Raw genomic sequence first — 71,635 nt, forward strand, 5'->3', positions numbered from 1 at the left:
AAGCAGTTGATCTCCCCGGCCGTTCCCAAACAAGTTCCAGCCCCATCTAAATCAAAGTCTATAGTGAGGAAACCAGTACTCGAACAACCAGCACAGGAGGAGGAAGAGCTGGAGCAGCCAGCAAAGAAGAAAGTAAGAATGACCCGACCCGGAATCCCACCCCAGTCTGGCTCTCGAGGGAGCCAGCCCCAGAAGTGAATCACCAATCCCATGACCAAGTAAATTTTAATTTTCATTCTTTTAGTTTTTTTATTATTTCTGTTACCTATGTGTGTTTTATAATTGTTTGTGTCTTCTCCCACTTAGCCCACTGCGTGGTCTAAGTGTGAGAAGTTTGTATTTTCTGTTTTATTGTGCTTTTCTCCCACTTAGCCCAATGCTTGGTCTAAGTGTGAGAAGTTTCTATTTTTGTAACCTGTTTTGTTGTTTTGCATTGATCTCTCTGTTCCCCCCTTCACGACGATGGCTTGGGGACAAGCTTGAGTGAAGTGGGAGGGGGAGAGGAGTCAATGCATTATTTTGTCTGCATGTTAAGAGTCTGTAAGTCTAAGTTTTGTCGCATGAGCCAGTGAATATAATACGGCATGATTCCCTTAGTGAAAGTAATTGAAGATAGGAGGCATTTCAACTTAGAAGCTTTTTCCTGTAATAAGCCTAGTTAATCTGAGTGAAGCGAGAACGATGGAGGATGCCTCTACTTACTTAGTTGTGAAGCCCTACTATAATAGTGAGTTATAAGCCTTAAATAACTTCGAGCTAACACATGATTAAGGGCCACCACTGAATGTTTAGGGAGAAGAGTTGTGAAGGAGAAAAAAATGGGAAATTGGGTTATGAAGGTATAAGCTGGACGAAGTCCAGGTAAGGTGTTATAAGTTGGACGAAGTCCAGAAGAGAGGAGGAATGGAGGAATAAGCTGGACGAAGTCCAGAATATATATATATATATATATTTTTATATATATATATATATATATATATATATATTTATATAAAAAGAAAGGAAAAAATATGTATAAAAAAAGGAGGAATAATTTGGACGAAGTCCAGAGGGAAGTTGTCTAGAAGGCAGGGAAGGATAATAGCCGACTCGGGGAAAGGAGGAACTCTCATAACCCGACGCTTCAGTGGTGTAGCATTAACTTAAGAGAGAATCGATCCTAACATCCCTGGTGAGGAATGAGTGATCGAGTGAATCCAACAATCGGGTAAGTAAAAGGCTATCTTGACAAGCTGACAGATTGACTAGGTAAAGGAAGGGAAAGGGCCTATTTGGAGGAGTGCAACCTATTGAATTAACTTTAATCTTGTGGGGACGGATGCCTAAAAGTTGAAGATAGCTCATGTATATGTGTTTATGGGTTTGTATGTTTTTCTTAAACTTTTTAAGTTTTTAATTGTGTCTAGGTCTAGGAGTCGGTCAGGAGATAACCTTGCTTGAAATTCGCCTTATTCTTTTTCTTTTCTTGTCTTTATACTTGAGGACAAGTATGGTTTAAGTGTGAGCAGTTTGATAAGGCTAATTTCATGCATCGGTTATATGGTGAAAAGCGTTATAATTTGCTGGGTCTAACACGTTTCCTAAGCCAGGTGTGTGAAAAATATCGCTAGATCGAGGAAATGCTGAAGGAGATGGTCTAGCAAAGGAATGAAGTGAAGTGAGCAGAATTCAAAAGAAAAGAAGGCGTGACGGAGGGAGTCAGTAGCTGAGGGCAACAAAGTCTATCTATACCTCGCTGGGCCCCACTCCAACGCCTATATATAGAAGAGCATGCAACGCACATCATATCACTTTTTCACTCTCTTTTAGCTCACACACATAACACACACTTGGGAATGGGAGATATGGGGTAGTTCGGGTTACGAAAGGTTCATTTTCTTTAGAAGTTCTCAATTGCAACACCGTCCGCGTGTGGACGAAGATACAATCTCTTTTAATTTCCGTTGTTTTGCACTTTTGCGGTCGAACTTCACTTTTGGGAGTCGACTTGGCTGTTGATGATACTCGTTATTTTTCGCTTATGTTGATTTGCATTTAGTTGTGATATTTTGAGTTGATTTACGTAGATCTCGCTGCTGAGAGTTTATTTTAACAAGTATTATGTCGATCTTTGTTTTATTTTGATGTTGTGGTGCTCGATCTGAGATTTCGGTGATAGATATGTGGTTTATTGACTGATTGAAGGTTGTTGTTCAAATCTGAAGTGATGAAGTGTTTTCTGTTGGTTGGAGTTTGTGTCGGACGCTTGGATCCGGAGTGGATTTAGCGTCTGAGGTTGGATCCGAAGTGAGAAAAGGAAGTTGTTAGATGGATTTGAGTTTTCTGCTTGTTTCCTGTTTTACTTCGTCTAGCATCTGTAGATCCGTTTAGTTTTTCGTTGTTATGCATCAATTTGATTTAGATTTAGTTTGCTCTGCTCTGATTTCGTTCATGTTGATTTTCTTATGAGTTTTTACGCAATTTGGTTGAAGAAGATGATGTCGCTGTTAGTTAGTACTCGAGTTAGTTATTCTGCCAGCTTTTCGTCCGTACTCTGCTTTTTTTTCAGTCATGGTCCCCACAGTCAGTTTATTTCCTAGGTCTAGGTAATTAGAGTAGTTTTCTTAGATCTGGTGATTGAGCAGTTAATTTTCTTGCAACGTTCTTTTGTTATTTCGCCTAGGTCTAGCTATTAGCATAGGAGTTTTAAGATTCCCAAATCAAGTTAAATTTGTTTTCCTCAACCCAAGAAAAAATGCGTGGCAGCAGCCAACACCAAAAACAAGTCCAAATCCTTGAACATGATTATTACGCATCCTTCTTTGTGGGATCGATCCCTACTTCCCTATACTAGGTTTAGTAAAGTGGTTGAGGGTTTTTGAAAGAAGTGCTTTGTGTGTCCGACGACCAGGATTTCCTACGACCAACGAGTTTCTAGACCGCGTGATCTAGTGGATTTGCTGGACCGAGGGAACCTGTTATTTCCTTCTGTGCGCACACTTAGTAGAGAAAAAGATACTTTCAATGTTACTTCATTTAATGTGATTTTCACTTTTACTTCATTAAAGACACAACTAACTTCATTATATAATTTACTACTTCATCAAAAAGAATATGTAGTTTATTTTAATGTGCAAACAACACATTAGTTAAAGATGTTGCTTCATTATAATGTTTTATTACTTCATTTTTAGAGTCATTTACTTTATTATAATGTTTTATTACTTCATTTTAGTAATAAAACCTACTGTATAAACATATCGTTAATATTACTTCATTATCATAACTTATTACTTCTTTATATAAATTCAATACTCCACAACAACTAGATTATAGGTAATAGGAAAACAGATCAGTTGCATTACCTCATCACATAAAATATGTAGTTCATTTGAATATGCAAACAATGCAGCAGTTAATTTTAATTTTAAAATCCTAAACTCATACAAAACAATAAACATATAGTTCATATTTATAGACTATTACCTCATTATATGTTTTATTACTTCATTTTGGTAATAAACCTTACTGTATTTTATACAGATCATTTGTATTACTTCATTATCATAATTTATTACTTCATCTTATCAATTTACTACTTCATTAAAAAGAATATGTAGTTCATTTTAATGTGCAAACAAGTCAGCAGCTGAGTTAAATCCTAAAACCCTAAACCCATGCAACACAGTAAATAGATAGTTCATATTTAATGTCTATTACTTCATTACAATATTTTATTACCTCATTTTACGAATTTACTACTTCATAGGATAATATATTAGGGCTTTAACTTCATTTTATCAAATTACTACTTCATAACAAATACTCCCTCCGTCCCATAAAAGTTGAGACAAAACTTTTGGGCACAGAGATTAAGAATTTATATTAAATAAATAGGAGAGATGAAAAAAGTAGGAAAGATAAGAGAGAGTAAAGTAAATGATGGAATAAAGTAAGAGTGATTAGATGTTTTGTCTTTTGTTAAAAAAGGAAATGACCCAACTTTATTGAGACGGACTAAAAAGGAATACGACTCAACTTTTATGGGACGGTTCCTCAACAATTTTTCTTCCAGTAGCTGCATCGTTGTTGGTAGTTGATTGTTTTTCCTTCGATTTATCTGTCTTCTTACGATGATATTTGAGTTCTGTTTTGACTAAAATCATAAACAAATTTAAGAATTAGATGAAGTAAATTAAGAATAAAAATTGGAAAACTTAATAGGTGTATTACCTTCACCAGAAGTTCTGCTCGAACGCAACTGGCGTCCACTATCGGTCGACGACTTCCTTGTGTCAACCATTTCGAATATGTGGTTAATCGACTAGAATATACTCTAATATGCTGGAAATGTCGTCGATTGTAGTCCGGTGGACGAATATGTCATCGATTTTCAGAAGAGTAAGTTGTGGAGTCGTCGATTTTAGCAGGAGAAACAGCTTTGAATCGTTTATTTGGAGTAGAAGATGAGCGTTGATGTAGAGAAAAAAATCAACGTCGATTTGTAGAAGAAGATCCGTCGATTTGTAGAAGAAATTCGTCGATTTTGGAGAAGAAGATAGAGAGAGAATCAAAAATGAAGAAAACCGCATGAATTGAATGAAGGTTGCTGCGAAATTTTTACCCTAAATGTATTTTGACCAAAATACCCTTGGATTGAAGTAAATTGTTTATCTAATGAAGGAGCGAAATTAATAAAGTATGGTCTAATCTCATCCATTAAAAACTAGATCTAAGGGCTCAATTTTGGTCTCTAGTTTAGTCATTAATAGAGGATTTGTAGATAATAGAACTCTAATTTAATATATTCAAATACTATCTATATATATAGATATATATACCGAGGGCGTTAGAATTTTTGGGGGAAGGATATAATCCTCATATTTTAAAGTTGCTCATATACTACACATAGAATATTAACAAATAAATTTAAGAAAACATGGTCCGACTTTTCATGTATAGAGGAGCGATGGTTAAAGATTGGAAAGTGGGATCAGGTGTTCGCATTATATTTCGATGTTTATATTTTTTTATTTTATATAATATGTTGGGCTTGAGATCTAAGTAACTATAATATATTTGGGCCATATTTTTGTTAATACATTGTGTATGTCCTGGGCTGCAAATTAACAGTTAATTAAATACTAGTACTAGTTTAATGAACAATGCTAACTTAGATTTTTCATGTCCAACTAATTTTTTGAAGATTGTTAGTAGCAGTAGAATTAATTCATTATTGCTTCTACATCTAAGAAATTAAATAATTAGAACATAAGATGATAATAAATGAAATAAGTGGGGTTTTTAACAAAAAAATTGATTTCTACATTTAAAGATACTTAATTGATTTACATTATTCTTGTTTTACGTTACTATTTATCCAAGCTCCTACCCTAACCAGGAAAAGTGGACACTATTTTGTGAATGGACTAAAATAACAAAAATTGACAACATTTGGTGGATGAGCTTATACCTCGTTTTCATATGATATTCTGGAGAGTAGTTGATGGAACTTATGACTCTCCTTTAATTTATACTTCAATTTCAAAATTTCTTCTTCTTTTGCAAGAATGAACTACAAAAATGGTCCCTAGACTATGGGGTTATCTCATAAATGGTCTCTGGACTTTAAAAATATCACCAGCAGTCTCTGGACTAAGGGTTAATATAAAAAACGGTCATTTTGCACTGTTTCGAGACGAAAATGCCCTTTTGAGGGATTTTAGGGGGTTTGGGCAATTTGGTCTTTTTACACTTTTAACATTTTAAATCTGATATTATTTCAGTTACGTACTAAATTTGATATTATTTCAAAATTAGCATTCTTCTTCCCTTTTGTCATCCTTCACTTTGTTTCTTTATTTCAAGTATTAGATTTAATTTTACAATATTAAATTTTAATTTTCAGTTTTTAAATATCAATAAATTTTTTTAATTATAAAAATTATTAAATAACAAAAATTAATAGCATAATCAATATTTGATAGTGTCTAATATTTAATCAATAAGATATGACAACGCCTTAGTTTTAATCAATATTTAATATCTTTAATCATAAATAGATCATATAACACGATTCATTCTGAAATACATATGCATCTAATGTAAGACTAATATAATTTTCTTATATTAATTTGAAAGAAATCAAAATTACTAGAAAATTTCAACAAAAATACTCCTATATAAAATTTTTAGTCAACTTCATATTATTCTATCACAAGCAATTATAATTTTAAATATCAATAAATTTTTTTAATTATAAAAATTATTAAATAACAAAAATTAATAGCATAATCAATATTTGATAGTGTCTAATATTTAATCAATAAGATATGACAACGCCTTAGTTTTAATCAATATTTAATATCTTTAATCATAAATAGATCATATAACACGATTCATTCTGAAATACATATGCATCTAATGTAAGACTAATATAATTTTCTTATATTAATTTGAAAGAAATCAAAATTACTAGAAAATTTCAACAAAAATACTCCTATATAAAATTTTTAGTCAACTTCATATTATTCTATCACAAGCAATTATAACAACCGAACGGAGGCTAAATAGAATAGCTCTTATTTTTCCATCATGATTAATATTATTTTTTTGTACTTCTTTTATTCAGCTAAATATTATATTAAATAAAAAAAATTAATAGTTTTAATCAATATTTATAGTGTCCATGAATTAATAGTTTTAATTAAAAAAATTTATTGATATTTAAAAATTAAAAATTAAAATTTAATTTTATAAATTAAATCTAATATTGAAATAAAGAAACAAAGTGAAGGATGATAAAAGGGAAGAAGAATGATAATTTTGAAATAATATCAGATTTAATATATAACTGAAATAATATCAGACTTAAAATGGTAAAAGTGTAAAAGGACCAAATTGCCCAACAACCCCCCCGCCCAAAACCCCTCAAAAGGGCATTTTCGTCTCAAAACAATGCAAAATGACCGTTTTTGATATTAATCCTTAGTCCAGGGACTGTTGGTGATATTTTTAAAGTCCGCCGAACCATTAATGAGATAACCCCATAGTCCAAGGAACATTTTTGTAATTCACTCATTTTGCAATACAATCAACACAATAAGATTCCATTGTCATTTCCTTTGTGAGGATTGATCGATGAACCCTAGATAGAAGGAAAGGGAATTGAAATGGATTTGGGTTTGTGAGGATTGATTGATGAACCCTAGATAGAAGAAAAGAGAATTGAAATGGATTTGGGCCTATAATATATTTGGGCCATATTTTTATTAATACATTATGTATGTCATGGGCCGCAAATTTACAGTTAATTAAATACTAGTACTAGTTTAATGAACAATGCTAACTTGATTATTAGTAGCAGTAGAATTAATTCATTATTGCTTCTACATCTAAGAAATTAAATAATTACAACATAAGATGATAATAAATGAAACAAGTGGGGTTTTTATGAAAAGAAATTGGTTTCTACCTATAAAGATATTCAATTGATTTACATTATTCTTGCTTTTACTTTACTATTTATCCAAGCCGGAAAAGTGGACACTATTTTGTGGATGGACTAAAATGACAAAAGTTGACAACATTTGGTGAATAAGCTTATAACTTGTTTTCCTCTGATATTCTGGAGAGTAATTGATCGAACTTTTGGCTCTCCTTTAATTTAGACTTCAATTCAAAATTTCTTCTTCTTTTGCAATACAATCAAAACAATAAGATTCCATTGTCATTTCCTTTGTCTTTAGGATATGTTCCAATTTGTTTTTTTAAACAGCAGGCCTTCTTTTTCTTTCTCCATTTTTTCCATGGACATTCTTAATTCAAGAATTTTCTTTTCTTTAGCATTTAGTTGATGCCTCAAGTACAGGAGCCCTACAAATGACATGAATACATTGAGAAATCATGATCTTATGATGTACATCATAGGTGAAATAAATTGTTTAAGTTAGTGACAATTCTTGCATATAAAAATATTCAATTGATTTACATTATTCTTGCTTTTACTTTATTATTTATTCAAGCTTCGGCCCTAATTGGGAAAAGTGGACACTATTTTGTGGATGCACTAAAATGACAAAAGTTGACAACATTTGGTGGACGTTAGAAGTAGTATTGTTATACCCCCTCCATCTGTCATTTATAGTCTCATCTTGATTCGGCACTGATTTTAAGAAATCGTTTGACATTATGAAGAAAAATGGGGAAATGAGTTAGTGGAAAGTGGACCCCACTTTTATATATTGATTTGATAATAGAATGTGATTCCCCTATGTATTCATATCATCTGTTGAATAAAATTGCTTGAGTTTGAGATGGTACAACTCCCTCCCACTCTCTCTCTCCATTCTTTCCACCTTCTCTCCTCCCTCATTAATCGTTACTCCTCAGGAACCTTAACCGCTGCTTCACTCCACCTTCTCTCCTCCTCTAGGCTCATTTCTCAAGTCGTAGTGGACGGCGAATCATTCCCCATCTCGACGCATTTCTCACGGTGTAGATGACGGAGAATCGATTTAGACGACGTCGAATCGGTCGATTCTCTAGAGCTCCGACGGCGGCATTAAAGCTAAAGCCAAAAACCAAAAAAAAATCCTTAAATTTCAGCTTATTCTAAACTTCTAGAACTGGTATTTCACGTACATTATTTTATATCAATTTTGATTTGTATTATAGTTTATGTTCAAGAGGGTTTGTCACTAATTGAGAGTGCTATTTGTGCTCTAAATTCAAGCTTTTGTAATTTTCTATTGCTCTGTAATTTCGTTCTGATCTGTACAATTTTTAAGTTCTGTGGATTCTAATGTTTTGGTTAGTACATGAATAGCTGCTGATTTTAGGCATAGCCTCGTGCTACATCATGTAGGTAGTTCTCTACATCATATTTTAGTACTCCCTCCGTCCCATAAAAATATGAGCAATGGTATGACATGAGAATTAAGATAAAATTGGTAAAGTAAGAGGGATGAGTAGAATGGTATGGTAAAGTAAAAGAGAGGAGGAGAATGATAGTTAAAGTAGTGTTAGTGGATAGTGAAACTTACATTATTAAATTATTATAACTTTCCAAAAATGGAATGCACATATTTTTGTGGGACAGACGAAAATGGAAAGTGTACATATTTTTATGGGACGGAGGAAGTACATTATTCATTCAAATATGTACATTACTGTATACCAAGAAAAATACTATATCCAAATCTTCAGCCGTGGCTGAGTATAGGGCCATGACACAGCTACATGTGAAGCTACATGTGAGGTAGTATGGGCAGTAGCTCTCCTCAATGACTTTGGAGTTAAAGTGGAGATGGTTGTCCCTATGTATTGTGACAATCAATCAGCTATATACATATGCTCAAATCCTATCTTTCACGAGAGAACAAAGCATATTGAAATCGATTGCCACACTGTGAGGGAGAAGTTTTTAGGTGTAATAAAGCCATTACATATTAGAAACAATCTTCATCCGGCATGTATCTTCGCTAAGCCTTTGGGGACAATGACATTTCACTCTATTCTTGGCAAGATGAATTTTGAAAGTTTATACAATCCATCTTGAAGGGGTATGTTAAAAATGGTGAAGGTTTGTAAGAGCTGGAAGCTGTACTGTTGGGAGCATGAATTATAAAGTGACTCTTGTGATGAGTCATGATCCAGTCAGCAGCTGAGTGGATGCCAAGTAAGCTCATTGATGAGATGACCAAGTTAATTAGTTGTTAATTAGTCATAAAATAATTGTGTGATTAGTTAGCTAATTTTCCCCCCCTTTGTATAAATAAAATAGCTTTGAGCTTCACATTGTGTTAACTTTCGGATTTTTTGGAATCAACATTCAATTGATAATTTTCTCTCTTCTCTCTCTTTGGATCGTATGAAAAACCGATTTGAGTATTTCCACATTTTATAAGTAATAAGATATGAAAAATAGTTTTGTCTAATCAAGTGAAAATGTATTGATCCATTTGCCCCAATTTGTATGATTAACATTTGCCTGTAATGTAATTTAGCAAGTTAGAAAGTTGTACAAGTGTTCATATTTAACAATTTGAAAAGCAAAAAGAAAATACTAGCCGAATAAATTTTGGCCAGGTAATTAATTACCTCTATTCTTCAAATTGTATTAATTACTAGTACTATATATGATTGACAATGACAATAAGGACTTCATTATGTGTATGCCGGATCAATTTCTCTTTAATTTCTCTTTCTATTTTTCTCTATCACAAATCAATATATTTTGGTAATTGACAGTATAATACTATAATCTAGAAGAACAAATCATTGGTATTATACTATTATTGCTTAGGGAAAGGCAGAGCAAAATAAGTGACAAAATCCTGGGTGGCGCCGCAGGTGGAACTAGAATGTTCACATTCTACAAATAATTAAATGCAGATCGAAATAAATTGATTGGGATAGCGACATTGTTCATTATATTCTATTTTAATTTTAATATTGTTGTAATTAATGGTATTTGATTTTGACGTTCATATATTACTTACAGGTACGTTTAGCCAAAAATTAGCTTGCCAAAAAATTCGAAAAATACAGCCTTCACGTTTTCCCTTTTTCGGGATTACAAAACGTGGTTCTTTATTCAACATTAAGTAATTTAACTATTTTCAATTGAAGAAAAGTAATATGTAAAATTTGATATTATACTCATATTAAATTTTTAAATATAAAAGTTGTGATACTAATGTGTGTGAAACTTAAAAAGGATAGACCCCATTACTGTAGTGGCAGATAATTATTTGGTTCTGGAATTTTCTCTACAAAGGTGTGAAACCTTTGACACAAAATTATTCCATTTAATTGCCGATCTGTTTTTTTTTTTTTTTTTTTTCATACATAGTTGCATATTTTGGAAACCTAACCAATAATAAAAATAATCTTTACATGTGAAATAATAATATTAATATTTACTTGTGAAATATGGTCGATTCTTGTAAATATTATTGTCGTTGCAAATATGGTCTTTTCTTGTAAACATTATTGCAATATGGTCGTCTATATATTCTTGTAAATATTATTGCATTATTGTGTTAGTATAATTTTAATTCAATACAAAATGATGTTTATAAAAAAGGTAAAAAATCAATATAGTGGCGATTCCCATTACAAATAATGGGTAAAGAGAATCTGAGGCAACACCAACCTTCTTTCTCACACAAAAATCTAAGACTTTTTTCATAATCCCACTTTTCCTATTTATCCATTTAGTAGTATTTAAACACGCCTCAGCCACATTGTAGGAGCAAGAACAAACTCTCTTTTTTATGTGAGGATGAAGAAATTGGGGATGAATTGTTTGATTTTTGTGATAGCTTTGGCGGCTGTCGGAATTCCGGCATGCTTTGGCCAGAATATTAGTAGAGCAAGCTTCCCAAAGGGCTTTGTTTTTGGGACTGCATCATCTGCTTTTCAGGTCTCTCTCTCCCTCTCAAAATCATTTTATTTTTATTATATCATCATCCATAATATTCCGTCCATCTCTCACTATATTTTTCAATTTTCTATTTTAGTCCGTCTTATATTAATAGTCCATTTCATTTTTATCATTTTTGGTCATTTTTCATTATGGGTCAATTTTCTATTTTTGTTCGTCTCATATTAATCTATTTTACTTTTATTCATAATCCATTAATTTTTTCAACTCACTTTGTACTATATTTTTTAAAATCTGTGTTAAATTAAAGTGGGACACATATTGATTAATAGAGGTATTATTATTATTATTATTATTATTATTATTATTAATAGTTGTATTTGTGATCTCGTGAACTTGGTTTGTTTTGATTTAAAAGATAATTCTTGGATTTTGTAAAATGTAAACCTATCCACCAATCTAGAAAAGGACGATTCATCTGCATCACACATTCTTTTCATTGGAGAATGAGTTTGTGTATTTATTTTTTTTTTTAAATCAGAATTGATCAATTTTCATATTTCATGCACGACTCAATATATCCTTTACTTACTTTTGTTATTATGCCTTTTTTCTTGGCAATACTCCATCCGTCCCAAAAAAGATATCACACTTGGAAAATGATACGGAATTTTAGGAGATGTTATTTTATGTGTTAAGTGGTGAGAGAAAATATAATTTTATAATTGTTGTGAGAAGAAACTTTTTCCAAAAGAAGAAATGTGACATCTTTTATGGACAAACTAAAAAGGAAAGTGTGACATCATTTGTGGGACGGAGAGAATAGTTTTTATTAGGCTAATTTGGTGCTCAATATTTCTACTCATATTAAGTGTTTGATAATTACTACCTCCGTCCACGAAAATTTGTCCGGTTTGACCGGACACGAGTTTTAAGAAATGTAATGGAAAGTGGGTTGAAAAAGTTAGTGGATTGTAGGTCCTACTTTTATATATTAGTTTTATAATAAAATGTGAGTAGCATTGAATTAGTGGAATATGAGGTCCATTACTAAAAATAGTAAAAATGAAATGGGACAAATTTTTAGGGACAGTAATAAAGATCGAGTTAGGAATAAACTATGAATGATGCAAATTTCAATAGAAAAATAGATCACACTTATTGTATGTTTAAATATTCCAATCAAATTAAATCTTTCTAGCTACGTCCCTTGGCTTTTACTACATTACTTACAAGTTCATTTGTCACAAGTAAAAGTTTCTTTCACGATAAGAGTTGATTAATATTTTTTGCTTTATTTTATATTTTATCCAAATTAGTATGTGTTAGTATGATAACAAACTTTGAAACCACGTACAAATTGAAAACCTTGATTTGGATCTTTGAGGTATGCCAAGGTACTGATAAATTATGATCTGAAAATATAACATTTAGGTTATTAATAGGACACCTTTTTTATAAAAAGAGGGCACCATTTATTTATTTATTCATTTATTATTATTATTATTATTATTATTATTATTATTATTATTATTATTATTATTATTATTATTATTATTTTCAGTTTCAGTACGAAGGAGCTGTTAAGGAGGATGGAAGGGGTCAGACAATCTGGGACAAGTTTTCCCATGAATTCGGTAAAAAAATCATTCAATTAAAATAAACAATCTTGAAATTATGCTAGTATCTCTCATATTACCATATCATGAAGTAATATATTTTTGGAATAGCTGTTACATTTTTTTTTTAATTATGAATTGCGTTTGTTTATCTCAGGCAAAGTTATAGATTTTAGCAATGCTGACGTAGCAGATGATCAATACCATCGCTATGATGTAAGTTTTATCTTATCAAACTAAGATTTTTCCTCTTATATGCATCCATAAATTTGAAATTATCATTTCTATTTTCTCTTTCCTGAAAAATTGACATAACATTTCCTCATTTCTACATATGTTCACTCGAATTATATGTAAACAACAATGGTTGCATGCACAGTAGTACGTATAGTTTTCACTGTGTTTAGAATATATAACTAATATTGATCACAATATTTAAATAAATATGTCCATGTATATAATTTTTTTATACATTACAGGAAGATATACATAGAATGAAGGATCTAGGAATGGATGCCTACAGATTTTCCATTGCATGGTCCAGAATCTATCCAAGTAAATAAGCTTTTCACTAACAAAAAAAAAAAAAAAATGAATCAAGAAAAAGAAATGTATAGATTGTGTTAATTAATCTGTATTCATTTGTGATCAGATGGGTCAGGAGAAATCAACCAAGCTGGAATAGATCATTACCACAATTTCATCGATGCCTTATTAGCACAAGGTAATACTCCCTCCGATTCTTATTAAACGTCTCATATTTCCTTATTAATTTGGACGGTCTCCAATAAATATCTCATTTCAGTTTTACTATTTTTTATAGTACCACATTTCACTAACTCATTCTCTTCACATTTTATTATAAAACTAACACTCCCCATGTCCCATAAAAATAAGGACGTTTTCCATTTTGGGATGTCTCCTAAAAATATCTCCTATTTTTGGTAACTTCATTCTCTCTAATAAGGTGGATCTCATTCTCCACTAACAATACTATAATTACTTTTTCTTTCTATCTCTCTCTTACTTTATCGATTATGCATTAATTCTCATGCCGTCCCAAATTTCCATATTTTTTATGGAACGGAGAGAGTATATAAAACTAGTACTCACATTACACTAATTTTTTCTAGCCACTTTTACTAACAAAATCAAATATTTTTTTAAAACCCGCACCAGTCAAATATGGAACATTGGGGAGTAACTAACACCTATTGAGTGATACAACATCATATTTAGGTGAGTTATACTTTTTTTTTTATGTAATAAACATTTAGGAATCCAACCATATGTGACACTCTTCCATTGGGATCTCCCTCAGCAGCTTCAAGACAAATACAAAGGTTTCCTCAACCCTCAAATAATGTAATCAAACTGACATCTCTTTTTCCCATATGCACACAACTTGTGATTGTGAAGTGTGACTTTTTATGTTTTGTTTTTGGCATCATAGAAAGGATTACACTGCATATGCTGAAACATGCTTCAAGGAATATGGAGACAAGGTGAAGAATTGGATCACCTTGAATGAGCCTCACACCTTCGCGGTTCAAGGCTACGACGTGGGGTTGTTGGCGCCCGGGCAGTGCTCCATCCTTCTCCACGCATTCTGTAGGGTTGGGAACTCTGCAACCGAGCCCTACATTGTCGGACATAACCTCCTCCTCGCGCATGCGTCTGCAGTCGATGCCTACAAGAAAAAATATCAGGTATCCAGGGATGGATCTAATGTAGCTCTACAAGCCCACATAAAAAAAAAAAAAAGAAATCATATATGCTATTTTGATTATTAATTTCTAATTTTTTTGAAATATCCTTACATATGCCCTTCTTAAATCCTTAAATAATTTTTATATATATTTTTGCCCCACCCATATAGAATTCCTGGCTCCGTCCTTGCATGTAACTAAACTAGTGCATTAGAGCTAAAGGGTTGTTTCTCTCAACAAAATCATGTTGTATATGTGTGATTATTTGCAGCCAAAACAAAAAGGAAGAATCGGGATATCATTGGACACGTTCTGGTTTGAGCCAGCTTCTAGCTCTCAAGATGACATCCAAGCCACACGAAACGCAATAGACTTCAGCCTGGGATGGTTAGGATAATCAACTGTTTTTTTTTCCTTGTAGGATTACTAGTTTTGTTTAATGATGAAATAATGTAGGTTCTTGGAGCCTCTGATCAAAGGGGACTATCCAAGTTCGATGAGAAGCAGAGTCCGCGAGAGGCTGCCAAGATTCAGCAAGGAGCAGTCCACGATGCTGAGGGGCGCGTACGACTTCATAGGCATAAACCATTACACAACATGGTATGCAAAGAAAAACACCACTAACATCATTGGTGTCTTGCTCAATGACTCCCTTGCAGACTCCGGTGCCATCACATTCCGTATGTTGCTTTCATAATCCATCATCATCATCATCATCATTGAGCCTCATTTTCATTTTCACCTCTTGGTCTATTTTGCAGCCATTGCGTTGGGAAAGCCTATGTATGAAAGGGTAAGTATGCAGAATCACCAAACAATGGAATGGAAAGAAAAATACGAACACTTATGAATGATGATTTGCAGGCGAATTCTGTGTGGCTGTACATTGTTCCCGACGGGATAAGAAGCTTGATGAATCACATCAGGAAGGAGTATGGGAACCCCACAGTGATCATCACAGAAAATGGTGGGTGCAAAACTCTTTTAATTCCTTGTCGACTGCACATTAGTTTGATATTGTCCGCTTTGGGTCAAGCCCGCATAGATTTTTTTAGGTCACTCCCGAAAGGCCTCAAACTAATTGGGGCTGGACAACACTTATATATTGCTTCCAACTTCCCTCATTTGTCCAATGTGGCATGAGTTTGTACCCGACATAGTTGTTCTCTCATTTTCACATGTTCTAATTGCAGGAATGGACGATGGAAACAACCCGTTTACGTCTGTCAAGGAAGCTCTGAAGGATGTGAAGAGGATCAAGTATCACCAAGGCTACTTGACAAGCCTAAATGAGGCTATAAAGTAAGCATCTTTGAACTCTCTCACTTGTTTTTAGCTTAGCATATTTAGAAATGTAAGTGTTTCTTGTTGAGCAGAGATGGATGCAATGTGAAAGGCTACTTTGTTTGGTCGATGCTGGATAATTGGGAATGGGGAGCAGGATACACTTCAAGATTTGGGCTCTACTATGTTGATTACAAACACAACAATCAGAGATATCCCAAGGATTCTGTTGCATGGTTCAACAATTTCCTCAAAACTTAGTGAAAATCTAAAACTAGTTCTATGTGTTTACCACATTACACATTTATTAATAATTGTATTGTGTGATTTTTAAGTGAATTTCAAATATTTATAGTTTGTATTACCTCTGTCCTCGGTTTAAAAGTCTCAGTTTACAATTTCGGGATGTCCGTGATGTAAAAATTCCTTCTTTTTTTTTTCCGTTTTAGGTCAGTGGATCCACACGTCAACTAACTCATTACACTCACATTCTTTTATAAAACAAACAAATAAAAGTGGAGCCTGATTCCACTAACTCATTTTGTTGTTTCTTCACAAACTCATTAAAGTTCTTGAAACCCGGAGCGGATCACCTACTCCAAAATACCAATCTATTTCCTACTCCACACTCACAACAAAATAAAATATTCTATCATCACTTATTAGAATTGCTCATGTTTATAAGATTATTTTATCTTGTTGTGAGTGTGAGTAGGAATGAATTGATGTTTTGAAGTATGTGATCCGCTCCGCTTAAAACCTATATTGAGTCAAAACGAGATTATAAATGACGGACGAAAGGAGTATTAAATTAGACAGAGAATAGTTTTCAAATCTCTAACTAACCCGTAAAAGAACTCTAAAATTAAAGTATAAACCCTAATACATTTCCCCTCGGATTGAACAATTTCAAATATCTCTAGTTTGTAGTATTAAATTAGACATAAAACAATTTACAAATTTCTAACACTCCGATTAAGTTGAGAAACTGCATCTCCGATACTCAACTAACCCAATACTTCTCTGAAAGTTATCGTGTTTACTACCTTTTTCTTCTTATAAAAAGTAAATCCTTTTGAAATCAAATTATATTTATAGTTTTTTTTTTATATTATTTGACCAAACATGATCAAGAACATAGAATGCTCATACTTAGTGCTTGATCATAGAAATACCAAGTTCAGTTTTTGCTACAACATCATTTGCATATCATGATATCAAGAATCTTGAAACACCAAACCTTTGTTCCTCAGTTCCTCAATAATAATTGTGATTGAATTCTAAAGCCACTTGCAAATAATACTAAACGCACATCACTAAATGAACTCTCTTCCCTTCAATAATCATTAATGATGTTTGACCACACTTTTTGTCTGCTTGCTTTCGAAACTGGTTTAAAATCAACTTTTTACATTTTTGTACTCCCTCATTTTTGTGTTCCCCCTCTGCTCATCTCAAGTGATTGATTGTTTTTCGGCACGTGTTTGAGGATAAGACTAAGTCCAGTTTTGGTCCCTTACATTTCTCCTAAAATTCTTTTTGGTCTCATACATTAAGTTTGTGATCTCTTGGTCCCTAACATATTGTTTTGGTACATTTTGGTCCCAAACAAGATCACAAACTTAATACTCCCTCTGTCCCATTAAAAATGCAACGTTTTCCTTTTTTGGTTGTCCCATTAAAAATGAAACGTTTCCTTAAATGGAAACAACTCTATCTCTACTTTTTCATCTCTCTTACTTTACTCTCTCTTCATTAACTCACAAAACAACACTACATAAAATCCCGTGCCAATTCTCAAATGTTGCATTTTAAGTGGGACGGAGGGAGTATATGGGACCCCAAAAGAATTTTATGAAAAATGTATGAGACCAAAATTGGACTTTAATCCTAGATTATAATTAAGTAATTAAATTGATCAATCATTTTGACTGTTAATTTCAACAGAAAATGGTTATTTTGGACCAAAACAATATGTTAGGAACTAAAAGATCACAAACTTAATGTATGAGACCAAAACTTTTTTAGGGTAAATGTAAGAGACCAAAATTGGACTTTAGTCTGAGGAAAATGATAATAAATAGTTAAAGTGAGAATAATATAGATACGACTTTCTTTAATATTTTTCTCTCTTACTTTACTTTCTTTTCACTTTAACTATTTATTATCATCTTCGTAAAATAACGGTAAAAAAAAATCAATCACTTGAGATGGAATGGAGGAAGCATAATTTTTCCAATTGAATCAAGTAAATGAAACAAACATGAGCAAAGTAGTATAACAAAAAGCTTTGAAATACGGAGAACTGATGTTTTGTGGCAGTTGTAGCATAAGACAGAATGAATAGTAGTAAGAAAATTTGAGTGAACATAGGAATAGTACAGAATTATTTGGGCCATTGGGCCAAGAAAGGTTGGGAAGGAACCCACTGATTTAGTTGCATGTTAATGGATCAGATTCTAGACCCGCCTGCTTAAAGCATAGTGTAGTCACCCTGATGGGCTTGAACACGATTTTGGTCAAAAATATTATTTTTTGAATTATTTCCTCCCGCACATTGAAAAAAATCCGAATTTAGTCCTTTTTGGATGGCGTAGTGAAAATGTACGGTCAATAGCACTTAAGTCTGGATTAAAAGCAAATTTAGAAGAAAAGAATGTCTAATAGAAAATTCAAAACGCGTTTTCATTCTTCTTCTTTCTCGTTTCATGTACTCTCGACAATAACCCTACTTCGTCAAAACAAGTTAGTTTTTCGATCTCTATAAAATGAAAATGTATCATAAAGTTTTCAACAATTGAAGTTGATTATGAAAGCTATCTCGGATTTCTACCTTTTTCATTTCCTACTATATTTTTGATTTACTTAACTCGCTTAAATCATGTGCCGAAAAGAAACGCCTCCACTACCATGAGACGGAGGAAGTACATTTTCTAAAACTCGTATTGGACCAAATACTGACAAATTATTAAGGACGAAAAGAGTATCTTTTTCTTTTACTCTTTTTTTTTTGTTTCAACACTAAAAAACGGTAGAAATTTTAATTGAGTCTATAATTTAACTAATCCCCCCGTCCTAAGATTACCTCATACTTGGGTGCATGACACGATATTCTATGCAGTTTGATAGGTCGGGACTGAAGCACAACACATATCAATTAATTCATAATCCTCGGGTCAAGGAAATCTACTAGACTGCAAGATCTAGGAACTCAATAACCAGAAGATCACGGTCGTTGGACTCACCTTCAGCCCGCTGTCAAAGAAAATAATACCTCAACCCACTACACTGTAACTAGCATAGAGAAGCAAGGGTCGAACCCACAGAGACAGATAGGACGCGAGTGAGAATTAAAAGAATTTTGGACTGGTTTGGCTGCTGCCGCGCAAACTTGGGTTGAGAACTTAACTACTAGACTCGGAAAATGCAATTGATCTATTCTAACAGCTAGACCTAGGAAAAGGAAAACATAACAAAAACAGGCATGATGAAAACAGAGATTTAAACAGAGCAACACTTCAGCGACGAAATTTACCAGACCTAGTGAATAATTTCCCTAAAATGACTAGACAGACGAAGACAGACCGTTGGGACCATTTCCAAAAACAGCAAAGGTACGAATGAAAAGCTGCAAATAACTAACTATGAATTTAACTAACATCCATCCTCATATCTTCAACCGATTTAAGTATAAACACGAATAAAACAGAGCAACAACCTAGATTGAAACAGAACATGACGATTCGAACGTCGGAAAAACATAGATCACCGGAAAATGCTCAGATCTACAATAGCTAGACGAAGTAAACTAGAAGCAGTAACTAAAAACCCATAACCATGCAGAATTCAACAGATCTAACACCGGATGCTTCATCCGCTCCGGATCCAAGCCATCCACAACAAACCATAGCAAATTTTATCTTCGATCATTCCGATCTAACCAAATCCAACCGATCAACTACAATTCCAACACAATCCAACTTCAACAAAACAAATCAAGTGCGAAAAGCATTCAAAACAAAGCAACAATCAACGCAAATATAAAACGAAAACAGTATATAAACTTCCATAGCTAAACGATTCAGAATTCAACAAGGTTCCAACAACAAAATAAACGTCGAGCTTTGCACAGTGAAGACTCGGGGAAATTTAGAGCAGAAATTTAAACGAAAGCGGTAAATTGTTTCTTCGCCTCACGTGGAGAAGGTGGTACACAACACCAAATCAAAAAACGAACTCCAACACCATGAATTTCCGATATCCCCCAAGTGTATGTGTAGAAGTGTGTGAAAAGATGAGCTAAGAGCAAAATGTGAGAGATGATATGTCCATGTGTATTGCGTGCTCTTTATTTATAGACGTTGAGGTGATCTTCTAGAATCTTCTTGAATTCCCTTCTTTGCCCTCCATCTAGCAATCTCCTCCGTCTGACATTTTTTTTCCTTTTCTGCTCACTTTCTCGCCAAACTCCTTTGCCAGTTGATTTTCTTCCTTCCTTCCTGGATCTGGCGATTTCTTCTACACACCTGACTTAAAAGTTGTGTTAGACCCAGAAATTCGTTGAATTTAATCCCATAACCAATGCATGAAATTAGCCTTATCACAGTTTTATTTTGTGTGTTAGGTGGAGAGAATAAAGTAAGGAGGAGTGAATAAAGTAGAGATTAATTGGTATTTATTTTTAGTAACGAGTCATCTTGGTTGAGACAAACTAAAACAGAAAGTGTGTTATCTTCGGTGGGACCCGATAAAAATACAATCCGATTAGGCCGCACCCAATTAACTCGCAGTCTGAGTATTCAATTTTGGACTTAAAACTCTTTTACCAAAATTCTTATTTCTTCCCTTTGAAATTTCAAAATTTCCATCAACGTTAGAAATTACAATGGTTTGAACTTATCCTTCCTTCTCCATCTCTTGTCTATTTTACAAAGCAATTGTTGTTGGAATGAAATTGTCAAGAGAGTGGAAGAGGAAATTGAAATGAGAGGTTGTCTCTAATAAGAAAGACTGTAACGGAAGGAAGGAATGAGATGAAGAGTTGATGTGGACGAAACAACTACCTCAAGCTGACTGTTGATATATGGGAGAAAAGGAATTGAGATAGGAGAGAGAGAGACTAGTACAGGCTGATACATGGCATGTGATACAGTATGGAAAAGAAATTCCCAAGATCAAGAAGAGAATTATAGGAATGATAAGAAGATTTATTTATTACCTATATTAGAATTTAAGGTCCTTGTAATCAGTGACAAAGCCAGAAATTTTATATTAGAGCTAAGTTTTAGGTACTTTTTTAATGTTGACATGGCCGAAAATTGTTACAACATAAGCAATGGAGAGTTGCAAGAGATATAGACGAATAATGAGAGGAAAAAAATTAGAGATACGTAAAAGAAACTGGTTATAGATATGTTGGTCATCGTTAGAAAATAGAGTGCAAGTAAATTAGAAAATAAGGCTAAAAATCGGATATATGGTAAATAAATAACAATCCGGTTAAAACTCTTCAACATAAAAGTGTAAGAAAACAAACAAAGACTCCTATGAATATAATTCATATCTAAATCGCAAATGCAATTTCACGTAGAAATTGAATGGGGGTCTAATATAATAATCTCCAATTATTATATTTCACTATCTAGACTATCAAAAGGTTGAGTGTTTTCTAGATGCTAATTGCTAATTCACTAAAATAAAACCAACAGAAAGAAGATTTTTGGTTTAGAAAATATGGAGGAAATTGTAGTTTCATGATCCAACAACTACGACCTAGTAATTATTAATTTTACAAAACAGTTACCTTTACGTGTCTCTAAGATTGTTAGAAAAATCGCTACAATAGAATAAGCCATATCTCGAGTGCACTTATCCAGTTGATTAAACTCTAATATCAAAAGCTCATTTCAATGCTTCGAATCTAACTCCTATAACTCCTCAAACCCAAGCCCTCACTAAGGTATCCCCTCTCTTGAGTGTAGTTAATTTAGGTGTTGCAGTTAACAATCAAAGTTCTAAAGTTGGCTAGACAAAATAACAATAAAATTACAAAATCATCAAAACAATCACAAGAGTTAGAAAAAAGTTCAATTCAATAAATAAAAACATTACTATTGTTCACTAAAAACTCCACAAAAGGTGGTTTAACTACTCGTGTTCAAAGTGAATTCACAAAAATAATTCATTAAAAAGAAGTAATGAAAAGGTACTAAATATCCCAGAGATGAATTGGGCGATGGAAATTCTCCGTCTTGATGATTAAGGTCTTCACAATAGCTCTCTCCTTGCTCTTTGATGAAAATATGATGAATCAAGGGCTGAAAGTTGTATTGAAACACGTGCATGTTGCCTTTTAATACTTTAGGGCAAAATAAGTTGGAGTACGTCCCAGTGAGTCGCTGGCTGGGCTCAGCGAGTCGTTTATTGTAAACTCAGCGAACTACTGGGATTCTTTTGTACTTCATTTCATCCTGAACATCTTCTCGTCCCGTTTTTCACCTATTTAAGCTCATTTTCTACACATCTCATATAAATTGGTCAAAATACCAAAATAGTAGAGAACAAGATGTAATCACGCTGATTCTAGGCCATATATGAACAATTGCAATCAAATCTTGTCTTTTAACTCATGCAAAAACCAAATATATTCCTAAACCCTAAACCCCTATTAATGGATGATAATGAACAACTTCATGTCTATATCTATATATGTTCATATAGAGTCCTAATAGTAATAGGTTACTAACTATCTTAAATTGTAACTCTGCTAACTTATTAACTGTGCATATTAAAAATCTCAAATGTCAACATAAATTTAGGTGACTTACTTGTATCTTTATGTTGATATTTAAATATAAAATGGGACGCAGAAAGGAAATAATAAACTTGAATTGTCATCTTTTGACCTAACATTGTTTTAAGAAATGCAATGAAAGATAAATTGAAAACTTTAGAATATGAGTCATAGTTTTTTCTATTAATTTTATAAAAATTGTTAGTTTAAATAAATTGGTGGAATATAGATGTATTATCAAAAATAGTACTAAAAGTTAAATTTTATGGGATGAATAAATATAGAAATAAGTGAATCTTTCTGGAACGGAGAGTAATAAAAAATTCGAAGACGAATTTCGAATTAATAAAGTTGGGATAAAGACACGATTGGCTTAAAATTAAGAAGAATTTATTCCTCTTAAAAGTTGTGTTGCATATCACTATCGTCCATGTTTGCTCTCTCAACCGAATATTTATAAAAGGAGACGGACGGATTTTGAATTACTTTAAAACAAGAAAAGAGAAACACGAAAAGAATAAGTTGAAGAAGAACAATAGAAGTTGATGGAAGAAATTAGAATGGAAAACACCAATTAGCATCGTAATATCACATCGATTTGAACGTTTTGCAATAATATCACACACGTTCTTATATTTTATCAAATTATTAATTTTGTACGCATATATAATTTATTTATTACTCTGTATAGTTATTTTACTAAAATTAAATAAGATATTTTAGTAAAAAGGTTTTTATGATAATTCAAACAAATAAAATTGACTCTAAGGCGAAACATTTCCAAAAAAAAGATTAGTGGATTAATTTGATTAAATGAGAGGAGTACTAATTCATCTTCTCTTCTTGTTCTTTCCTTTTCACACATTTTGTAATCTTCCATTCATTTACACTCAAATTCATGAATCATGCCAATATTATCGCGGGATAACGTAATACTCATTGTTCTCTAAAAATATGAAATTTATAAATAAGAGTAGTATTAATTTTAATAAGAAATTGACAAAATTTGAGAAAGAAATAGAATATAATTGAGATATTAGTAATGTGTTGTGAAAAGATTTTCAAAATTAGATATAATAGACTAGTTTTAGGACTAACTATAATGATAAGAAAAATTATTTCTTGGGACGGAGAGAATAGTACTTATCTCATTAGTAATACTCATTTTTAAAAATCTATTTTGGTTCCTTTTTGATAATATAATTCATCATATTTCCTCAATTTCTCTCTTATGTTATCTTTTCTCTTCTATTTATTAATATTCATTTAACTATTTATTTTATACTTAATCAATTTTGCTATAAAATTCGTATCTTACTCTAAAATCAATTGGTAATGGATTAAAAAAATGGGATTAGAAAAAGTGGGAACAACTAAACTATGATAATTTTCTCATCATTTCGTATTCTCATCTTATAATCATAAATTTGCAACAAAGAAACACCCCACATAAGTTATTTAACTAAGCAGTCACAATTTGGAATATAAAAATTTATCTATTTATCCTAAAAGAATAAAACAAAAATGTAGAAAAATGATTGATATTGAAATATCCAAAAATGAAAAGAAGATGAGACTAGGCCCTCCAATTCCAACCCCCATAACCAAGATTCTATCAACTTTTTATCCCTCATCTCCATTCTCCACCACCTATAAATAGGCAACTCCTCCACATAAACCAAAATACAGCAAACAAGACTTCATACATACATATATCTACACTACTCAGTTTCCTCATCAAACATGTCTGACAAGTGCGGAAGCTGCGACTGCTCTGACAAATCCCAGTGCACGTAAATAATTTCTCTCTTTTCATCTTGAATAAGTGTTCCTGGTCAGGTCAACAAAGATATAAAATATTTCAATTTTTTTTATAAAATCAAATGGATTTACCCGGACCAATACCTGATTTTCTTTTACTTATGAATCCAATTTATTCCGCCTTTTCCTTGGGACTATTTCTGTTTTTTCAGCAATCGACTAGTTTGATTTATCAAATTTTTCTGCGACATGTTGCAGGAAGCAGGGGTACGCAGCCGATATCGTTGAGACCGAGAAGAGGTATGGTTGATGATCAAAAGACAAGAAATTCCACATTGAATCTACCATATGTGATATTTGAGTTGGAATAACTAGGATCATTGATGAATGCATAAATATTTATTGATAGGGCTGACATTTCTAAATTTTATTTAAAAGTATATTTTTAAGTAATTCAAATTATTTATAGGAACTTTTACATAATAATTTACACTAAACTTGCATAAATTTTTAAAAAAACTAATAGAAAAAGTTAAAAGAATAATTACAGTGAGGGCTTTATCCCCTCCTCTCTCCATCACTTAGGTTCGCCCATGACTAGGATTGTCTTTTGTTGTGGTTGCAGCTACGCCATGGCAATGGATGGCGCTGAGCACGACGGGTGCAAGTGCGGCAGCAGCTGCAGCTGCACCGACTGCAAATGCGGCCAGTGAGAGCTAGCATGACCTAATATTGGGTTGGGAACACTAGATTTTCTTACCTTATTATGTAATCCTCTATCTATAGCAGTAAATAAGTTTGTCTGTGTTCCTTTGTATCCTTACTCAATCAATTAAATTAAACTATTCTATCTATCTCTCTTTCTCACAACACCAATGGATATTATTATTATGGAGGATTGCTATGCTTCAATCAGCTGTTATAAATAAACTTTATGTTATCTTTGGAATAGGACTAGTAGTACTAGATTTTTTTTGAGTTATGTGCATTCGAAATTTGGTGTAAAATTATCTTTTAGATTCTAGCAATCATCTTCTTGATTTTGTTGTTTTTTAGTTAGGAAATCAGTTTGGTCTTTTCATATTTATTGAATATGGTTTAATTATTATGTTATTCCTAATTGTGCTAGAATATTTGAAGAGTTTGGATAAAATATATAAGAAGATTAGGGGAGAACAAGAATAAGGAAGAACAAAATTGGAAACAAATATAGTACATCTCATTATCGTGTTTGGTCAACCCAGAGTGATTTGTGTTCAGGTCGTTGTCGTATTGTTATCGTGTCGGAACAATCAAAGTGGTTTGTGTCATTATCGTGTTTAGGTCATGATTGGCTTAAGGGTAGCATGTCGAGTTTATATTCAGGTTTAGAATTTCCTTAATAGATTGGGTTCAGATTCAGCCTTAGTTCCCTGTATTGATACAATATCTCAGATTAGTAATGCATTTTTTTCCCTAAGAAAAGATTTGACGTTTTTAACCTCCTTTAATTTATTGTCCACTATATCTTATTCTTATTACTTACCTGCTTTTATTTTCTTTTCAATGAGCACACTACCATTTTCTTATTTCTCGTGTTCGTATCTTAATTAGCTAGGTAGAAGAAAAGAGAAATATTTCCCTAATTGGACTGGCAGAAAATTATAGACATCACATCAATTGCAAAAACTATTATCTCTAAAAGACATGCAACAGTTTTATCAAATTCTAGTTTATGCTGTAATTTTAAATTAAAATAAAAAGGTTACAAGACATAGATTTGTTCATATTTATCTATAAATTGTATGATTATATTCTCTCCATTCATGAAAAATAATTACATGGTGGACGACACAGAGTTTTAATTAAAAATTAGTAAAGTAGAGAAAAAAAAGCAGATAAAACATGAAAGGAAAAAAATTAGATATAGTATGAGACTGAAAGAATTTAGCTAGATAGAATAGTGCTAATAATTTGAGAGTAACTTTCCATATTTGGATGAAATTATTTTTCATGGAGGGGGTATTTCCCTTCGTTCCGTGATATTAGTGTCTGGCATCATGTTTAGAGTATTCTAAGGGCATCCACAATGGATGCCCTAGTGCATGCCCCAGTGAGAGCCCTAGTGGTTGCCACGTCAGCATGCCCTATCTTTCTGCAATGGTGGAGCCCTAGTGCATGCCCTATCTCTTATCCACTTTTCATTTCAATTTTAGTTTTAATTTTTTTTATGTTTACCATATAAATAGCAAAATTAGACTTCTAAATTAAAGAACTAGCAAAAAACATACATTACTTATTTTTTTTTTTTTTAAAGTTACAAAAAAGAGGTACAATTTCAACGACCACTACGTGCCCAAACTTCTTCAATCGTTCATGAGATCAAGATGAGCATGTTGGTTGCGCATGCTCTCATGAGCTTGTAATCTCTCGTTGAGTCCATAGGGTAAACCTCGAACGACCGGCGGGGCTGCATGACCTGCGCTCGGAGCGGCTTCATCGTCGGACCACTGGCTAGCTGCACGACCTTCGTCGTGAATAATCATGTTGTGCAAGATGATGCACGCGTACATGACATTGGCGATATGATGCATGTACCAGGAACGAGCCGGGCCTTTCACTATTCCCCAACGCGCTTGAAGCACACCGAATCCTCGCTCCACGTCCTTCCGTGCAGACTCCTGCTTTGCCGCAAAAAACTCTCTCCTCGCACCCGTTGGACAGGAGATCGTCTTCAAGAAAACTGGCCATCTCGGGTAAATGCCGTCGGCTAAGTAGTACCCCATATGATGTTGTCGTCCGTTGGCAGTGAAGCTGATAACCGGACCGTTGCCATTGCATTGCTCGGTGAAGAGACTGGACGAGTTCAGCACATTGATGTCGTTGTTGGACCCCGCCACGCCAAAGTGAGCATGCCAAATCCAAAGACCGTGGTCAACGATTGCTTCAAGGATCATCGTCGGGTGGGTACCCTTATACCCACTGGTGAATTGGCCTCTCCACGCTGCAGGACAATTCTTCCACTCCCAGTGCATACAATCAATACTCCCTAACATTCCAGGAAAGCCGTGCACCGTATCGTGCATCCGCAGCAGGTCCTGGCAGTCTTGGGCATTCGACTTGCGCAAATATGTGGCGCCGAAGGCGTCAATAACGCCCGCACAAAAATTTACCAGACACTCCCGGCCAGTTGTATCCTCGACGTGAAGATACTCGTCGAACATGTCCGCCGTAGTGCCGTATGCCAACTGACGAAGCGCAACAGTGCACTTCGTCAGCGGGGATGGACCCTTTCTATGGGCCGCATCTTCCCGCCACTGGAAGTACTCGTCGCGCGCCTCCAACGTGTGAACAATCTGGAGAAACAGCTCTCGCCGCATCCTAAACCGTCGGCGAAAAACCGGCGCGCCCCACCGGGGATGTTCGGCGAAGTAGTCCTCGAACAGACGTTGATGAGCTAGGACATGCTCTCGACGGACGGATGTCCGTCGGCGGATGGGCCTCGGGACCTGCTCTTGGGCCTGCTGTTCGGCTTGCTCTTGCTCATGTATTGCATGAATACCGGCGAGAATCTGGTTCCCGAAAGCAAACATTGCGCGTTCCATAGACCGACCAATATCTTCCCCGGGAAACATTTTGGAAAAGTGAGTGAAAGAGATATTGCTATGGAGAGAGAGTTGAGAGAGATGTGTGAGAGTTGTGTGAAAAATGAGTGAAATGAAGGTATATTTATAGAATTGAAAAAGAAAAAAAAAAAAAAAATCAAAAACGCGTGCTCGGGCTCGGGCGTGATCGGGCGCGGCTCTGCAATGGGCGCCCGATCACGCGCCCGATCGATCGGGCTCGGGATCGGGCGCGACCGGCGCTCGGGTGCGACCGAGGGCTACAATGGATGCCCGACGCGCGAGCCCGATCTCGGCCGATTGGGCACGCGATCGGGCATCCATTGTGGATGCTCTTAACAATACTCATTTTGTATCAATAAAAATAAAACGATTTTTTATTTTGGATTGTCCCATAAAAAATGGAACATTTCTTAAAATAGAAATAACACCATCTCTAAGAGTGAGACGAAGGGATTATTCAATATTTACTCCCGTGCCATATCTTTACAATATATAAAAGGGGAGTTTTGGAGAAATTTACAAGATTGCCATTTAATTTAAAGGCCATTAAACGTGTGGTTAAGTGGTGAGTGGGAGGTTTTACTATGCGCGTTTGATTAAATGGAGTGAGTGGGAGGTTTTACTATGTCATTTGAATTTGGTTTAAACGTTTGATTAGAATTTTAAAAAAAAAATAATTTTGTCTTTTCATCGAATGCATGTGGTGTAAATTGTTTGATTGTGTACTTTCATGGGTCTCATCTTATGCTTTGCTCTACAGATTATCGTTTTAATACATATTTATTATTGATTTCATGCATTGCAAAATTGATTTTGTTACTTATTTTATTGTAGTTTTAGGTGAGGTGGACGACTTTTAAGATGACAAACAAGTTATTTTACCTATGAGTTGTTGAAAAGTGACGAATTGTGAAGAATTGAAGGTTTTAGTTTATAGTGACGAGATTAATTTTAATTTTAAAGTTAATGTAGTGTATAAAGAAGTTTTAAAAATGATGAGTAATTATCCATTGAGTTTAATTCTTTATTGTGATAGATTTTTGACTAAAGTCTAATTTTGGTCCCTTACATTTGTCCTAATATTCTTTTTGGTCCCATACTTTAAGTTTGTGACATTTTGGTCCCTAACATACTATTTTGATACCATTTGGTCCCAAACAAGGTCACAAATTTAATGTATGAGATCCGAAAAGAATTTTATGGAAAATGTATGAAACCAAAATTGGACTTTAGTCCTAGATTATAATTAAGTTATTAAATTGATTAAACATTTTGACTGTTCATTTTAACAGAAAATTATTATTTTGGACTAAAACAATATGTTTGGGAGTTGTTTAGGACTAAAAGGTACCAAAATAATATGTTATGAACCAAAATGTCACAAACTTAATGTATAAGACAAAAAAGAATTTTAGGGTAAATGTACGGGACCAAAATTGAACTTTAGTCTAGATTTTTGTCTTCCTACTCCATGATTTAATGTTTAAACATTTTATTATGCAATTTGTTTCAAATTTATTATGCTTCAATGTTGATTTGTATAGATTTTTTATTCTCATATAACTAAAATTGTTACTCATATTGTTCATTGTTAATATTGATTCTAATTTTCTTTAATTAATTTAAAATTAAAAATTAATGTTTTAAAAATATACTGTATTAATTTGTGCATAGCACATACAAGATACTAGTTTATTCATAAACCAATACTATATAAAATCTCATGCCATATAAAAAATGCTTTACTTTAGAGTGAAATGAAGGGAGTAAATATGATTATTAAGTATTTACTCTATTCGTCCCATTCTCTATATTCTTGAATGACATACTCATGAGATTTAGATAGAGTAATTAAATAAGATAAATAAATACTTCATTCGTCTCATTCTCTATGTTCTAAAATGAGATACTCATGAGATTTAGATAGAGTACTTAAATAAGATAAAATAGAGTAAAAAAAGTGGCTTGAATATTTTAGAGTAAAAGTCATTCAAAATTAGTCCAGAACATATGCTCATTTTATGATTTTGGTCCTTAACTTTATCTTTTGAATTTTTCATCCTGAACATTTCAACTCGGATCACAATCGGTCCTAGTTATTTAACGGTCAACGATTTTAATCTGATTTTAACCAACTTAAGTTGTTAATTAGTTATAACCTTAATTATTTTAATAAGTTACTATCATTTAAATTAGACAGAACTACATAAATGGTACTTGATCTTTCACTTTCGCACGTAAATGGTACTTGATCTTTATTTTATATTATTTTTGGTACCCAGTCACAAAAATAACCCTAGGTACCAAACATGTGATTTTTTTGTTATGGAAGATATTTTTGGAAATTTCCATTAAATAGTATCAAACATGTGATTATTTTTTTCTTCTCTTCTTTCTTCTTTCTTCATTTTCTTCTTTCTTTTTAGTGTTTTATCTTCCTTCCTTTTTTCTTTTTCTCCTTAGTTTATGTTTTCTCATTTCTCATTTCTCTTCTTTTTCTTCTTTCTTTTTAGTGTTTTATACATACAACTAATTGCATTCATAATATAAATTCATAATATAAATCAAGAACAAAACACCTAATTAAATTAATTATTTAAAATAATTAAATCAATTAAATATTTTTTATTGAATTATTTTATAATCATTTTAGGGTTGAAACACCTAACTAAAAATATTCAACTCTTAATATCATTATAATACATAATTTAAATTTTTACTAAAACTATATATTAGTTATTAATTTAATATAAAATAATAATAATAATAATTATTATTATATATAATATTTCATAATTTAAATAATTATACTATAATTATTTATTTATTACAAATAGTTTTTAGTATTATGATAATAATTAAATATAATTATAATATTATTATAATTAAGTATATTTGAATGATATAAAAAAATACTATAACATCAAAATAACAATATTAGTATGGATTAATAATAATAGTATAAAGAGTGATAAGAATGATAGAAGATATTAATCATCACTTTTGGTACTTAGTTTTGTATATGTCCAAAATAACCTCAATGACAAAAATGGAAAAATGTTCTTGTTTAGAAGGCATTTTGGTGTGAAAATTGCATCAGGTATCAAAATTGTGATTTATATGTACCAAAAACGAGTATAAAATAAAGATGAGGTACTCCCTCTGTCCCATAAAAGATATCTCACTTTTTTTTTAGTTTGTCCTGCAAAAGATGTGACATTTCTATTTTTAGAAAAAGTTTCCCTTCACAATAATATAAATATTATATTTTCTCTTTCCACCTAACACACAAAACAAAATCTCCTAAAATATAAAACGAAAATGAAATACTAGAATGGCTAAGTTACTACTCTATTATTTTGTTCCAAAATTATAGTCCCTCCGTCCCACTTAAAATGCAAGATTTAGAAATTGGCACGGGATTTTATGTAGTGTTGTTTTGTGAGTGAATGAAGAGAGAGTAAAGTAAGAGAGATGAAAAAATAGAGATAGAGTTGTTTCTATTTTAGGAAACGTTTCATTTTTAATGGGATAATAAAAAAAGGAAAACATTGCATTTTTAATGGGATAGGGAGTACAATGTGAATATCTTGGGAAGGAACGGCTGAGCTGAGTATTTCATCACCGACGAGATCAGCTGATTGAACGCAGGCGCAGCGTCTCCAACTTGACTACTTCACATTGTACAATCTCACTTATGTAATCTGGATCACCGCCGGAGAAGCTAATTGGCAATGGCCAATTATTTCCATTTCATTTCTTCTCTTTTTCATCTCCTCGTCGTACTCTTATTACTACTCAACAACAACCCCGTCCTATGCAAGACGCTTAAGCGAGACGGTAATTTTCTCGATCCATCGCTGTAAATGTAGTTTTATTAAGCTGATTTCTCCAGTTGCAGAGCTTTAGGTTTAATTGGAAATTTATGGAGGTCGTGATTGGATTTTAGTCTGATCGATCAGATTAGGTTATGATTTTTATGATGATATTGCTTCTTAATTTTCATGATACGGTTAAAATTGCTGTAATCGGAAGTTTGATTAGTGTGATTTTTGTTGGATGTGAAGTTGGCTTTATATATTTAATCGAATCTGTTAGAATTCTAGCACAATATTTATTAGCTTCTGTGTACTAGTAAGAGTGTTGGGGAAGTCACATCTGAATGCTAATATCATCTTTTACTACCATCATTACTTCGATTGTTAAGATAGAGGAATGTTTAGTTATGATATGTGAGTAGATATGTATGTGATTCTTCTAATGACAGTGAAGCATCACTCGGATGAAGAGTGGTGTATGCTTGGGTTGGAGACGATCCTTGTGGGGGTGGCGATTTGCCTGCTTGCTTAGGATTACGTGTTCCCCTGTGAGTGGTAGCGACTATCGCGTTGTTACTTCTTAATTTTCTTGATATGGTTATTCAGAAGTTCGATTAGTGTGATTTTGTTAGATAACAAGTTGGCTTGGCGTGTGGAGGCTTTGTTCAGTGGATTGAATGTGTACTTTATTGTTTACGGAGTTGTATTTGATCGAATCTGTTAGAATTCTAGCATTGTGCGCCATATTTAATAGCTTCTGTGTACTAGTAACAGTGTTCGGGATCTCACGTCTGAATGCTAATCATCTTTTACTGACATCATTACTTCGGCTGTTAAGTTAGAGGAATGCTCTGTTAGATATGTGATTAGATATGTATGCGATTCTTCTAATGACAGTGAAGGCATTAAATGAGATAAAAGCATCACTCGGATGGAGAGTGGTGTATGCTTGGGTTGGAGACGATCCTTGCGGGGGTGGAGATTTGCCTGCTTGGTCCGGGGTCACGTGTTCCGCTGTGAGTGGTAGCGATTATCGCGTTGTTACTGAATTGTGAGTTTTAACCCTGCTTTCTCTTTGTACTAGTAAACTTTATCAATCGTTGCACCTGTTTTTTTTACTACATTGTGTAACCTATGCTTCTCACTATTGGATCGTGATACTCAGCATTCTGAGTTGATTCTCCTTGTAGGGAAGTGTATGCAGTGTCTATCGTTGGTCCTTTTCCACTCGCAGTCACCAATCTGATGGACCTTACGAGGCTGTATGTTTGTCCTTCCAGTCAATTCCTTATATATTCTTTTAAACAGCAATTGCTATTTACTTCGTTGCTATTTTTTACATTTCTAAAATCTTTTGTTTGGCAGGGATCTTCATAACAACAAACTTACAGGCCCAATTCCATCTCAAATTGGCCGACTGAAGCATCTCAAGATTCTGTAATATCTTTTAGTTTCACATAGATAAACAATAACCTCTCTGTTCATATATCAGTTGTGTACTTCTAACGTCGTTCGATCTCCATTCACCCCTCCCCCAATTGCATGCATTTTTTTTCCTGTTTCTGACGTTTTCACTTTTGTGTTATTGATTTTATCAGTAATTTGCGGTGGAATAAACTCCAAGATTCTATTCCTCCTGAAATTGGTGAACTGAAACAGCTTACACATCTGTAAGTGATTAAATGCTTCGAAGCTCTTGTTCAATTAATTTTCCTAACTTTTTTTACAAAATTGTTCATGCATTGTTGGTACTCTGCAGCTATCTGAGCTTTAATAATTTTAAAGGTGAAATTCCAAAGGAGCTAACAAATCTTCCACAACTTCGTTACCTTCAACTGCATGAAAATCGCTTGATTGGGAGAATTCCTCCTGAATTAGGAACCTTAACAAACTTGCGGCACTTGTAAAACACTACAAACCTTCTAATGTATTCTATGCGTATCCTTGCCCTTGCCTGTGCAGCTGATTATGTTCAATATTCACAGGGATGTTGGTAACAATCACTTGGTTGGGACCATTAGAGAACTAATTCGCATTGAAGGATGCTTCCCAGCTCTTCGTAATTTGTATGCTTCACTAATTAAGCTGTTTCATAGTTTCTACTGAATTAATCAATCCAAAGCAGTCATTGATGATCCCACGTGATAATGCAGGTATCTGAATAATAATTACCTTACTGGAGGAGTTCCGTCACAACTTGCTAATTTGACAAACTTGGAGATTTTGTAAGTTTTAAATTCTACTAATTAGTACTCCATCTTAGATATTCTCGTCACCTTGTTTAGTTTTCCCTGATGTATATGCTTGTTGAATGACTTATTCATTCCAGATATTTATCCTACAACAAAATGTCTGGAGTTATACCATTCGGGGTTGCTCATATTCCTCGATTAACATACTTGTAAGTATGTTTGTTAGTTTTTTTCATGTTGACTAGCCTATACACCTTATCTATATCCAGTTAGTAGTTTACCTTTTACACGGAGCAGAAAGAATAGGCTTCCTTGAGTTGTCTGTGGTGAACTCGACTTTACTGCATAGTTCTTATATTCGCTCTTATTTTACGAAATAGAAAATATGAAAAGTAAAATTAATAGAAGAAGAACGAAGGAAGATCCCAGCTACCTATACAAATTGAGTTTGCTGTGCATGATAGTCTCTGCTCTATCAATTTTCTCTTTCCATCCTTCATTCATGTCCGCATTAAAGCTAAAAAGCTCCATTTTTTTGTTTCTTTTTCCTTTTTAAACACCAATAAAATTTAGAAAAATAAATGCATTGTACAAAGGAACTGGTGACCTACATAATTCTACAAATCAACTATCGTGTGCATATTAGGCCTTCCTCTTGAGATCCCTCTCTCTAGCATCACTCAGTTCATCGCATTCAACCTGAAACATATACAGCAGTTGAAGTAGTTGGCTCCTTCACCGGCAATTGTGTACCTTTAGGTCGCTATATAAACGAGAAACGAGACAATCCCTTATAAATGGAAAACAAACATTTCAGCGTATATTATGTGCTAGAATTATCTATTGATATGTATCATTGATTCAGGTACTTGGATCACAACCAATTTACCGGGAGGATTCCGGATACCTTCTACAAGCACCCATATTTGAAAGAATTGTAAGTTTTGCATAGATTTAACTTCTGAACCTTTTCTTTCTCCTAACATGTCAAATCTTGCTAACTTCCTCAATCCTCTTCTTACAGGTACATTGAAGGAAATTCATTCCGGCCGGGTGTGAAACCGATTGGCGTACACAAAGTTTTGGAGCTTGCTGATTCAGAGTTTCTGGTGTAGGCAGAGATAAGTTTTGGCCTTTACTATTAGTAATTTATTTTTCCAAATCTGCGAGCCTTCTGCTTCAGAACAATCGACCCGAAATTATTTATGTAAACATGCATCTCTCCCAATTAAAACACCATGTTAGCTCTCAACTGTGTATAGATCACTTCTTTTTTTGCAGTTTCAATAGTTACTCCCTTTGTACCATTAAAAATGAAATGTTTTCGATCGATAAATACATTAAACATTTCATAAGTTTACACTTAGAAACAGAATAATAGATCTTTCATCCATCTTTGAATGTCTTCTCCCCAGCAGCAAAATCGTGAATGGTAATGTAAATCTACACAGCTACACCATGGCGTCTTCTCCTCTCCTTCTCATCATCTTTTGCTCGGGTCTTGGCTCAATTTTAAATATAGTTAGCTTCCTGAACGAGCTTCACCTTGATGGTGAGATTGACTATGTCGGACTAGCTACATGCTATGAACAAATGTCACGCTATCTGGCTTAACCCCTTGCTGTTACATTTCGTCGAACATCTAAACCACACTCCATCGCCATTTATAGCATAGCCTATGGTTCCAGGAAATCACATCTCTTTTAGGCATTTTGTTGAACACCTTCTCCGTGAAATCCAAGCACCCACGTTCCATATACAAGTCGATTGAAGCATTACCCAATTTCACACCCACTGGCATTTGATTAACCTAAACAGTTTCAATCCTTCTTTGAAACAAATGTTTTGCGGCTTTTTTTTTTTCTCAAGATATGACGATGTAATGTTACCTTCCCAAAATGGAAAGTTTTTTTAAAGAAACGCGTTCTCATAATATTTAATGAGATGCATGAGCAAAACGCGTCACACATGAGACACATGATGAAAACTCATTTGTGTCACGCAAATTGACAATGTGTGGCATACTTTATTTCAGAGATTAAAAGGTTGTAGACTTGTAGTTTTGTTATATTGTTATTTTACTCCATCTGTTCCATAAAAATAGACATTTTTTGGGACGACACGAGTTTAAATACTTAATTGGTATAGTAAGAAAAATAGAGAATTAAATGATTTGAATATTATTAGTTGATACTGATGCCCATTTTATTTTAGAGAAAACAGACCAAAAATAGAAGTGATTATTTATAGAAGAAAATGGAAAAAGTGTCAATTTTTATGAGACGGATGGACAATATGTTTCGCATCTTATTTTGTTTGAATGTGTTGTCTTTTACCATATCCATATGTTAAGAGTTTTCATTCCCACTTCTAAAAATATTTTATTTGTGATGTGTATTGATGAATTTAACATTTGTGTGAATTGTTGGACAAATTTAGACTAATTGTATAGTATTGGCTATTGAACAATATCTGTATGTTAATTAAGTGTGTATGATTGAACAATATCAGTATGTTAATTTGTATGGTTTTCTAACCTAAACAGATTCATTTGTGTTTATAATGTGCGTATCAATTAAATGTGCCCAAAATCAGTATTTGAGTCCCGAACCATAATATTTATATTATTCAACACTTTCATCATCAACAAGGGAAAGGCTTTAGTTCCATGTACAACATATCTTTCCCAACAACCTACTTCCAGTCTATCAAGGACTAAAACAAAGAGAGAAATTGAATAGAAGAATATGGTCCTAAGTTCTCATCTCTCGTCCTAGCCAATCCAGCACGGGATATGCAAAATACAGCACCAAGAAGGCTGGAACCGCAACGAGAATTGTTATTGCCAAGTAGAGCATTAGGATAGCAGCACAAGCAGGTAATGCAAATGTGACGATCATGAGAAGGAGGACCAGTGGAAACTTGGCCATCGCTCTAATGAAGAAGTCGAGGGATTTGTGGAAGGACATCTGGAGCCTTTCGGGAGTGAATCTATCTCTGTAACGGCTGTGGTTATTTATGTAACTTGGATGACCAAGACGATTCACCCTCCTGTTGGTGGCGTCAGAGGAGCTATCTCCGGTAGTTGGAGGGCACCGTTGAGACCATATTTGTTGACGATCTCTGCAGATGGAGGAAAGTGCCTTCACCCTCTCCCCGTTTCTGCTCTCCACCATCCACAGTATGAAGAAATTCTTGCTTGGAAATCTAATATTACCCTTGTAAAGTAAACGAAATGTCAGCAAATTGCACCAAGGACAGGAAACAAAAAAGGGAATCTGGATCTGATGTGCGGAAAACTTCAGAGTAGCCAAACGAAGTCCCAAGATGCAGTTCTTGCAGAGGCTGTGGCCGCACCATAAAACATAAGGCACGTTCTCGACAATATTGAATGATTCCCAGCATATTGGGCATTCCAGCCCTTCGTCAGTGCTAGCATTTGAAGAGATCTCATCATCTGATGTTTCGTGGCAACCCCTGGCTAGCTCAGCAATGTTTTTCTTTTGCCCAAACCCTCGAATGGAATGTGATATAGATTTCCACATGATGGATTCCAGAAAACTTGACAAAGCTATGGTGTTTCAGCCTTATGGCAGAAAAGACTCGTTGAATCTTACATGTTCTGGAACTTGCTAAAAAATCGAACCTGATTCAGAACAGCAAAGAGAGAGGTGGTTAGCAACAAATATCAATTGGAGTACTAGATTCATAAAAAAAGAGAACTTCTTGCTCAGCTTCTCCTACATTTAACACAGCTATAGCCTAGACTACATGAAAAAGGAAATGGCATAGCTTGTATAGCTGATAGAAATATATTAACCATGTTTTATTTTCAATAGCATCATATGATTCACATCTATAAAAACATAAGAAAAAACAGACATAAATTATTTCATTCCTGACAAAATATTAAGTTCCATGTATTCAGAGTCCTTGCATTCAAAGATAACCCATATAGTAAATGACAAACCTAATTCACCTATTGATACTGTGGCTATTCTCATTTCTCATTTCTAAGTTATCTCTAATCTTTATAGTGTTGTAGAGTCCTTGAATGATTAGGGACTAACTTCTAAGTTTTTTAATCTTCTAAACAAGAGAGGGTCTACAAGTCCACAAATTCATGAAGTTCCTATCTCCAACATTCAACTAGCAAGTCCCATCCAAAATCCATGGGGTCCTTAACATGACCCCCCTTGTGCATCAAATTAGCTAATCCTTAAAAATTATGGATTCAACTTGCCTTTTGGTGTTAGCAACTACTTACCATTAAAAACTGACTCAGAATCAGATACACAACAATGCAAATAACTCTGCTTTAGAAGAGATCAAAGGAAACCCCTATTCCCTGAGTAAACTCAACCAATCACTCAACTAAACAGAGAAGATCTGGACACTCAAAAAATGTAAACCATCACAACTAATCAAGGAGGATTATATATTAAAAAGGAAAAATCCACAAATTTGTAAAATTACACAGATAACAACACCGTTCAATCCATTCCTCTATTTTCACACTATTCATTACAGCCAGATTTCAATAACCAAATAAATGAAAATCAACTAATCAATTTTCAAAAAATTGAGATCCGCACATTAATTCACCGTAATCAGAGTGCTATTTTTTCATAGAAAATCACGAAGATAAGCCACAATTGAACATGCAATACAGCTCTGTTATTCACCGCCACAACCATCCGCGCCGCCCCCAAAACAAAAATCCGAAATTGAAAAAATCACTTACATTTAGAAAAGGTATTGCATGGAAGCGTGGAGGTGGAAGAGAGCCGCAGGATTTTGAGAATAACGGCTGAAATTCCTCATTTTCGAAGGAGGAGCATTGAATTGCAGAAAAGATGAGATGAGATGAGATGAGAGAGAAAACTTGAAATTGTGAGTATCATCGGGAAAATAGCGACGGCCCAATTTTGATTAATATGGGCTTCAACTTGTTCGGGCTTTGATTCCCACTAATTCAGAAGCCCAAATAGTCCTTTTTGTTTCATACCCAAATTTTAACTTCTTTCCCTTCCCAATTTTGAATTCTATCCATATAACATCACAAATAATGAAATACTAGTGTGTTAGGTTTAGCATAAAAATGTTATTCATTGTAAGCGTCTGCGTATGAGAGAGAGTTTTGTTTCTGCCGCATAGGTGGTTTTGCAAATACATGTACTTATAAATTTTAAAGTCCATCTATATGAATTAGTTATTGAAATTTTTTATACTCCTATGAACTTTCTAACCGTAGACATTACCCCTATATATAATTTTTGTAACGTCCAAAAATGATCCTAGAATGAATTCACTGTTTCGGATAAGATATCAACGAGTCGGGGATTTCGATGAATAAACCTGTAAGGTCTATACTTCAGCCAAGATTACAAGTAATACAATCAAGAAACTGATCTAGCTATTACACTACTAGATCTACTGTCTTCTACTCCTTCTATTGCACCTGAAACACTTAACACACGGATTAAAAGTGTTCACCTCAACAATAGATAGTAAAAGAACTCAGAAGTAACCAAAGAATAAAAACAAGATCAAGAACAATTTATAGGCTCAAGTTGCACCAGGTACAACTGCATAGGTCTATAAATCTGAACCTCAATTCCTTAGTCACCAATTGATTTGCCCCTCAATGGAGAAACCTTAGTAGATAACCAATCTACTCCACCGTATCCACAGAAACCCTAGATCCAGTAACCTCCTCGTTGCAGAGACAATCCAAGGCAAAGCCACGGCCAAAACACCAGTCACCCAATCCTCTGGAACCACAAGAAACCGCTTCACACACAGACAGATTTGTCTGACCAGAAACCAGAGGTTTCCCAACACTCAGCTTACTCACTCACCAGTGTATACACACACAGAGGAGAAAGAAGAGAGATCACACTCTCAAGCCTTCAGCACAGAGAGAGAACACCAGAAGGAAAGGGAAACAGAAAACCCTAGTTTTTCCACACTCACAACCGAGAGAGAAAAGAGAGAGGCAGAAGCAAAAGTAAGTCGGAAGAGAGAAGGAACCAGTATATAAAAGACACAGCCCCAACTCACCACCACATTCTGCCACGTGTAGGGCACCACTGGAGATTGGGCTCAAGCCCAACAAAGTATGGGCTGGTTACTAGTGGAGCAGATTGGGCCTATAAGGGCCATACTATTACAAAACCGATGTTAGTTGATAATTTTTATAGATGTGATGAGAATTAAGTATTAGAAATATGATGTGAGTGGAAACGAGAAGAAAATCGGAGTTGAATCGGCAATTCTTGAATTTTAATTTTGTTCACAATTTTTCTTATGATTTACTCCTTCCGTCCCAGTAAGATGGTCCCAGTTTATTTTTTGCACTCGTTTTGCAAAAATAATAATAAATAGGTAAAGTTGAAAGAGAATAAAATAAGAGAAAGAATAATATAGGTAAGACTATTCTCTACGTTATTCTCTCTTTTACTTTACTCTCTCTCTACTTTAACTATTTATTATTATTTTTGCAAAACGAGGGTGAAAAAGGAAATGAGACAATTTTTCTGGGACGGAGGGAGTAGTTGATTAAAGTTTTTGTTTTCCATTCAATCTTGGGTGAATTGATTAAAGGTGACTGATGTAACTGAAGACATAAAATAATAAGATGAAGTATTTTTAACATCAACTATCTGATTTATGTGTGTTGTTATTGGATTGATTGACAAAGTTTGGATTGACGTAACTGAAGATATAAATTATAAGATGAAGTATTTTCAGGTTTTATGTGATCTAGTTAACATTTTTCTTACAATTAGCTCCCGCCTAAAACCAGAACAAGGTCAACCCCAAAGCTGATCGAACCAGACTTTCGGGTGAGCTATCCCTAATTTATTTTTATAAATGTTTTTTATTAAAGTTTTGTTTTTCATTCGTTCATTCTGAAATTCTGGAATGTATGAGATGAAGAAAGTTTTTCATTCAAATTAGTGGTGGCATTTATTTGATAACGATGAAGTATTTTCTGCATCAGCTTATTTTTTTTTTCTGATTTATGTGTATTGCAGCTGCTTTTGTGAATGATGTATGTAACTGGATTTATTTCTGGTGTATGCGTGTGATACACGTAACTGGAACTTGTGAGATAAAGTAAATTTTTTCATTTAAATTGGTGGTGGTATTTCTGATCCAGAATGTTTAATTCAATTTACTGTTTTAGATTACAGTCTAAGATGAATCAATTTATGTCCACACTATTTTACCATTTTGGTTCTAATTTGTGGATTTCATGAAAGCTATTCAAGAGATGAGTGATTAGTACAGTGTAAGATGAAGTGACGAAGGGATCAAGTACATTGCTGTCCGAGGAGTGATACATGCACTTACCCAAACCAATGTATCTTTCGGGCTCATGAGAGACCCTCCCACTGCGATGCGGCACTACAATATTTGGAGTAGTAGTTGAAGTTTCTGGAATTGTTGTTACACTAAGTAATTGTTCTTGGTTAATGGAATTTGTGACTGAAGTTAGCTCTTCTAGAGCTATCTCACTGCTGGACTTATGATTCATTACAAAGTCTTCCTCCAAGAATGTGGCATGTGTGCTCACAATGACTTTCTTATCTCGGAGACTATAGAATTCATAAGCTTTCGATCCTCTATGGTAACCTATAAACACACATACCTCTGTCCTAGGTTCCAGCTTAGTTGGATCCTTTTCCAATATATGAGCCGGACACCCCCACACTCTGAGATGTTCCAGATTGGACTTTCGCCCAGTCCACAACTCATATGGGGTAGTAGGAACTGATTTAGAAGGTAAGTGGTCTAGTGTATAGCTTGCTGATAGCAAGGCATGCCCTCAAAAGGAAATTGGTAATCGTGCATAACTTATCATCGATCGGACCATGTTTAACAAAGTCCTATTCCTTCTTTCAGCTACGCCATTCTGCTGGGGTGTGCCTGGCGCAGTCAGTTGGGGTTGAATTCCCGACGCTGATAAGTAGTCCAAAAACTCGGCACTTAGGTACTCGCCTCCTCGATCAGATCGCAAGCATTTGATACTCTTACCATGACGCGTCTCTACTTTAGCCTTAAACTCCTTGAACTTGTCAAAAGTTTCAGACTTGTAGCGCATCATATAGACGTATCCAAATTTCGAGAAGTCATCAATGAAGGTGATGAAATATCGAAAACCGCCCCTTGCCTCGGTTGACGTTGTCCATACACATCAGTATGAACGAGCTCAAGTACTTCCTTGGCCCTATTACCCTTTGACCTAAATAGTCTCTTGGTCATCTTGCCTTCCAAACAGGATTCACACTTTGAAAACGGTTCTTTCTCAAGACCTTTAATAAGCTCTTGATCAACCATCGCATGAAACCTTCTCTCGTTGGCATGACCAAGTCTAAGGTGCCATAAGTACGTTTCGTTCACTGAAATTGAAGGTTCTTTTCTTTTCTTAGAAACTTTCGATGTAGCATTGAATCTGATTTACGTTGATTAAACAGTGTAGAAGTGATTGTGTACAGATTGTTTTCCATGATACCACGACAGATATAAGAACCATCTTTCTTAATAACGTAATTGTCATTAAAAGAAATCGAATATCCATCAAAAGACAATTTAGAAACTGAAATTAAATTTCTTCTAAAAGAAGGTACCAACAAAACATTCTTCAAAATAAAAAATCTATCACTAGAAAAATGCAAATAAACGTCTCCCACTGCAACGGCCGCCACTTTAGTGGCGTCGCCCAGCTGGACATCGATCTCACGATCATGTAAACATCTTGTCACCTGCATTAAGTCAGGATCAAAACATATATGATCAGTTGCTCCAGTATCAATAACCCATGTATGAGTAGATGTCGAAGCCAAACATGACTCGACTACTAGAGCATGATGCATACCTTTAGCCTTGCCCTTTTTAGGACAGTCTGACTTCCAATGACCTTTCTCTCCACACTTGAAGCATTTTCCAGTAGTCTTCTTCTTCTTCTTCTTCTTCTTCTTCTTTCCTGCGCGAGTCTTAGAGCCAAAGGAATTAGGCGTCAAACTCAGCATAGCTACCTTAGCTTGAACCATAAGGTCCTCCGCCGATTGAAGTTCAGTCAGCAGCTCAGCCAAAGTGTAATCCCGCTTGTTCATCATGAAATTGAGCTTGAACTGCTGGAAGCTAGGATGAAGACTCTGAAGGATTATAGTAATCTGGGACTCGGGATTGATCGTCCCTCGCAAAACATCAATATGGTTGAGGTGGCTCATCATCTCGAGGACATGTTGCCTCACAGATGTGCCTTCTTTCATAGTCTTCGTCATGATACACCGAAAGGCTTGAGACTTAGCCGTTCGATTCTGAGTACCAAAAAGATTCGCAAGATTTTGCATAATCTCAGCAGCAATCGCCATGGCAGAATGCTGATGCTTGAGTACTGAAGACATAGATGCCAACATATAGCACTTAGCCATCTCATTCGCCTTATGCCACCGTTTATGCGCATTCTGTACTCCCACCGATGCGTTAGCAGCGGGAACTGGAGGCTGTGGAGTAGTGAGCACAAACTTGTACTCTTCTGCTGTGAGAACGGTATCCAAGTTTTGTTTCCATTCTATGTAATTTTGACCCTCGAGTTTGTTTTCTTTGAGAATTGCAGAAAGAGGATTAAAAGACATCTTGACGGATTTTATTGCACTGCAAACAGAAAAATTTACTATTTGTCATAAACTTATGTAAGGAAATTGAGTAGATTAACCATAAAACTTTTCAAAGTCTTACAACAGCAAAATTAAGAAATTGTACCCTCCAAAGGAGGGTAATACTCTCTAAAATTTTGACAATATTACTAGTCACAACATCGACGAATAGTCCAGAGACCACAAAACATGGCATGGCCGCCTAATGTTGCCTAAGCACGACCATCAGATTTAGAATTATAGAATTTTATTTCTACAACACACTCCCATGATAATGTTTATGTGATGATAACAAAATCCAGCTATCTCATAAATTCTGATTGAACCCTAAAACTCGTAGTTCCTTAGGATTATCGTCCCCACAAGGTGGGCGGCGGTTATATTGGGAACCACTTTCAAGTTCATTCTATTTATTGTGTGAGAAGTCCGCCCTTATGAACTTACTGTTTCGTAGGATTATTGTCCCCGCAAAGTGGGTGGCGATAATATTAGAAACTAGCTTCACAAAATTTGGCAGTCCAACTGATGGAGACCATATATAAACTTTAAGTTCATAATTATAGCTTAGATGTTTGGGTTATGGTTTTTCATTAATTATCCTTTAGCCTTAAGGTAGATTAAGACTAATTAAATTCTTTTGGTATTTAATTGACTGGATAATTAAAGCTTTTATTATTTTTAGTATCTTATTTTAGGAATTAATTAATATAGAATTTAATTGTTATTCATGTCATACTATAAGATATATCCAAAATAAAGTACATTATTTAAATCTTATTTAGACATGAAAAATTAAATTCATATAATGTACTTGTTCAAGATTAGGAAGAAAATAATTATATTATTTAATGTAATCTTACATATCTATCCTAATTAGGATTCTAGATATATATAATATTTAGGAAACTATTAAAATATTCTTAATAATATCATCTAGGATATAAAATATTCCATAGATATAGAAAATAATCAAAATATTCCTAAAATCTAGGGAAATCTTTCCAAAATATTTTATTTCATTAAATAATATTATTTTTAATGATAACTTTTAATTTAGGAATTAAATAATCATAAAAATAATCTTTCATCGATATCTCGTTGTTCGAGGTTAGCACGAATCAACTCGACGAAGATTCACCGGCGTTACGCTCGCCGTCCAGAGCCGCCGGCTTGGAAACACCGCGAACCCCCCCCTCCCGCCGAGACCAACCAGCCGGGGGCTGTTGCCGCGATTCTCCGGCTGATCTCCCTCCCGGCGTCAACCTGTCGGAACCAGCAGCACCCGCGCGTGGTGGTGCGGCTCCGGTCCGGCGTGGCGCGGCTGAGGGTTCGACTAGGGTTTCGTTTTTAGGGTTAGGGTTGTCTCCGGCGGAGAAGACAGCCGCTGCTCTCGGACGAGCAGCGAGCTCCGCCTCCCTCCACCAGCGTCGGTGACCGGCGTGGCTGAGCAAGAACCTGTCGCGGTCTCTGCGGCGGCACGGACGAGCCCATGCTCGTATTCATGTCGCCGTTGGATCGCGTCGTTTGCTCCCACTAATCGACGTTCACGAGGCTGCTCCGGGACCGGAGGTCTTCACTGGCGGCGTGCACGAGCCCACGCTCGTCTGCGCGTCACCGGTTGATCGCCTCCCAAGCTCCCACTCAATTTGACATCCCTCTTCTGATTGCATATTGTGCGATTCGTCGGCGCTTGCGCCAATGAATCGCACATCTCGTGCGTTCTGATGCACTTTTTATTAGCACTAAAAATACCTGCAAGTGTACAGGGTAGATCTAGTATAGCTAACGGTCAGTACCGGGATATCGAACACGGGGAATATAATTGCAACTGACTATTATGTACTAAGCGTCAAATACTATCTAGAGAAACAAGAGAAGTTTTGGGTTTTTTAAAGTAAAACAATTTAAAAGCAATCAAACAACTAAATGCAATTAAATCACAAAGATAAAATATGAGAGATAAGAGAATTCAATGGATGTACGTTCACAGTTATGGTTATACAAATTCCAACTACAATAACCTAGCACAGTTTATACTTTGAAAGGACGAGTCACCTAGCTTATGCTCATGCGATGCAAACGTTGATTACAAGATTAGGGTTGTCAATCCTAACACGTAACTCCATAAAGCTCCTGAGACCCTTGAAAAGTCCTCACTCTCAATTAACAGTACCGTTTTAAGGGAAGCTAACTGTAGCGTCTACTAAGTGAATCTAACTCGCTAGAACTCTGTCACAGCTATGAAGCAAGCTATATTAAATCATATAAGATTGTGTAGCATATGGGTTTCAAACTGGGATACAACTATTTTATGCAAAAGTAGTACAGCATCAGAACTAAATGTTCTACACACACTTAAGCCCATACATAATGCTCCATTATCACAGCTTCAATTATTTGCTTAAGCAACATACCAAACTAAGTTATTTTTCAACACCCTATACCGCAACAAATCCTAGAAAGAATTGCATGAAATCGTAATACAAGAAGTACAGAAACAATCAACACTTGTGCATTTGTACTCCAAGAAATGAATAAATCCACATTTCCCCTAATATTTTGGTGCATGCTGATTGACTAGTATTGGCCATTTTAGATAATTTGATAAAATTATCCAAACAATGCAACAGATATTAGATGATGAAACACATCTTCTTCCAGAGACCGAAAGAGATAAATAAACGAATACAAATGTGTAGTTGATTCATGTTCTTTAACATCACCTCAACTTGAGCATAAACTGATCCACTTTCCTTGTATAAACCCTACTGTATAATTTACCAAACGATGCCACCCTCTGATCCTTATTTGAGTCGATACGAGCAATCCGACCTCCTTCCTCAATCCCCTTCTCTTCATCACAGCTCTATATTGACTCACCCGATCCCATCTTCCTCTTGAAGCATCTAAGTTCGCCACAAGCATATAATGCCCTGCATCGTCTGGATAAAGCTCAATCATCTTTCTCACAGCCAAGTCCCCAAGATCAAACCTTTCATGGATACTGCATCCGTGAAGAAAAGATCCGAGAATCGTGCAATCAGGCTGCACCGGCATTCCCTCAATGAACTCCCAAGCTTCCTCTAGGTTCCCAAACCGGGCCAACAAATCCCCCATGCATACATGTCGTGTGGAGGGAATAAAGTTGTATACGCGACACATTTGATCAAAGTAACTCCAGCCCTCTGTGATCATGGCGCTCCATGTGACTGTGTTCCTCTCCACCATCTCGTCAAAGACAGTGCGAGCAGACTCTGCATCGCCACATTTGGCATACAGATTTAGAAGTGCAGTGCCAACATAGACGTTGTTGAATGCCAAGAAGCCTTCTTTTATCGAGTAAGCATGTATCAAGAGCCAAATCTGATCTCTCCAAAGCTAGCCGAAGCAGATAAGACTGCCACCACGGTTACTGGATCAGGCCTAAAGCAATCTGTTCTCATCTGATTGTACAACCTCAGGGCTTCATATACCCGTTGTGAGAATAACCACTAACAATTGAGTTCCAAGAAACGACATCCTTTTCTACCATAGACTCAAACAGACTAACAGCATCCTTTATCCTACGACACTTTGCATACATGTCAACTAGAGCATTCATGACATATAAATCATCTTGTCCTAGTTTGACCCCTAAACCATGAACTGATGAACCCAACGAGACATTGCCTGCCTGTGCACAAGCTGATAGCACACTCGATAAGGTAACCGAATTAGGACGAACATCTCCCCATTTCTTGTTGGTGAACAAATGCAAGGCTTCATCAGCGACCCCGTTTTGGGCATATCCCGTGATCATTGTTGTCCACGAAATAACATCAATGACACAAATCTCATCAAGGACGACACGAGCATCCTTGACAGCCCCATATTTCACATACATATCGAGAAGGGAAGTAAATAAGTAGGAAGTCACCAAGATCCCATTTTTAATCACATTTCCATGCACCCATTTGCCTTGGTGCAAAGCCCCTAATCTCGCACAAGCTGTCACTATAATTCCTAAAGTGTAAGCATTTGCTTCCACCGAGCAATCCCTCATTCGGTTAAACAGTAGCAAGCCTTCTCTCTAGCAATTATTCTGCACGAAGCCCACAATCATTGATGTCCAACACACCACATTCCTGTCCCAAATCCTTTCAAAAACCCTACGTAACAGTGCAGCTTCCTCCCTTCACCAAAATCACTCAGCTCACTACACGCCTTCAACACAATCGAGAACACAATGTTATCAACAACAAAGAATCTCCTCTGCATAAACTTATAGAATGCAATGACCTCTTTGTATGAATTATTCATAAAATACCATCTTATCATCACTTTACATGAAGCGATATCCGGGTCAGGAATTCCATCAAACAACTGGCGGGCAGTCCTTACCTGCCCAAATAAACCGTACAAACCGATTAACTTGCTGTTCAATAAAGGGTCCACCGATTCTCCGTTTACAATCAAAAGGGCGTGAGTCTGTTGAAGCAAAGACAGAGTCTGTTGGAGTTGTTCTATTTCAAGAAACATTTAATTTTTAATAGAACAACTAATAAAAAACGAGATTTTTATCCGAGTGGGAATGTATAACTTGACATTGTGCCAGCTTACTCGTATAACATTACAGCTCCCCCGTATAATTCATAATAGTATTCCCACTACCCATCTCTCTATTAATGCTGTAGAATTTACAGAGTGTGACTGACATAACATTTTAAATACATTATGAAATGATTTTTTTGATTTTGTTTTGTGGGTAATGCAAAAAGTATATTTCTATGTATATATCCAAGTGTCCAAATTTTAGCGGGGTAATGCAAAAAGTATATTTCTATGTATATATCCAAGTGTCCAAATTTTGACCATAGTTCATGGTTTTAGTGATCAATTTATAAGTGTCCAAATTTTGACGGGATAATGCAAAAAGTATATTTCTATGTATATATCCAAGTGTACAAATTTTGCCCAAATTTCATGGTTTTAGTGATCAATTTTTCTTATAAATGTTAAATTTTACTCATATCAATTAGAAGATATTTTATTTATTGTATGAATCAAAAGAAATGGCCAAACATAAATGATTATTTTAATATTTAAAGAAATAACCATGTCATTACAATATTTATGTTATTTTTTTTAATGCATTATGAAATGATTTTTTTGATTTTGTTTTATGGGTAATGCAAAAAGTATTCATGTATATATTTAAGTGTTCAAATTTTAACCAAAGTTCATGATTTTAGTGATCAATTTTCCTTATCAATGTTAAATTTTACTCATATCAATTAGAAGATATTATTTATTGTATGATTCAAAAGAAATGGCCAAACCTAAATGATTATTTTAATATTTAAAGAAATAACCATGTCATTACAATATTTGTGCGATACGATGCCTTCTCTATGTATAAAAAACAATTTCCTTTTAAAGATAAAACAACCCACTTATTCTATCGTAATGTGTAATGATAATATTAAGACGAGGGCCTTGGGAGATGGGCTTCTGACAGCTAGTGGGTTAAGGTTATCTCCTTAATAGGCTACTACGTACCCTGATTGAAATTAATAGACGAGCTTCGCTCACAGACTAGAACGGATCACACCTAGTAAGAAAAAATATTTTGTTTTGGTTCGCCCTTTTGTCACTTATGAAATAACGGACGGTATAACTTTAGGAACGCTTTTCCCTCCGGATTTGTATGAGGTCTGTCCAATGCTAGATGCAGAGGCGCATAATATATCGATATGGAACAGAAGCCCATCTCAAATTCGAACCCAAGAAGTCAACTTGCTCTCTCAAATTCTAACATTCCATGCCGCCCCCCACCCTTCGCCACCTCCACTTCCGCTCTTCGCCCTAGCTTGCTTCGTCAAATTGGTGCAAACTGCAAAGGTACGAAATTTAATTGCTTTAAACTCAGCGTTATGTTGTTGCAAAGGAGAAAACTCATTTTATTAACAATCATGATTAAATTATTATAAAAAACAATTGCTCATCTATAAGTATATAAAAGGGGAGTTTTGGAGATATTTACAAAACTGCCATTATGAATATTATAATAAAATAAAATGAAATAAAGACTTCATAATCATAAATTATTAGTAATTATATATAACATAAATTATTAGTAATTATATATAACTGCTATGTAGTTGGTTCAGTGGAGTAGTGGAGCACATGAAATCTTTCTATAAGTATTTTCTTTCATTTAATGTTGACGAAAAAGAAAAAACTACATTGAATACTTTTATGTAGTGCAATCGATTTGGTAGCTCAAAGATTATTCGGGGAGAAGGTTAGGTTTTTGCCTCTTTGTCTATGTGAAATGATTTCCAATTCATTCTCGGAGTTTGCTCATGCTTTGATTACTTTCCTCATTGTTTTCCTCTTCTTTGCTCTTCTCTGGTGAGCAGCCTCGAGATCACACATTAATGAGAATGAATTTCTTATGCACAATTCTCTGACTTGGTGTCTCCATAAACAAATTGGAATAGATTGTTTGGTATATGGACACGGAAAATTTCTAAAAACCAATTCTATTAATCAAAAGCGTGTTTCTTTCTTTGTGCTTGATTTGTGTATGGGGGCTCCGGGGAGAGAGCGGGTAGGGAAAGAGGAGATAATAAGCTAAGGCGGCGATTGACGACTATGAATGGAGATTTTTTTCTGGTAGATAATAAAAAGTATGAGAAGTGATTTATTTCAATGGATAAGAGCATCTCCAAGGGCAATTGAAAACATATTTTCCGGTATGATTAAGCCTTCAATAATAAATATTTATTGAAATTGCAATATACAATGTATAGTTGATTTTAATTTGAAATTCTTACGTGTGGTGGAGGCACATTGGCTGATGGAGAAGATGGTGCCAGAGTAGGACAAGAAAAGTGCAGGAGACGACCGATGAAGATCAAGGGTAGTCGAGATAGGTGGAGTCTAGGTGAAAAGTTTAAATATTATTTTTATTATGAAACATAATAGATGTAACAAGCGCTTGTGGATTTATGTGATATATTGGATTAATGTAATAAATTTATTTGTTTAATTTAATAAATTATATTTTTGAATTTGATGAAATATGAATGTAGATTATATTTTATTTATTTATTTAATATATAGTTCGCTATTGTAATTTTTTATGATTATTATATATTGTATATTAGGAGTACTAATTTCATATCGATGGTGTTTTGGTATTGAATTGCACTATGCATTGCTAGAATGGAATATCTTTTTGTAGTAAGTAGGTAGTATATATCAAAATATTTATGTTTAATACGCGTCTTTGTTGTTTTAATATTACTATAATTTTAAATATTATAATCATGCTCTGAACTTAAACTGCATAATTGGGTTTAAAATTTTACTTATATTACTCTAAATCGAAATTATAATTATTAATTGTGATTTAGTTTATTATATATATTTTTTTATTTTCACACTTATTATTATACCAACATTTCTATTTAATTAAATTGTTATTAGTATCAAACATATAAATTCTAAATTACAAAAATATTTCTATTTCCCGTGCATAGCACGGAGGAGATACTAGTTAAAATTAAAGAAGCAATGCATTTATGTTAGAATGGAAAGTTTATGATGCAATACAAGGAATGCATTTTTATTAAAGCAATTGCTCATGGAATTAAAGAAGTAAGCAATACTCATTAAATTGCGTGTGAGTGGAAATTGTGTATCTAAATAAAAAAATTGTTTATTAAATTAAATGTGATAACTGAAAAGTTGAAACTCTGCCAGCATATACATATATACATACGAATGTGGCAAAAGGAATAGAGTGAAATGTTTGATAAAGTGGGTAGAAGGGTATATTGGATTTATAATCATTAGAAGGGAAATATTAAGAAAATAAATTGGGTTGAAGGGTATGTTGGATTTATAATCATTAGAAGGGTAATAATAAGAACAATGAATGAGAATTAGAAAAAAAAAATTAAAACAATTTCTTATTTTGAAAAATTAACCCCTATTATCAAAAAATAAACCCCACCGCGGTTGACGGCTGTCTCTCTGAATCAGACATTACTCCTAATTTATATATGTTGTCTGCGAAATGAGCTAATTTCATTAAGGAATAGCTGTTCATTTGAAATGGTAGGTTCATGTTCACTAAGTAAATCATAAATTAATAGTAGTATTTATTTTAATGGTCATTGATTGGATAGATAAAGGATGACTTTTCATTTTGGATAGAATTTAAAAGGTTTAGAAAAACTTTTCTTTATAAATACACGTTTTTTTTTACTGTGGAATTATTTTTTAGTATGGTTCTCACTTTTTTTTTTTTCCATTTCTCGATGATAAATTGTACCATTAGAAAATGAGATAGAAGGGCCATGGACGAAGAGCGATGATATTGTTGGATTTTTGTGTAGCAATGTAGCATCATTTACCACTGTCATACTCCTGTTCATTTTACATATTTGAATTTAGTCATTTTCAGTATTTATACTATTATTAATTTGATTAGTACCCGTATATTGTTTAAGTTATTGGGATGAACTATTAGAGCATCATTAATGCAAGGGGCCTAGCCGCAAATCGTGAGTCCCGGCCCGGGTCATGCGTTAGACGGAGGAGAGTCACGGCCTGGGACGGTCCTAGGGCCGCAGTTGCGTCCCTGGGCCGCCCGCTCCCTGGGGTCCGGCCCGCCTGATACGCTCGCATTTTGCACTATTTTAAAACCATTTTGTGGTCCGTTTTTAATGTCAAAGTTGCATTACATGTCCATTATTTGCATATTTGATCTATTTTGGTATTTTGACATGTTTTGTGAGAAATGTGCATATTTGAGCATAAAAAGGGAGTAAAAACGCGAAGTAGAAAATCTGGAGCTTCTTCGGCGACCGCCGCAACACTTCCGGCGACCGCTGGAGCTTAGCGAAGACAAAGATACGCCCGACGATCGCCGGGAAGTGCGTGGCGACCGCCACAAAGAGTCAGAAGCTTCTGGACTACGCGCGGCGACCACCAGCCAAGGTGCGGCAGCCCGCCACAAAAAAGCGGCGCGCGACAGCTGTTTCAAACTCAATTTGCCGGTGATCCTGAAGTCCGATCAGGGCTTTCTACACACCATTAATCACCTCAATTGGAGTTCTTTGCAGAGAGTTATAGCGGTTCTACCAAAGTTGCGCAAAGCTGCCAGCTGCAGCCTAGACGGAAATTTAAAGAAGGAAAGAAGATATTACCTTGTGAAGCCAAATCTTTTCCTTCTACTATGGGGAACGAAATTTACATCTTTCCTAATGCTTGGAGGAAACTTATTACCAAATTTAAATCCTTCTCAAGCCCATATATACCCCATAACCTCATTCATAGAATTCAACCCTTCCATAGGCCCCAAAAGGGGAGCCTTCATGGCTCCCCCTTCATTCTCCAACCCTAATTCCTTCATCCATCATTCCATCACCATTCTTGGAGATTGAAGCAAGGCAAGAGGAGCATGGAGACTTCAAGATTCATTCTTGGGTTTTGTTTGTTTATTTCATGTCTCGTACTTTAATTATTGTTTTAGTTCATCTGTCTATGGATTGCTAAACAATAGAATTTTGAGGTTTGATAGTATTTGACTTTTATGTAGTTCTTTTTATGTTTAATGTTCAGAACTCGTTTCCACTTGATTTTTCTTGAACTTTTGTTCGACTAATTGGCCGTTACCTTGATTATTGTCAATCTTTGATCGGTGATAGCTTTGATTGGTTTATCTTATATGTTCATACAATAATTGTGACATGAGTATTGATGCATGATAGGGAGAGATCGTGGTAAAACTTGAGTCGGATGAACGTAGAACTAATTAGAATAACTAAAGAGTTAGTGAAATCATTATCCTTGAAATTCCTCTATTTGCCTAATTCTATCTTCTTTGCTTTTATTGTTTTACGTTATCTCTAGTTTTATATGTTTCAAACTCAAATCTATGTTTCTCTAAATAGTATTTGACGTTTAGGACATGATAGCCAGTTGCAATTATATTCCCCGTGTTCGATATCCCGGTACTGACCTTTAGCTATACTAGATCTACCTTGTATACTTGCAGGTATTTTTAGTGCTAATAAAAAGTGCATCACCAGCTCAGGGTTAACGACACCCGTGCCGCAACGTGTGAGTCTCGGCCCGACGTTAGATGTCTTCGGGCAGGGCTGCAAGTCCCCTCGATTTTTAATTTTTTTTTAAAATTTTGTTTGCCTATTTATACACTTGTTGTGCTCCATTCTACCACTCTTCCACACAAACTCCATTTCTTTCCTCTTGTATTCCAATATTTCCGGCTTCTATAGATTAGTTTTATAAAAATTTTAGGATTTGTAATTTTTTTTCTAAGATTTGTAATTTTCAAATTTTCGACTGAACAATGATTTTTTCTGATTTTTATTGTTCAACGTATTCTATTTTACGAGTAAAATAGGTTGAAGTTGTGAATAGTGCAATTTAATAGTTGTGGCCCGGGTTGTGGCCTGCTGGGTTAGAGGAGTTGTGGCATGAGACTCAAATTTAGGGGAATGATGACGTGGAGGAGACTTGGGGCCTGAAATGGGGATGGGATTAATGATGCTCTTAGGCTATTCATCAAATTTAGGACTTTTCCGCATTATTGGCCCGCTATATTTTTGTTTATGTTACTAATTTATGTAACCATCATTTTGGATCACTTAAATCACACTTTTCTAATATATTGCTCTATATTATCACTATAATTTCACTCTCCAATAGTAACCATTAGAGTTTTCATATTTTTTTTCTATTGATTTTATGTATTATAAATAAATTTGGTAATAAAATCAATTTATGTAGTCACATATTTTAAATTTATGGACATTTGATTAGAATTGAGTGACAAATTTTTAATACTTCGGATAATTAATTAAATATGCATGCAACTGTCAAATCAATATATTCAAATTTTAATAGGTATTTTAAAGGTATATGCAGTTATTATTTTTATATTAAAAATATATCAAAATAACTAATTGAGCTATTTGATTCATGTAAATCACAACTAGCTAATATAAAATGCTAGTATTAAAATTCAAATAGTGTAATTTGAAGTCATTTTCTTTTAATTTTCAATGTGAAACAAGTTTCAAACCCCCCACACTCTCACTTTCTTGAGTGCCTTCATCACTTGCCGCCCATCACCTTTGCTTCTTAACCTACCTTCGACAGCTCTGATTTATTATCGTAGCTCAATTCAGCTTTTATCAAAGGATGGAGATAGACTTGCATGAAGTTAGAACTTGGTGCTTTTGAAATAAAGTTTGGCATCCCTGAACTTGCTCTACTATTTGGGGGAGGGCATGGGGCGGACCCACTTTAATACTTAACTTTTCAAAAAAAATCTCGTGAGGGAGTACCAAATATATGAACTTAAAAACTCTAAGTTAGGAGTGCACACGGTTCAAAAACCGCCTGTTCCAAACCGGGGCATGGGGCGGACCCACTTTAACACTTAACTTTTCAAAAAAAATCTCGTGAGGGATAACCAAATATATGAACTTATAAACTCTATGTTAGGTGTGCACACGGTTCAAAAACCGCCGGTTCCGGTTCGGAACCGACAGTTCACGGTTCAAAAAATTGTTGAACCTGAACCGGCCCGCCAAGGGTTTAGGCGGTTCCGGTTCCAGTTCAAAAAACCGTTGGTTCCGGCGACAGTTCAAAACCACCGGTTTCCGGCCAAATCCACCGGTTCCGGGCCGGTTCACCGGTTCACTTTTAATTTATTTTTTCTTATGAATTCTTTGAAACCATTCTTGATTTTCTCATTTATAGAGACATCATTGAATGTTTTATGTTAAATTTTCGATGTGGGACAATATGTGTTGAACTATTTTCTTTTATAAATACATGTTTAGAGAATTCATTCATCTTTTTCCAATGAGGGATACAAAACTTTCATTTGTCTTCTACTTTTCTTCATTTTTTGTATAATATATATAAACAAAATTATTATTTGAATATATTCAATATAGATAAAAATAAATATAAATAATTATTGAGAAATATGATTTGTATATTGAAAAATATTTATTTGTATAATAGTTATCGTTAGGTTTATACAATTTGTATAATAATTATTCTTTTAATGTGCATAATAGTATTTATTAGTTAACATATACATAAATTTAAATACAAGCAAATTGATATCGATAAAGAACTAACGAATAATAGTTCATGTAATAATATTTGTTGTTAAATTATAATAATAGAAGATAGAGTAGTAGGAGTAATATAGACAAAGAATGATGTGTTAGTCTTTCTTTCAATGTGGGATAAAAGTCATTATTTATAACTATATGATAGATGTGTCATCATTCTTTGTCTACATAATACTCTATCTTTTATTATTATTATTTAACAATAAATATTATTACATGAACTATTATTCGTTAGTTCTTTATTGATATCAATTTGCTTGTATTTAAATTTATGTATTATAAAAATCAATTTTTATAAAAAAATAATTCAAAATTAATTGAACCGTCGGTTTAACCGTTGAACCGGCGGTTCTGGTTTCACATTTTGTTGAACTTGAACCGGCCCGCTAGAACCGCCGAACCGCCTGCCGGTTCCAGTTCCGGTTTGTGATCCGGTGGTTCCGAACCGCCGGTTAACCGGTGGTTCGGTTGTGGTTTGTGCATGCCTACTCTATGCAATACATACAAAATAATCCCCCCAAATCAGAGTGAAGTGTGTGAATCGGAGATTTCTCATTGCGCCGTTGGACTGCTTCAGCTGCTCCTCGCCTAGCATTCCCCCCAACATCCGTCAGCGGCGCTCGCTCTCTTCCCTCAAAGCCCTACTCTCCTACCCAGTACCTTAATGCTTCATTTTTCTCATTGAATTGTGAGAATTTGAGATTCAGAAATTCATTTTACTTTTCATGAATCAAATGTCCAGTTCCGATGCCTGATTTTAGGTATGCTCTTAAAAGTTTAGGGTTAGAATCCAAAATGACAAGAGAAACTTTATTAATATAAATGGCTGAAATAAGTAGCTCATGGTTGCTTGAAAGGTGGTCACAAGATAGTTTTGGGCACATTCTTGGTTGAACTATGGTTTGTGTAAGCTCACGTGTCCAATTTCAAATGCTCGTGTCATTCTTGAAAATGCTAAGTTCCTTGGTATGTTCCCTGTTCACTTTTGGCTCAAAATAACAGTAATTTCATTTTCGTTCTTTACTCGGCTTTTTTAGGCATGTACTCCAGAGGGTAACTTCATTTAAGTTTGGGATGGTCTTCTAACCATGATGAAATTAGTCATACATGTTTAAAGGATGGAGATTTTAGCTCTGTTTTAATTATAGCCTTGACTTTGCTAATTTATCCTCTGAATGTCTTGTCCTCTTCTGGCTCTCCATTCACTCCAATAGATAATTTCTTGTTTTTTTAAATAGCAAATTTCTATGCTGCTATCCTTTTCCCCATCTTAAATTTCAGAGATTGGTATAGCTTAAGCTTAATAACACAATATCCGAGTCTCATATGATTGAAACGGTAACCGCCCCCATTTTTGTATTATGATGTTATTGAAGAAGCTTATGGTTGTATTTATGGACTGATTCATCTCAAATCTATGGAGATGATTAGTAGTATTTATTTTCTAAAACTTTTCCACTTCCACTTCCCTTAATTATTACTATAAGAAAAATAAAAATCTTTTTACTTTATAACTTTATTAAAATATTCTCTATGACATTTTTGTTATTATCACCAAAACTCCCCTTTTATAGATGTATAGATCGCAAATGTTATCATGCGTAGGATGTTGAGCATGTATGATGTAGGAGAAAAAGATAGTGATGCTTTTGTTGATGAATCTCAAAATTCATTGGGGCGGCAGTCTTATCCAATTCATATGTGTTAGGTATTCTTGTATTCATCTAATGAGCGCAACGGAAATAGCATACAAGAATAACAGATCTAGATTCATAATCATATTGCAAGTTGAGCATGTAAAACACAACGGAAATAAATCTTACTTGTTGTGTCGTTATCTTCCATTGATTGTACGAATCCTGCAAGATGAATCTACCACTATCGAGGTCCACGTGTATCTGATCCGATGCAGGAACAATTCCTCGGTACAATCGTTCTATATAGAAAGCTAGGAAATCTCTTGTTGAACGTTATAGATTCTTGCGTCGCTTTCTCTCTTAGAGAATTAGGTTTTCTATATCTTTTTTTCTCTATAATAGAGCATATATATAATAGAATAATTGTAACATTGGGCCAAGCCCAATAGAATTATTTCCTATTAATCTAATCTAGTACATTTTCTTTCAATCTCCCACTTGGACTAGCATTAGATATAATACGCAGCTCTAACTTTGTACCCTTGAATCAACAATACACTGAAAGTGTGGCCCTTTAGGCCCCATTATCGACGACAATCAAACCGAAGTCTGAACAAAACTCCTAGACTGCGTTGGCAGCATAGCTCGATATATGAAGGACGTTTACGTGAATTCGGTAAACAAGCCTTTACACAAAGTTTATAGTAATATCCTTTCATTATGAACCACCCGATTGAGCCTAAGATTTGTCAAGTGTCATCCAAATAGCTCAATCACTTTATCTCATCTTTATTAAATGACCCATTCGATCATATTCAATTACTTTAATCGAATATATCTTTGCATTGGCCAATGACTTAGTGGTCAAGTAATATAGAGAATTTTAGTGTTCTCTCGAAATTCTAATCGAGGAATGAATCTCATTCTTGGCTCAACTACCATTTTCATTTATCTTATGATGTACCCAACACAAGTCCGTGTCTTAATCCTCCGAGGGGAGGCAAAGCGTTGTACAAGGTCAAAGCACACCACTCAACAAATAAAATGTGTAATCACCTCAGATCCCAGGACTATTACATACTTCATGCACTAATAAACTGCAAACACTTAACAAAACAGTTTAATAGTAGGGTATACCAATATTCTCCAAAGTATACCATGTCTCCATCACGAGTATCAAATATCTCATAGTTGTGAGAACAACTACATTCTCGAAGAATGTGATGCAAACCCCATGCTAACCTATAACATATCATCAATATCTCATTCTTAATGATCATTGGTTAGGGCTATTTTAGAATTATACTATATCATTAATGTCTCATCCCATTAACGACAGTCATAATTCAAGGGAACAAATATTTAGAATAAATACAAACATTTTAACAATCATCAGTGGGTACTCTTTCTAATTTTATGTCGTCTCTTTCAATTATTTCTCTGATCAGATGATATCTTCTAGGAACATGCTTGTTCCTGTTCCTAGCTCTGGGTTCTTTTGCTTGCGCAACAGCACCAGTGTTGTCACAGTACAAAGGTATTGCTCTGCTGGCACACGGAACGACACCCAATTCCTTAACGAACTCTAACAAAGCAACAACTTCTTTTGCAGCCCAGATGCAGCAATATACTCGGCTTCGGTGGTGGAATAGGCAGTTGTACCTTGTTTGGAACTATTCCAGCTCACTGCTCCACCATTGAGGATAAAAACATATCCAGACTGAGACTTATAGTCGTCATGGTCTGTTTGGAAACTAGCATCAGTATACCCAGTAACTGATAACTCTGGTTGTCCACCATAGACTAAGAAATATTCTTTAGTCCTTCTAAGGTACTTAAGAATAGTCTTAACAGTTTTCCAATGTTCCTCACCGGGATTTTGCTGAAATCTGCCTGTCGTGCTAAGCGCATAGGCCACATCTAGCCTAGTAGATATCATGTCATACATAATAGATCCTATATCCGAAGCATATGGGATCATTTTCATGTTGTTTCTTTCTTTGTCATTAGAAGGACAATCTTTCTTTGATGATACAATGCCATGTCCCATAGGAAGACTCTGAAGAAGTAAAGAGCGCGGCTTTGAAGTGGGCGAAAGCTAATTTTTTGGGTAGCAATGAACATAATCTCATAGCGCCTTGAATTTCATAACAGTTTTTTCCCTTTTACTTTAGCATTTCTTTTACATCTCCAGCCACGCTGTCGAAGAGAAGAAGATTTGGGTATGCTATTCCTTTCATTTTTGGATTGGAATCGCGGCTGATGTGGAATGGGCCGCCAAAAAAGAGCGGCTTCGCATGGTAGATTTATCTTAAAATGAAGAGTGAACTAAAAAAAATGTTTCCTGGACTAAGGGTTAATTAAATTTTTTTTAATATTTTTAAATTAAAATTTAAAATTTAATTTTATAAAATTAAATCTAATATTGAAATAAAGAAACAAAGTGAAGAATGACAAAAGAGAAGAAGAATGATAATTTTGAATAATATCAGATTTAGTACATAACTAAAATAATATCAGATTTAAAATATTAAAAGTGTAAACAGACCAAATTGCCCAAATCCCCAAAATCCCCCAAAAGGGTATTTTCGACCGAAAACAGTGAAAATGTACTATTTTCGAGATAAATTCTTAGTCTAGGAATATCTGACGATATTTTTAAAGTCCAGGGACTATGGATGAAATAAATCTATAATCCAGAGACCATTTTTGTAGTTCACTCTAAAATGAATCTTGATGGTTTGGTTGCATAATATTTTTAATTTCTACATGTTTGAAAGACTAGTCTCCTAATATTAGATCTACTTTGTATTTTTTATAGATCTCTTAGTTTGTCCTAAAAAAAATGACACAATTCTATTTTTGGAAATCTCTTCAATTAATATATTCAATCACTTTTTCTCTTTATAATTAAATATTCAACTTTCTTTATCTCTCCATTTAATACTCACATTCACCTTTTCTCTCTCAAATTAAACACATTAATTAATAAACTGATTACTATATTTTCATTAAGTCTACTATGAATCTAACTCCAAAAAAAGTCTAGATCGATAATTTGCTATCTCCATTTTCCAAATATCACTATGTGAAAAAGATAATATGATTGATTCCTAATTTAACATTAGCGTGTAAGAATGATAACTTCACCAAACGAAACCGAGATGACAACAAATGTGACATAAAATAGGCAACTTCTTCAACGGGCTTGCTTGACCCACCGTGCTCATCACAGCTTAACCTGCACATTTTAAAACATATGCAAGCAGGGCTAGGGATGTAGTGCAATCCGTAACCCGTGGGTTGGCCCGAATAGCTCGTTAAATTTATAGGGTTAGAGTTGAAAATATATAGCCCAATAAAATTACAATCTGATTAGCCCGCACCGATTAACCCGCAACCCGTTAGGGCCAGACCCGAAAACCGGATGGGCTAGCCCGAAAACATGATAAAAGTTACATTGTTCTATTTATTTGACTCCTAATTCGTCACTTTATGGATTATTTTTATTAAATAGATAACTAGAAAAATAACTTTCAATTTTACATTAAATATATAAATTATATATTAAATTTTTATCAATATAATAATAGATAAATAAATTAGAAACTTCAAAATCACTAAAAAATATTTAAATTTCTAAAACATGGGTTAAATTATATTTCAATTTTCTCAAAATATGTTTATATTTCATTTTGCACAAATCTCAAGTTTTAATATTTGATCATGTTTATGTTTGAGTTTAAGCATATATCTCAAATTATCAAATTTATCATAGTTAAATGTTTTGCATTTTATAAATATAACTGATTTTCATCATTATTTATTGGATTGTTCACATGTTAATTTTATCAGCAGCAACCTGATGAACCCGTTGGGCTAGCCCAAAACCCGAGTTTTTAGGGTCAGGGTTGAAATTTTATAACCCGAAAAAAATCACAACCCGACTAACCCGTGCCCGATTTACCCGCAACCCGATAAGGTTGGCCCGAAATCCGCTGGGTTGACCCGATTGACATCCCTATGCAAGGCTGAGTACTTGAGATACTTCGTGAACACATGCAAAAAAATTTATTTTGTGTGTTAAGTGGAAAGAGAAAATAGTTTATTTATTTTATTATGAGAGATAACTTTTTAGCAAAAAATGAAATGTACTCCCTTCGTTCCATAGTAATAGAGTCATTTTGCCATTTTGGTACGTTCCATAGTAATAGAGTCATTTCCCTTTTTAGTAAAAATCAACACATTTTTCCACACCTACTTTACTCTCCCTTATTTTTTTTCTCTCTTCATCTCTCTACCTTTTTTCTTTTTCCACTTTATTCTCCCTTTACTTAACTCACCTAACACAATTTTTCTTAATCTCCGTGCCGAAAAGAAACGCCTCCATTACTATGGAACGGAGGGAGTACATCTTTTGTGGAACTAAAACAGAAAGTATGGCATCTATTATGCTACAAAGGAAGTATCATGTCTGCCATTTCTGCGTGAGCTCGGGGTTTTAATTAAAATGCTTGAGTCACTAAAACCTTTTCAGTTTTTTCATTTTTTCGGTTATATATAATATATTAAATTAATAGAATATATATGTATAAATAATATTATATTTAAAATATAATTCGTTTTTTGGGTTTTTTGGTTTTTTTTTTTTCGCCTGAACTGAAATAACAATTTTTTTTATTTTTAAAATCGAAACCGGAAAACCGAAAAACTCTAACTGAATTTCAAAATTACGGTTTGTTTCAGTTCGGATATTCAGTTTTCGTGTTTTTTTGTTCACCCCTAAATTAGGGGATTTAATTAATTGCGTTGCATTATTAAAACTTAATTTCTCTTTATATAATTGCTTCATAAGCTTGGAGATTTAAAATGCCTTCTTCATCTCCCTCTTTTACGATTATCTATAATGTCCTTGCATGCATGAATTATAAATTTTAAACTAAGATTTCGATCAATGTTGTGAGATTGTGATGACATACGATTAGTTATTTCTCTCTAAGCAAATGATTTTTTTCATATTTTTTTTTTCTTAAACTGTTCTATGATTAGTCTACTGTCCATGTCATGAATTAAATTTTGTGATATTTGCGATTTTTATCTTTTCAATTCCATTTGGTTCAATATTTTTACAATTCAATGTACTAGTAAAATTGCAATTTATAGGTGATATGCACACATTGTGCAATCACACAATTCTTTTATCTCAATAGTTGAATATCACTCAAATCGATAACTCGTCTCACTATGTGCTTGTTACATTGATATGTGCTTCTTATCCAAGTTTCAAACAAAGTGTTGCACATTAGCGAAAAATATGTTTGATAAAATTCAAGACTATCATTAAAGTTTGAAAGAAAAACCTAACACTCTCAAAAGTTCATATATTTACTGAAGAATTACCTTCTATTAAATCAATGTCGTTTTAATGATTGAATTTTTTTTTTCACATAAGGGACCCATGACCCATCAGCTTTAATCTCCATAAAATTTCTAATTACTGATAATATCAAAAAAAGTATAGAGTTGATAAATAAAAATTAAGAAAAAATAAGAAAATTATCAATAATCCCGTATAGTGAAATACTCCAACACTTTAGTTAGTTGTTTTTTCGCCCAAAAAGAAATACTACTTTCGTCCAAAAAAAATAGACTAATTTTATCATTTTGGATTGTCCACCAAATATAGACCAATTCTAACTACATAAAGTTTTAAATGAATACTAACACATTATTCTAACTACACATTATTCTAAACGTGGATCCTACAATCCCACTAACACTACTTTCGCCACTTTTTCCCTCCCTCCCTCTCTCATACTTTATCAATTGTGCATTAAAATCCACGTCATTTACAACTTTGTCTAATTTTTAGTTAGTTGTTTTCAAAGAGTAATAAACGAGCAAATGGGCATGCAAAGATGTTTGATTTGACGACAGTCTAGATTCCAGAAAGTGTGACAGTTCAAATAAAACTTAGAATTTCACATTCTGTACAATGCAAAAAAACTTCCTACTAAGAGAAGACCAAAATCAAGCCCAATTGTGCCTTTATCGGAAACATTTAACCTACCGGCCTAAGTCTAAATGATACAATTGTGGTAGATTTCACTCCGAAAAATGAACATCAGAATAAACACAATATGGTAGCTACCAATGTCATCTACCTGTCTAGGCAGAACCCATCTCGCCTTCATTAGATTGCAATGACTCTGAATCTTGATTCGGGAACACCTCCGACTGCAGAGATGGAAATGCCTTGTTCACGTGCAACCATGTCTGCTCCCACACGTTGTCTCCCCCGAGGGTACTAGTGGGGACGAGCACCCCCTTCATCTTCATGACGAGCAATGTGTTCTTGAGAAGTTCTGGGACCAGCTCCTGAACCTTCTCTCCCCTTTTAACCTTGAGTTTCATGTACTTCTCCATCCGGCCAATCACATTGCGCCACAGCTTGCAGAAGCTCGACAGTTGTGAGAGCTCCTGGAGCAAATGTAACAACACTTTCGTGAGCAGTTTCAAGGCAAGAACGAGCGTTCCTTCTATGTTCCGGTATTCTTTTTGAGTTTGAGGGTTCCCTTGAGCAATTTCAGCCAAGTCATCAAGCATTGTGAATATCACCATTTCGAAGCACTGTGGCCAGAAGCCAATAGGAAGGCAAATCTCGTCAACTCCAGTCAGGCACGTTTGCAATGATAGGAGAGCGTGGTTTCTAACTTCTTCCCTCTGGTCCAGACAAACCTTCCTCAATCCTTGGACAAGCCTCAGCCACATCTCACCGATGTCCTGACACAATTTTGATGCTTCTGATTCGGACATAGCTTCCCTAGCATCTTGGGCCCAATGTACCAAACAAGAAACGGATCCTGCCATGAGATCCACAGCATGGACCGATCTATCAGTCTGTCCAATGCGAGATTCTGCAAACTGCCTAGCTGCATCCACACAAAGTACGAAATTAGCCGGGGCTAGGTGGGCTCCATCAGCCATTATGAATGAGAGGGCTTCGAATCCAGATTCAGAAGCATCAGGGTGTCTGGCTGTGATAGAAAGTAAAGAAGCAATGGTTCGCCAGCCCATTGGAGATCGGATGTGAGTAGCATTTGCTTTGACCAAGCGGCTGACCTCCTGTGTTATCTGCTCACAGTATTGGTCGGCAACTCGAGCATCAAGCTTCAGAACCAGTTGTAGTGATCTCAGAAGTTCATCAGCGAGATTCTCCTTGTATGGAAGCAGTCGCTGGCAAATGCGAAGAAGTCCAAAAACTGCCTTCTCAACCAAGGCACAAGCCACTACAGTTGACTGAACTATACCTGCTATGTGATCATAAACACCTGGCCAGAGAAGCCCAATTCGGTCACGGTTGTTCAAAGTAATTGCAATCAGCAGTTCCAGACAGAACACTGCAGTGTCCTCATCCTCGGGCGAGGAATTTCCCTTCTGCGGTCGTCCAGCAGCCCATATAAGAGCCCGTGCAAGCTGCAATAAGGAATCAGCTTGCAAGAACTTGCTCTCAGTAAAGATGCTATCAATATGGCACTTCTGGATCGCCTGAAGCGTCCGTTGATGAGCAGCCAGTTGTTGTTCAGTGGGCTGAGACCTTGGCTCTTCAGTATCAAGAGACACAAGCTGGCTGAATCGACCCATAAGGCCTGAGGACCTCCTTGGTGTACCAATCGTTTGCATATGAGCAGAAGACAGTGAGTTTGTAAGAGGCTTCCCATGTCCTGGATCAGATGACATTTCCGTATCATCTGCTGCATCACTGGCCACACGAGCAGGCAGAAGGCCAAGCTTGTGCAATCTTAAGATGCAATCCAGAATATTTCTCCAACCAGTACGCACAAAATCTCCATACCTATTTGCAATAGTGAAAACTGTAACCGTGGCCATTCTAGCTTTTGCATCATCACCAAAGGCCAGAACAGGTTCCTCTACAGATGAGGGGTTCAGGAGTGTTGTGAACTTACATAGAGACACAACAAGGTCATCCAAAACATCTTCAAGATGATGACAGGCAGATATCTTAGCGACAGCCAAGAATCCATCTATACATGTTTGGTAAACATCCTCATATTCTGCATGATCAAATACCACAGAGATAGCAGCAATTGTTGGACCAGACATGATTGCAAACATATCATGGTCAAGGTAGGTTCTGGAATCTGCAACTATGAATGGAGGGGTTTTTTTGGACTTGTGCATCAAATCAATCCATCTGCTAGGAGTCATTTCAGCAAAACCTGCTCCTTGTTCAGGTGTGGTGCGGATCTCATTCTTGCAGATGGAGTAATAGAGCTCAGAGAGGAACTCACGAGGTAGGTCACTGCCTCCATTGATGTGCCTGTTATTCTTTATAAAATCTTCTTCTGACATCTTTTTCTTCACCTGTACGTTATGCTGATCGGTATTAAGCATGATGATCGAATAAGACAGCAAGAGGGTAGCATCCTTATTAGCTAAAATTAGAGGTGATTGCTCATAGTATCTCCCAGAAAATGCCTCGAGCACCCTTTGTATCTTCTGAGATTCCCCAGGCAGCCGAAAAGTCTCCAGAAAGAGCCTTAATGCAGTATCAAGGTTCATGTCTTGAAAATCAAATGTTCCTGCAAATTCATGGAGAACTTGGACACAAAAGTCATCGTGATTCCCAAGAAAATCTCCAACGAGATTTTTATCTAGTCCAGCTGTATAGCGGAAAAAGCAAGCTACACTCTGTGGATCAAGTTTGTCGGGCAACAGATGTGTTCCTTGGAGAAATTCTAGCCCTTTCTTTGGATCCCGATTGAAGTGATCAGCTCCGATCATCAATCTTCTTTTTATGTACCTCCTTCGGCGAACAAAAGGGACCCAATAATCAGGATCACTATAATTGTCGCATTTCACCATCCAGAACGGTGTATACTCCTCAAGATTTACAGGATTAGAATCAGAACCAGCTGATCCATTCCCAATCCTCTCAGCCATTCCCTGGATCACTGCAATCAGACCATCTAGGGCAAGAATATGCATGCTGGAGAGAGGGCAATTCACTGGAAACGCACTCTTTGACAACAAATTAGCAAGTTCTTCGAACATGTTGCCGCACATTATATCACAATCTAAATTTGCATACATTTCTACCATGAAGGATTTTTGCCTACAGAAATCAACTAGTGCCTCCATTACAACCTCCTGCTGCTGGTATGAAGCTCCATATCGGCTTTGTGCAAGTCTCAAAATCACACATGCGAAGAACGCTTCAAGCTGAAGTTTCAGCTCAGTGCGCAAATGCTGATATACATTAAGAACAATGCTACAGACCATAGAAAGAATCAAGGGACTCATTGACAGCCCAAACTGCATAAGGTTACGAAATAACTCATCCTGTATCAAACTCAACAATCTGGGATGCTGTCGTATAGCTGGGCCACCTAATTCAATTGTTGAGTTAATCAAACCTAATGCGAATAGAGGCACATCTTCGTCAAATGATATCGAATTTTCTCTCAGACCTATTCTTGTATGCTCAGCGACATTAAGCAATGAACAAAGAAAATGAAAAATTTCAACCATGCAGGGTACACCATATGGTTCTGTCATTAAATGCAAATCATATGGAACTACATCCTTCCCATTGTCACCCCTGGCACTATTCTCATCCATCATACTGTTCACATGGCCAGATGCAGAACTCAAAACTCCAGTGGAGAGTCGACCATCATACTCAGAATTTCCACTGCCATTTTCTGCTTTGCTGATGAAACTGTAATCAGGATCATGTGCAGCAGCCTGTTACAAAATAACATGGAAGGTTCCAAATGTAATGAGAAAACAGAACAAATAAAGCATCAGTGATCAATCCCCACGAAGACCTACACATATCAATACTGCTAATTGAGCGACAAGCATCACAAGTAGATACAGCACAGATGCACTCTGAAGTTAGCAAATCAGAGAGAACATTATCAGCCTATCCAAAGAAAATTTATCCAGTGGGACAGTGTCCTTATAACTCCAACTGCATCAGTCTTATCTTTCTTTTTGTCCAAGTGACACCCAAATGAATATAATAGACCAGAAAACAACATTTGAGGTTCTCAACCTTCTGAGATATCAAAATCTCTGACTACAGGATATAAACCTAACTAATAAAGATCAATCACAAGCTATCAACCGTTCTGGTTCCTCTCCAGTGTTAACAATCAAATGAAAGATTGAAGAAAATTACTACCTCATTTTTTATAGAACTGCCTCCCTTAACTATTGACCGTTCTGTATTGTCAACATCTGGAAGGTGCGAAAAAATGCATCTAATAAGTTCATGCATTGTACGACGAGCTATCCTCTGCAAGAGTTCTCCTTTTGCACCAGCTTGATGTACTGCCCGGAAACAGGTGTTCACAATGGTACACACATGTTGATTGCTCAACATCACTGATGCTTTACTTTTCATGCAAGCCAATAGAACCTGAAGTATCTTGGTTAATACAACCTCTTCAGATGTAGGGTCAGTTACCTCGAATCTACAGCTCGTAACTGCATCAACTACCAGATGCATGGCATCATCAACATTGACTGTATTTTTATCCAGTACATCAAGAGTCAAAATCTTGTACACGGATGACAATGCAACACCAGTAACTGGAGCCCCTGTTTCATCTGACCGAATCACATCAAGAAATGGCTGGAGATACAAGGAAGGATTGACTGATCGCCAGTCATGTTGCCATGAAAACACTTGTCTTCTCAAGTTTTTAAGAGACTGAATGAGAGAGTGCTCCAACTGATCTTCACCGGATACATAACGACCTCCCCATCTCACATTCCTTCTCATGACTGCCAGTACTGCTCCAATCTCTGAATTAATCATAGATCCCATCGTAGCCTTAGTGGAAGAGGTAGCCTCACAGTCCTCTGGTTCCTCTTCAATTGCATTAATACTAGATTGTAACCTTAAACGTCCCATTACTAACAGAAAGTTTCACCTTTCAACAAGTAATCTGATCAAGTAAAAGAAAACGTGATTGAAACTGAATTAGGATATTCAGCAGACCAAGAATGCCATCTCTTCAGAAATACAAGAATTGTGATATTTGAAAAGCAATATAAGGCTATAAACAAAGGCTTAAAAATATATCTTCCTTGCCCGTATATAGCATATGAGTTTAAAACTGGGATACAACTTTTTTATGCAAAAGTAGTACAGCATCAGAAGTAAATGTTCTACCCACACCTAATCCCATACATAATGCTCCATTATCACAGCTTCAATTATTGCTTAAGCAACATACCAAACTAAGTTATTTTTCAACACCCTATACCGCAACTAATCCTAGAGAGAATTGCAGGAAATCATAATACAGGAAGTGCAGCAACAATCAAAACTTGTGCATTTGAATCCAAGAAATGAATAAATCCACATTTCCCCTAATATTTTGGTGCATGCTGATTGACTAGTATTGGCCATTTTAGATAATTTGATAAAATTATTCCAAACAATGCAACAGATGTTAGTTGGAACTTGGTGATCCACGCCTATCAACTCCACTACACTGAAGCACCAAAATTCTAAGCATCTGAAACCATTTTACAAGTTGAAATTCAGCAGTCAAATGGTGGTCCACGCCCTCCAAAGTATTGCTATTGCTAATTGCATCGAATCGAATCATAAACAACATTTTAACCGCTAATATTAGCTATTGTAGATACACTTCCCTCCATCGATTGAGGAATCACCGATCGCAAAATCACTCACATTCCATGATAAACGTCAATATTACTAACTCTTACTTAAATCCAAACAATATAGAGAGCAGTGACAAACGTAAGTAAGGTTTGACATCTTAATTCCCGTAATGAAACATAAATTCTTCAATAAATGTGATACTCAAACCAGAGTTCCTAATTCCTAATAAAGCAGAAAATCAAAGAAATGATTGTGCGTATACTCACGTACAGAAGAGTAGTGCAGAGTAGATCCGAGGCTTCGACGGCGGAAATCTTGGTTTCCGGCGGCGATATTTGAGGAAGTGAACCGCCGGTGGATTTCTGTTGACAAAATTATGAAGACGGAAAATTAGAGAGGAAAAAGGCGGAGATAAGAAATTAAAAAAAAAATTTAAAAATGGGAAAAGGTGAGTGAAAAGAGAAAGCTTGTTTTTGGTACAAACGACGCCGTTCCTTCTAGAAAACTCTGTTGTCACCTCCTTATTTGGGACATAAATATTTAAATTTGAAAGTTTGAATATTTAACTGATATTTCATCGAAACGTAAATGTGAAAAAAGGTGGAAAATTGAGTATTGAACTTTAATAGTATTTCTTACTTATGTCCAAACTAGTAATAATAATTTTTATTACTAGTGTTTTTAAAAAATGGTTTAAGTAGTAATGGCGTAGTAATTTTTATTGTTTCAAGGAAGGTTGAAATATCCGTTCCGTCTCATTCAAGATGACCACTTTTCCTTTTCTGTTTATTCCAATCAAAATCACCACTTTCTTTTTATTCTCATTAAAATATTCAATCACATTTTTCCTCTCTACTTAATTTCACCTAACAACACATCTTAAAATCTCGTGCCACTCAAGAATGTGTGAGACGGAGGAATTATATGATTAGCTTAACTGGATATGAGAAAAATTTGGTAACTTATTCACTTCCTTTTCTCAATTAGTTGAGAGTAATCATATTTCAAAATCATATTCTGTTAATAGTTGTTTAGTTTTTTTTTTTGTTAGGGTTTAGTCATATTCTGTTAATTTTGTTTTGTTAACGTCGTCAAAAACAACTGTGAGAGAGATGGATAGTGGAAAAAACTAGAAGATGACCAATAAAAACTATAGGCTCATTTGATGACCTAGTAATGCCCATATATAGATTTGTATCTATACATTTCTAAGTGTTTGCTAACATAGTTACACAATCTTACAAGCCTCTGTTTTTCTCTATAGCCCATCTCGGCCCGACAGATTTAGCGTCAAAATGAGCTTATACGTATCTCTCCAAATTCGTCGGATACAATTTTGCCTCCATTCTTGTACCCAGATTAAAAAATTTATCTCTACCATACCCTTTTTTTCTTCCATTGTTATTTCTTCTTTCATAAAATTTATCTCCCAGATTTAAAATTCTGCCTCAATCTTTTCTCTCTTTCAATCTCAAACAACTTTTCTTCCCTTTTCTTCCACCATTGTTTCAATGGTTTCTCTCCCTCAATCTCACAATATACTTTTTTCCAAAGCTCTTCAAGCAGATCACTAATATCTACAAAATTTCATCCGGTGAGTGTTTATCAATTATAGATCGTTCTCTATTTCTCTCTTTATCTTCTTTTTCATAATGAATTATTTCTGAGTTATCAATTCGTTGCTGCCCTATTGTTGAATTATTGCGATTTTGAACACCCAATTCAATATTACCGATTTCCTTTTGTTGAATAAAGTTGGGAACAAAAACTTGTTCATATGTTTATCAAATTGAACACGCCAGTGATTTTCCAAACAGGATAGTTGAATTTACAATTTCTTACTTTCTACATCTCGAATCATAGTTTCATGAATTTTCAGCTCAAGAATTTCCTTCTTTTTTTGTAGCATTTTGGGCTGGTCTTTCACAAATCAGCGATTCACTATTAATTAAGCAGATCTATATTGATTTCATTAATTCATGCAGTGTAATTGTTCATTGTTCTATTTTTTTTGCCAACAATATAGCATTATTTATTTTGTTTAGCATGGTAATTTTGTGTGTAACTCATGGATATGCTGCGAATTTCTGGAGTAAAAACTTTTCATAATTTTGTTACGTAGCTCATGAATATGTTGACAATTTTGGGGCTTCAAACCATTTTGGAAATGTTTTGGGTGCATAGAACATGAGTTTTTGTTTGACAAATTATTGTGTTGTTCTTAAATTTTTTTGAAGGCATGCCTGATTTTGAGTATTTAAATCATTTGAATTGTGAATTGTGCTCGTCCTTCCATCTTGACCAAAGCCAAGAATGCTCGTATGTGTTTCCTCAAATGCAGCAACT

The 71,635-nt window shown here is 34.9% G+C and overlaps 6 protein-coding genes, 1 long non-coding RNA gene and 1 pseudogene across 10 annotated transcripts; 3 read left to right on the forward strand and 5 right to left on the reverse strand.

The window, feature by feature from the left end:
• Nucleotides 1–11,156: 11,156 nt before the first annotated feature.
• Nucleotides 11,157–16,344, forward strand: LOC125211287 (beta-glucosidase 6). Its single transcript, XM_048111017.1, has 13 exons — nucleotides 11,157–11,407; nucleotides 12,939–13,005; nucleotides 13,145–13,203; nucleotides 13,467–13,542; nucleotides 13,640–13,711; nucleotides 14,265–14,352; nucleotides 14,441–14,696; nucleotides 14,968–15,083; nucleotides 15,153–15,376; nucleotides 15,458–15,489; nucleotides 15,561–15,663; nucleotides 15,890–15,998; nucleotides 16,073–16,344. Exons 1-13 carry the CDS (start codon nucleotides 11,267–11,269, stop codon nucleotides 16,239–16,241), a joined length of 1,512 nt encoding a protein of 503 aa, XP_047966974.1. The 5' UTR covers nucleotides 11,157–11,266; the 3' UTR covers nucleotides 16,242–16,344.
• Nucleotides 16,345–20,021: 3,677 nt separating this feature from the next.
• On the reverse strand, nucleotides 20,022–22,421 carry LOC125211293. The gene is made up of 2 exons (XR_007174493.1): nucleotides 22,190–22,421; nucleotides 20,022–20,506 (listed from the first exon to the last, which is right to left on the reverse strand). It is a non-coding gene; the product is annotated as an uncharacterized LOC125211293 (long non-coding RNA).
• A 1,984-nt stretch (nucleotides 22,422–24,405) lies between these two features.
• LOC125211292 (metallothionein-like protein 3A) lies at nucleotides 24,406–25,388 on the forward strand. The gene is made up of 3 exons (XM_048111023.1): nucleotides 24,406–24,566; nucleotides 24,793–24,834; nucleotides 25,160–25,388. The coding sequence occupies exons 1-3, from the start codon at nucleotides 24,517–24,519 to the stop codon at nucleotides 25,245–25,247; spliced, it is 180 nt and encodes a 59-aa protein (XP_047966980.1). The 5' UTR covers nucleotides 24,406–24,516; the 3' UTR covers nucleotides 25,248–25,388.
• Nucleotides 25,389–26,879: 1,491 nt separating this feature from the next.
• On the reverse strand, nucleotides 26,880–28,148 carry LOC125210569. Its single transcript, XM_048110109.1, has one exon. The coding sequence runs from the start codon at nucleotides 28,146–28,148 to the stop codon at nucleotides 26,880–26,882; it is 1,269 nt and encodes a 422-aa protein (XP_047966066.1).
• A 3,595-nt stretch (nucleotides 28,149–31,743) lies between these two features.
• LOC125211288 (receptor-like protein 12) lies at nucleotides 31,744–35,524 on the forward strand. 2 transcript variants are annotated; one of them, XM_048111019.1, is made up of 12 exons: nucleotides 31,866–31,979; nucleotides 32,407–32,512; nucleotides 32,855–33,008; nucleotides 33,148–33,219; nucleotides 33,323–33,394; nucleotides 33,556–33,627; nucleotides 33,717–33,860; nucleotides 33,943–34,023; nucleotides 34,111–34,182; nucleotides 34,287–34,358; nucleotides 35,015–35,086; nucleotides 35,174–35,524. In XM_048111019.1, the coding sequence occupies exons 2-12, from the start codon at nucleotides 32,422–32,424 to the stop codon at nucleotides 35,262–35,264; spliced, it is 993 nt and encodes a 330-aa protein (XP_047966976.1). In that variant the 5' UTR covers nucleotides 31,866–31,979; nucleotides 32,407–32,421; the 3' UTR covers nucleotides 35,265–35,524. The 2 variants fall into 2 exon arrangements, with proteins under 2 accessions (XP_047966975.1, XP_047966976.1); XM_048111018.1 differs by lacking the exon at nucleotides 32,407–32,512 and having other exon boundaries at nucleotides 31,744–31,979.
• A 1,222-nt stretch (nucleotides 35,525–36,746) lies between these two features.
• LOC125211291 lies at nucleotides 36,747–39,046 on the reverse strand. Of its 2 annotated transcripts, none has more exons than XM_048111021.1 (2): nucleotides 38,894–39,046; nucleotides 36,747–37,795 (listed from the first exon to the last, which is right to left on the reverse strand). In XM_048111021.1, exon 2 carries the CDS (start codon nucleotides 37,692–37,694, stop codon nucleotides 36,903–36,905), a length of 792 nt encoding a protein of 263 aa, XP_047966978.1. In that variant the 5' UTR covers nucleotides 37,695–37,795; nucleotides 38,894–39,046; the 3' UTR covers nucleotides 36,747–36,902. The 2 variants fall into 2 exon arrangements, with proteins under 2 accessions (XP_047966978.1, XP_047966979.1); XM_048111022.1 differs by lacking the exon at nucleotides 38,894–39,046 and having other exon boundaries at nucleotides 36,747–37,367; nucleotides 37,507–37,715.
• Nucleotides 39,047–46,098: 7,052 nt separating this feature from the next.
• LOC125210570 lies at nucleotides 46,099–48,335 on the reverse strand (annotated as a pseudogene).
• Nucleotides 48,336–63,567: 15,232 nt separating this feature from the next.
• On the reverse strand, nucleotides 63,568–69,683 carry LOC125211286 (ARF guanine-nucleotide exchange factor GNOM-like). Of its 2 annotated transcripts, none has more exons than XM_048111016.1 (3): nucleotides 69,560–69,683; nucleotides 67,835–68,603; nucleotides 63,568–67,392 (listed from the first exon to the last, which is right to left on the reverse strand). In XM_048111016.1, exons 2-3 carry the CDS (start codon nucleotides 68,567–68,569, stop codon nucleotides 63,793–63,795), a joined length of 4,335 nt encoding a protein of 1,444 aa, XP_047966973.1. In that variant the 5' UTR covers nucleotides 68,570–68,603; nucleotides 69,560–69,683; the 3' UTR covers nucleotides 63,568–63,792. The 2 variants fall into 2 exon arrangements, with proteins under 2 accessions (XP_047966973.1, XP_047966972.1); XM_048111015.1 differs by having other exon boundaries at nucleotides 69,556–69,660.
• Nucleotides 69,684–71,635: the final 1,952 nt, after the last annotated feature.

The sequence above is a fragment of the Salvia hispanica genome, chromosome 3 (assembly GCF_023119035.1).
Source record: "Salvia hispanica cultivar TCC Black 2014 chromosome 3, UniMelb_Shisp_WGS_1.0, whole genome shotgun sequence".
Classification (NCBI taxonomy): Eukaryota; Viridiplantae; Streptophyta; class Magnoliopsida; order Lamiales; family Lamiaceae; genus Salvia; species Salvia hispanica.

Excerpts from the sequence above, each read along its gene's own strand:
- LOC125211286 (XM_048111016.1), bottom strand. The coding sequence starts at position 68,569 with ATGGGACGTTTAAGGTTACAATCTAGTATTAATGCAATTGAAGAGGAA. Across the intron at positions 67,393-67,834 it reads GCAGTTCTATAAAAAATGAG|GCTGCTGCACATGATCCTGA; the intron begins GTAGTAATTTTC and ends ATTTTGTAACAG.
- LOC125211291 (XM_048111021.1), bottom strand. The coding sequence starts at position 37,694 with ATGTGGAAATCTATATCACATTCCATTCGAGGGTTTGGGCAAAAGAAA.
- LOC125211288 (XM_048111018.1), top strand. The coding sequence starts at position 31,874 with ATGGCCAATTATTTCCATTTCATTTCTTCTCTTTTTCATCTCCTCGTC. Across the intron at positions 34,024-34,110 it reads TTCCCAGCTCTTCGTAATTT|GTATCTGAATAATAATTACC; the intron begins GTATGCTTCACT and ends GTGATAATGCAG. Across the intron at positions 34,359-35,014 it reads ATTCCTCGATTAACATACTT|GTACTTGGATCACAACCAAT; the intron begins GTAAGTATGTTT and ends TCATTGATTCAG.
- LOC125211292 (XM_048111023.1), top strand. The coding sequence starts at position 24,517 with ATGTCTGACAAGTGCGGAAGCTGCGACTGCTCTGACAAATCCCAGTGC. Across the intron at positions 24,567-24,792 it reads TCTGACAAATCCCAGTGCAC|GAAGCAGGGGTACGCAGCCG; the intron begins GTAAATAATTTC and ends GACATGTTGCAG. Across the intron at positions 24,835-25,159 it reads ATCGTTGAGACCGAGAAGAG|CTACGCCATGGCAATGGATG; the intron begins GTATGGTTGATG and ends TTGTGGTTGCAG.
- LOC125210569 (XM_048110109.1), bottom strand. The coding sequence starts at position 28,148 with ATGTTTCCCGGGGAAGATATTGGTCGGTCTATGGAACGCGCAATGTTT.
- LOC125211287 (XM_048111017.1), top strand. The coding sequence starts at position 11,267 with ATGAAGAAATTGGGGATGAATTGTTTGATTTTTGTGATAGCTTTGGCG. Across the intron at positions 13,712-14,264 it reads CGATGCCTTATTAGCACAAG|GAATCCAACCATATGTGACA; the intron begins GTAATACTCCCT and ends ATAAACATTTAG. Across the intron at positions 15,490-15,560 it reads GAAAGCCTATGTATGAAAGG|GCGAATTCTGTGTGGCTGTA; the intron begins GTAAGTATGCAG and ends GATGATTTGCAG.